The following is a 72,089-nucleotide window of genomic DNA, read 5'->3' on the forward strand; positions in this document are numbered from 1 at the left end:
TCCCCAACCATGCATTCGGATTGGGCTCGGGTCTAGATCCTTGTCCACTAGGGGTGGCAACGGGTTGGGTCCAGCTGGACCTGGTCTCGGACCCAAAAAAAATTATGGGACCCAGACCCAATTGGACCCTACCCAAAAATAATATATATATATATATATATATATATGTTATGTTAAATATATATGTTGTATTATTCAAATAATATAATTAAAAGTATACAACTATATTTATTTATGGGTTTAGTTTATATAGAGCCGAGGCTCTAAACAATCAAATTAGAGCCCACCTACAAATATTATCGAAAAATGTGGATTCAATATTGAAAATCTTTGTAATAGCCTTAAAATATATTTTCATCTTTAGTTATAAAATTTAAAGCTTAAAAAATAGTGTAAATCAAGCAGATCTATCAACTGAAAATCATGAAAATTGAAAATCATGAAAATTGGAAATCATGAAAATTGACGGTCAAAACATGCGTTACAAGATGAAATATTTCAAAAACTTGAAATCCATTTTTTTTAGGGAAAATTACAAAAAAAAAAAAAAAAAAACCTAAAGGATACTTTTTGTGCAATTTACCCCCAATCCAACTTTTCTCTCACTCTTTTATCCAAAATGTGTACTCTATGCAAAAACCCCCAACCAAATAAAAAATAAAAAAATGTCTAAACTACCCTCCCTTACTTTTACCTTACCCATGCCTCTCTCTCCTCTATCCACCAAAATAGGGGCTTTGGCACCGTGCAATTGCGGTTCGGCAGTAGTACTCCAACAGTAGGGCTCCAGCACTATGTAAAGTGCAGTTCGGCCATTAAAAAGGGCGGTCCAACAGTTGCAAAGGGCGGTCCGTCGGCAGTTGCAAATGCGGTCCGACAGTTACAAAGGGCGGTTCAACAACGGTCCCGCAGTTACAAAGGGCGGTCCGACAGTTACAAAGGGCGATCCGACAGTTGCAAAGGACGGTCCGACAGTTGTAAAAGGCGGTCCGACACTTGTACGCTTCAGTAATGTAATCGTGCGCCCCGACAATGTGCTACTGGGTCCAAAAGTCAACATCAAATCCGACCAAAATGATTTTTGTGTACGAGAAGGGCATTTCCATCTAAAAAGATGAACTTATTCCTGGGGGGATTTGCATAGAAAGTTTGTTTTGGGGAAAAAAGTAATAAAGAAAGATTTGTTGGGGGTAAGTTGTGGTCGTCGGGGTTTTTTGTAATTTTTCTTTTTTTCTTTTTTATGTCCATGCATCTTGATATCAAGATAATCAATTTGAGGATATTTGGGCATCAAAACAACCACTTCTAGTAAATTTTTTGAAGTAGGATTTAATTTGCTTGTTTAGAGCCTAGGATCTACATAAACTTTTCCCTTTGTTTATAGGTTATGGTTTGTATAGAGCCTAAGCTCTAAACAAACAAATTAAAGCCTACCTACAAATAGTGTCGAGAAATGTGATTTCAATACTGAAATCTTTTTGATGCCTTAAAATATGTTTTCATCTTTATTTAGAAAGTTTAAAGCATAAAAAATAATGTAGATCCATAGATCTATAAAAACTTGAAAATAGACAGTAAAAAAATGCGTTACAAAATACATTATTTCCAAAACTTGAAATCCATTTATTTCTCATGTCGATGGATCTTGATAGCGAGATTATCAATTTGAGGATATTTTGGCATCAAAACTACTTCTTCTAGTGAAAATTTTGAGTAGGCTCTAATTTGATTGAATAGAGCCTCGACTCTATATAAACTTTTCCTTATTTATATAGCATTAGAATATTATATATTAAATATTATTTATATAATACTATTATTCGGGTTAAGTCTACGTGGACCCGGACCAACACTTGAAGAGTGTTTGGGTCAAATATGCAGACCCGTACCCAACCTGTTTGGTTCAATTCTTGAATCCATACCCAGACTTGGATGTTGGGTCCCACAACAGGGCGGGTTGGGCCCATTTTCTACCCAACGAGCAATCTTAAGTCTGACCTCCACAACGCACGTGCTTTCGTTCAGGGGTGCTGACGACAAAGGTGCAGCTGAATTGTTAATGTAAGAACATTCAAAGCTCACAAAATGGTCGCACCTTGGCCTGTAGGAACCTTCGAAGACGCGGTTGCACCAAAATTTCCAGCTCTGTGGATAAAAAGGCGACTCTACTTCTACCCCTCGTTCATCACAAGACCCCTATTTCCAAAATTTCTCGCTCTAAAAAATCACATCATCTTGCAAAATCTAGAGAGAGAGATTATAGTTTTCCTAATTGGTTTTGTTTGTATGTATGATGCCTTGCTTTATCCCCTTCAGCAACAACAATCTGCAAATCACTTTCTTTGCTTTCAAGCCCCATGGAGGGTGTGGAGCAGAGTTGGTTGACTCACTCAAACGCTTCTCTTTCTGGTCTGAGGCCCTCGGGTGTGCCTATGCAGCTGTTTTCAAGAGCATCCATGGGAACCTGGTGTGGCCTCTCTCTCTCTAACCTTTCTTGATTGAATAACCATCTCTCTCTCTCTCTCTCTCTCTCCCTCTCTCTCTCTCTCTCTCTCTCTAACAAAGGCTTTATATCTCAAACTGTGTTTTATATCATTCAGGTTGTATGGTATGGGGCATGGACAAAAAGGTCTGCAGATCAAGGAGAAATAGCTAATATTCCTCTGGTAAGTTTATTCATTTCTTTCCATTTGTTATATTTAAAGGGCTAAAATGATTTTTGTACAAGCCCTTTTTTTGTACATTGTATGATTACTTTCTTAAAGCTTTTATTGGAAATTAAATGTTTAAAATTTCATGTGTGCTATTCACCCCAAAAAAACAAAAAAAAAACATTTGTGCACTTCATTTAATAGAGATCGTTGATGGGTAGCTGCCCTATATCCCAATGGAGTATTATATAACTTGCTCCAAATGAGATCCACCGTCCATTCCTGTTGATGGATGGTAAAGAGTAGCAGCAGTGGGCCCACGACAAAATTCACCCAAAACTAAATCTTCTGGCTTGGTTGGATGGATAGTGGATTCCCTACCCCAATTCAGCATTCCATAAGAAGGTAAGAATTAGCAGAAGGCAAGCAAAAAGAAAAAGTTTTGAAGAATTTAATATCAAATTTTTTATAATCCTACATTCAAACTAAATTGTTGATACTCTATTTTGAAAAGAAATGAAAGTAGATTAACTTAAAAAAAAAAAAAAAATTGTTGCTAATCTTATTGTTATAGCACAGCTCACAAAATTGTTGACTTTTAAAATTCATATTTAATGTAGGGAATTAGAAAAGGTAAGAACAAACAGAAAATGTTTGAAGAACTCAACTATCAAATTTTTGATAATCATACATTCAAAATAAATTCTTTGGTAATCTATTTTGGAAAGTAATGGAAATACCTGTTAACTTTTATAAATGTTGATAATTTTATTATTATAGCACAACTTATTGAAAAAAAAAAGGGGGAAGCTTAGCTTTCTTAAACGAAGCCAAGTATAACTATTTTTTTTTAATTTTCTATGGAGTTATTCGGAATTATCTACAAAGAGGTCATTCATCTTTTGTACATCGAGGTTAGACTCATTCTTGTTTTTTAGGACTCAATTATTGGGGATATAACCCCCTAAGCGCCCTACCTCAAGTAAGTAAAAATAAATAAATAAATCATATCACATTCTATGTAATTTAAAAGAAGTCCTAGGATTAAACATAGACAATCGAATATATGAACTGTCAAATGTAAGTGTAATTTTTTTTATTTTTTATTTTTAAATAGTCATCGTGATTCTAAAATGGATCCCAAAAATTTAAATAGGAAAAATAATAAAAATAAAAACTCCTTAATCAGCTCTTTCGCCGAGGAAGTTAGTGTATGATGTGCTCCCGTAGGAGCTCTAAGTACGTGCCCTTTCCCCAATATTTCTTTGGGAAATTTATCAAAATGCACCTATGACTAGTTAACATTTTACCCATTTTCAATTGTTCCAACTCATGATCATTGTACATTTTGATTGGCTTTTTGAAATTAAATTAAGAGCTGGTTAATTGTTAAACAGTTCAGGTCTCAGGTGAATTTCAATAAACTTCCCTATTTCATTTATGATCCTTCATGCAGATCATTCCTTTTTCCTTTCTCATTTATTTATCTTTTATAATTTCATCAGGTACAAGCTTTATTACGCAGCGCATCCCATCAAGCCACGATTCTCGACACTGGACTCTTCCAAGTTTGTTTCGGAGAATCCAAAGACGGCATCCCGGCCTCGAAATTCTCATCAGGAGACACAGTAAGTATTCATATGCTGTTCACAGGTTCGGACAACCTTTACAATCTCACCTATGGATGCATGGCCCTGGCCAAGTCTTATTTCTCCAAGGTAGAGGGTGTCTCCTCAGCCTCTTGTTTAAGCTCTTTGGACAATCCCAAGGTCTTGTGCTTGCATGTGTGGAAGTCACTGGACATGTGTTACTCTTGGCTTCTTGGCCTAGATGGAGGGACTACTATGAGACCATTAATCAGTCATCTGGTTAAGGACATCAAATATGATGTATTCAAAGTGGTTTATGTCATGGGGGATGAGATAATGTGTTTAAACTATCCTTCTGGCCCCCTGTTGATTGGTACTGAGAGAGGCAATTAAGAAGGCTTTTTAGGGTTCGGGGTTCATCCAATCTTTGTATATTGTTCATGTGTTGTATTGCAAAAGCATTTCTTATTGAAGTTCAATATCAGGTCACTTTATAGCATAAAGGAATGGGCCAGTGTCTCATTGTTTCGATGAATTAGAGGATTGATACTTGCCCTGAGAAAGGTGCATTTCCTAGCCACAAATACATGTTTTTTGCATGTGTCAACAAACCAATAACATGGCATTTATGCCCTACACTTTCAAAACTTGTACATCTTTTTTAATCTGTCATTAAAATGTCAACATAGAGATAGTCGATGTCATATAAATCCCATCCCCCCCCCCCCCCCCCTTCTCTATATGACGTAAAGATCTATGATGTCTAAAAAGCCAATTTTGAAGTTGGCATTTCTGATGCTCATTTCTGTATCCTATGCTGACATGTGTCTGTCTTTGTAAAATAGCATGCAAAAGATACTCACATATTAGATATATTAAAATCAAAATATTAGTCAAAACAATATTGGAATTAGGTAGTTTAGAGTTTAGAACTTGCCTCATATTAAAGTGTTGTACCTAGATCCTTATATCAAAGGTTAGTCACCCATACCTAAATCCTTATATCAAAGGTTAGTCACCCATAGATATTAGATGTGAAATCGAACTACTAAGGATGTGCCATTGATTGCGCTCACAGTTTGTTCGAACTTTATGCAAAGAAATGACACACCCCCAACTGCCCAATTTCACATATGACGCTTAAGGGTGATTGTGCCCTTTTTGTACCAAAAGTAAATGGAGCTATAATATACAATCCCTTTTAAAAATTATCTCAAGGGAGTTCTACATGTTTCCTCTTCAATTTGGGTGCAAAATTTCAATTCCTTGGCTCCTATCAAAGCATTATTCATCCATTAAGTATACCACCACATGATGGGCAATTCTCAATATGTGTGCATGAATATCGGATTTAATTCATCAGGAAAAAAAAAAGAACATCAGATTTTTCAGAGGTACACGAGCAAACAATAATATGTTCATATACATCTATTGCCATGAATACAGACTGTTATAGAAAGCACTATACACCCTTTAGCTTGTATGGTTAACAAGACCATATGCTGAGATAAAATTCTTATATGATATCTTCACTAAATCTCGAAGTACCAGTCAGCTGAATTCCAGCCTCTCTCTATGATATGCATCACCTGAAGATTCAAGAAATTTCATAAGAAAAAAGGACATTTATCTGTATATTGGGCAAAAATGACCCAATCCCTCAAATATTGCATGGTCCCAACATTTATCGAGTGGGATCATAGCACCATCAAACAGTTACTTCAGATGAAGCCAATTTAGAAAACAAATAATGTTAAAGTATGACCAGATTGAATACTCCAAACAGTAATGGAGCTTATAAAGATTTAGGACACAAATTCAGACAGTTATATACATACTTTTACTAGTTTTTCTACCTAGATTTCTAAACAATTTGAAACAATGTCATCGAAATACAAATGGCAGGCTTGACCAATATGAAAAATGATTTCCAATAAAGACATAAGGAATTTTTAACTCAAATATTCTTGCCAAATATAAATTGTCAAACTCTCTCTCTCTCTGCACACGTGTGCGCACTTGCAATGAAGAAACAGTTGAATAGTTCATCAAGTTTTTTTTTTTTTGGGTAAGTGAGTTCATCAAGTTGATGCTGTCTTGCACCAAAGCAGTTACATCTCGTGATATGCATATTTAGTGAAAGCAATCTCTTTCAAGCCCATATAACATACTACATCAGAGCACGCTATACACTTACTCCCTCAGGCACAAGACCTACTTAGAAGAGTTTTCTTGATCTGCAATTTTGAGATCCACTTTACAATCACGAGATGAGTATTTTTTTCTTTTAAAATAAAAGGATTTTGAGTTTCTAAACACTTAAATCTGAATGTCTAAAAAAAAAACGGTCACTCTTCAATCCTAGTAAATTACTTCTTTTTTTTCGGGTAGATAAAAGAGTGCATATAACTTTTACACATTAATCGCTAGGTTGATGAGGTTAAATCCCCAAGACTTGCAGTCCTAAAAATGCAACTAGCCAGGGTTTTACCAAAGGTAGTAAATGTACATTATGCTCCCGCTGTAGCATTTAATCTATCAGCATAATAGCATGCACATCTCATGAATGAAAATCAGTGGACAACTCATGCTGTGCACGTGATATGAGAACATTTAAATGGTTCATGAAATATCACATCACATCTTGTGCCAAAGCACTTACATTTTGTAATGTGTGCAATTAGTACTAACGTTTAAAGCTTTCCTTCATCAAGAAAGTACAGGTAGAACAACATGCACATATCATGAAAGAAAAGAAGTGAACATAGTCTTGCATACTTCTTTACAGATCTAAGGGTACCCTGAGGCCATCATGAGCAAGCTGAACCCAAATACCCTCTCTGCACATGAGAAAAACATAAAAATTCAACTTCAGCTACCCCGATATGCAATTTCCAATATTTAGAAAGACTGCGATGCTCTAGCAATTAGTTCAAATCTCATTAAAGCTCATCAAATTTGCTTTTACAATTTTATGAACACAAATGGTGTATTCTGTCAACGGAAGCCAAATTTAGTTGAAATCTTGAATCTATCGTTTTTCTATTTTGTTCTAATATAAGAATATCATTTTTTAGTTCATGTGGGAGGCTAAAAAAAAGCAAGGGATAGGCACAAAAAAATATGGTTGGAAGTAATGAGAAACGATATGGGGACTTATGGCCTCGTTGAGGTATGGCCCTTGATAGAGTAGAATGACGGGACTAGGATTCGTGTAGTCAACCTCAAATAGTTGGAAAAATGTTCTAACAATGATGATGATGATAAGAGTATCATTTTTATCAATGATATTGTACCAATTCCCAAAATCCAAAATACCTCTTCTTTTGAGTCATTCCCAACACAAACTTTTAAAAGGCGGAGAGCATACCACACCAATATGGTGTATAGTACTCCAAAGGGGCATCCATCATCCATTCCTGATGGAGATTGGCTGTAGTTGGGTCCATTAGATCATTGACCCAGTCATAGTAAATCTCCACTGAAGACTATTGAGAACTGACAGTAGATGCCCCATTAGAGTACAGAATATCATTACATGATCAGTTAATTGTATATTTTTCCATTGCAGAACTTGCTTTTACCTTTGGGACCACTCTGCAAGATATTTATTGTCCTGCTCGTGATCAAACTCGTGGGTCATCCCAACAAATAAGGCTCGTTTAGGACATATCCTTTTCACTGCATCAAGAGTCTTAAGAAAAGAGAAAGTCATTGACAAAAGTATCTTATCAAATCAAACTCAAACACCCAGGAATATCAGTGGAGTTAATAATCAGATGGACCGCCCCAATTATCGAATACAGAAACAGAAACACTTACCCCAGGCAAGCACAAGTGAGTATTATGTGTTCCTTTCTGCAAATATTTCAAGAAAAGAATAAGAAAGCATATAAGAGTCTCCCCCTCCCTCCCTCCCGCACTCACACAGCCACAAAGCCACGTCAGCATCTATATATATTTTTTAAATTGCAATTAATTTTAAAGAAAAATAAAAGCAACGTCTAGAAAATGGGGAAATAACCAATTATAGCATCGATCGCATACAGTTCACTGTAATATATAAGAAATTTGCCAAAAAACATAATTTTTTGTCCTCTAGCAAAAGAAAGTCTAGGAAACTGGAACATAATTCATAACATACTTGCAAGAATTCTTAATTGTGAAGTTAATGATATACGTTTATCGAAAATGATAGACCTGATTGCATACTATTAGAACAGGCATCTATTAAAAGCAATCTTACACAAGTACATACCAGAGGGCTCCAAACATGTTCAGTTCTCAACTTGGATAGAACAATTTTACAGAATACAAGAGTAGATTCTGGACAAATTACACACTATAACAGTGTGTGTGGACCATCAAAGGGACATCCACTGTGCACTTCCAATGATGAACAGTGCAGAAACAACTGTACTGATCTGCACCTGGTGAATGTCCATTACTGGACAAAGTACTTTAATTTCCATAATTCCTTATCAGGAATGGACAGTGGATGTCTTTCTGGTGTACAATATAAATTAAACCATCACGTATGATATGCTTTCCCAAAAAATATGAAGTAAAATAAATTAGTTACTTGAATAGGGCCAGAACTTATACACTTCCCATTTTTGGTTAGTAGCACAGAGCTATATGCTCCGATAAGAAAAAGACGACTGAAGCAAATAAAGAACCAGGATACAATCAAACTAAGAACATGTGCCCCCAAAATTGAAGCTGACACAAAATATTCCACCCTACCTTTACAATAAAGGAAATTCAGCTTTACTAATTTTAGAATGATGAAACTGTTATTCCACACCATGAGAGTCCACATAAGTACATAACCGAAGCTTGAATATGATGAAAATTACTTATGTAGTTATCTGTAACTAACATTCAGCTTAAGTATCTCGTTCAATATTCTTGTAATAGAAAGTAGTAATGGAGAGTAAAAGCTGAAACCTGACCTGAAAATGCCGTAAAATATTCCACTATGGAAAGTTCAGCAAGTGTTTGATGTGTTATTAAAATACACAGTTCGGACATCCCTTACCCATTCTTATGAAATGACGAGAACAATTCATATGCATGGCCATGGAGATGGTGCACAGAAATTAAAAGGTCAAAGTGAAAATGGTGTAAAACCTAGTGAACAAACCTTGTACAGAGTATCCAGAATAAGAAGATCCACTTGTCGAGCTCCAGCCTTTGAAATAACTGCAAAATAAAATTCTTAAAGACAATTGAAGAACAGGAAGCAGTGGAACAATAACATAAATCTGTGTGCATTTTTTCTAGAATTCCTGTAATGATTAACTACCTAACAACCAACTTATAAAAAGCAGTACATATGTTTAGACCAAAGAAGATCCACTTGTCTCAGGCCTCAGACTCTCTACTCACCCAAGGTGAGGGACTCGCCTGAGTAGTGTGCAGTTAAAAAACAAACGAAAAAAAATTTAAAGAAAAAAAGGAAGAGAGGGCTTTGGCCACATGCCCAAGAGAGAGAGGGTTTTGGGCACCTGGCCAAAGGAAGAGATCTCAGGCCACACATCTCTCTCCGTCTCTCTCCCAGCCGGTGTGCTGTTTTCAGGCGGAGGGACAAAAGAAGTAGCAACAGTTGCAGGAAGTTGGGTTCAATTGTTCTGAGGACTACAGTGAGATAGAGAGAGGGGGGAGGAGAGAGAGTACTGGCTGAGGTAGGGAGAGAGAGTGTATACCTAGCTGCAAGAGAGGGAGTGATGGAAGAAGGATGGTGCCACCCATTTTAGAGGGAGAGAGAGACCAAGGACTGTACACCTCCCATTTTCGAGGGAGGTGAACATGGAACTCAGGTATTATAGCCGAGGCTGAGTCTCAGCCGAGTCCAAGTGAGTCAGCAGAGTCTTAAAACACTAGTTGGACATAATGTGGTTCATATATTCTCATTTTTTAATGCAATTTCTTTAATCCATATCTATTTTGAATTGGAAGGTAACATGTAATGGAGATATACTGTTGATTACTAATCGAAAATATATAATCATCATCCCGGTCTATAGATTAATAAGATCAATAAAAATGACATGTAGTTGCATGATCCAAACTTCCAAATCCATTCATCTATCATGGAGGTGATGTGAAAATTTTGAGTTTCTTCATCAAGGCATTCTGAAAATTTATCAAAGAGAAAAAACAGCAGCTATTGTCCAGTGTTGTAACTTGAAATACAGGTGGGCGAGGGAGTTCAAGGGTTTGAACTTTGATGTTTGTTATAAAGAAAACCAAGCTTATCAATCCGTAAGAAAAATAAAGACAATAACCTTTTCTTGATGACATGTCATATTAATCAAATTTTCTAAATGATGTAGATTATAGGGTAATTATCGCAAATATACCTATATTTTAGCTTAATTGGAAAAAAAACCCTCAACTTTCAAAAACCTCATATACACCATTTTTCTTCATTTTCGGGTTTTTTTGGATAAAAATGACCTTCACGGTAGTCGTATTACCGTAATTCATATTAAGTTTTACAGTAATTAAAATACCGTAATTACTTGAAGTAGTATTGCGGTAATTAAAATACCGTAATAACTTGAAGTAGTATTACGGTATTTTAAGTACCATAATAGATAACATTTTCTTTACGGCATCTTTCCACCGTAATTAGGTATCATGTATGGCTTCCTTCTCGACCAATGAGGGAGAGGAGAGAGAGATAAAACTTGGGAGAGAGAGGGGTTTTACGTGTGAGAGAGAGAGCTTTGAGAGAGAAAGAAGGAGAGAAAAGTGGCGTGGAGAGAAAGAGAGAAATTTTAGGGCAGACGGAGATGAAATAGAGATAAAGACGGGCGAGAGAGTTGAAAGGGATAGAGATGGTTTGTTGGGGGGATTGAGAGAGATAGAGGGGGAAAGTTGAGAGAAAGAGGGGTACTTGGGATTAAAAGTGCCGTATAAAATGAGTTAAACATTACGGTAGTTAAAGTACCGTATAAAATGGAAACATTACGGTAGAAAGAATGCCGTAAAGAAAATATTATCTATTACGGTACTTAAACTACCGTAATACTATTTCAAGTTATTACGGTATTTCAATTACCGTAATACTACTTCAAGTTATTAAGGTATTTTAATTACTGTAAAACTTAATATGAATTACAGTAAAACAACTACCATGAAGGTTATTTTCGTAAAAAAAAAACCCGAAAATGAAGAAAATAGTGTAGACGAGGTTTTTGAAAGTTGGGGTTTTTCTCTAATTAAGCTAAAATATAGGTAAATTTGCAATAATTACCCTAGATTATAATAGCGAATAGTAGAAAATAAGAATTCATGGGAAGAACCATTTCAACAACTACAACACTATGAAAAGCCCATTTATGGAAAATAAGTGTACGTATCAAAACTTGAAACACCTAAACCTAGTTACAATGATTAGAAACCTGAATTAGGAAGTAAGCTAGAAATACCATATTCGGTGCTTTCCGGAAATCGCGAAACATCAGAAATATAAGCAACTTTTGATCTTTTGCCAAAAAGGAAACCTAATGAAACATAATCTTCCCCGTGCATGACCTACATTTGAAACAAGAAATTAGAAACAACCAGTACTCAAGGATTATGCCAAAGAAGAATAAAATTATAAATTCATGATCTTGGAGGAGCGGAGTATTAGTGAAAGTAACTGGCAAAGGAATGAACTCAAGGCCTGATGTCATAAATGGTTTCTCACAGTGGCTCTCAATTATTCTCCAGTCAAGCTGAGCAACACGCCGCACTTCTTGACCCTGTTTCAGTTTTTTCTGAACCAAGTATGGAAATTTCATAGCAATGCTGGTCCAAAAAAAGGAAAACAGAACATTAGCTAAAGATCTTCTAAAAGCTGAGCAACAAAAACACAATATTATGATCGAAATGAAATCAAAACGCATTTCCAGAGAGCATAAAAACACATTCATAATAGTGATGATGATGATGGTAAAACAAAATATCACCTAGTTAAAAGTATTTTTTCCTAACCAATAAGCAGGTTACAAATTATTTATAAAAATGAAAAAAATATAGGTATCTTTTTCTCTGGTAGTAGTGAATATTAGCATGCATTTTTCTGCATGTGGCAAAGCCGCATCACACAGCCCACTTGAAACCACAGGGTGGATATTTGTGTATCATCTCACCTCAACAATGCTTAAAAGATAGAAGTGGTGGTGATTCCCCCCACACAAAAGGCGGCCTGAAGAAGACGGAGACAAGGGTTGTCAACCCCGACAGGAATTCGGTAGTCCTTACACCGGAGAACTGCTGGAATATGGAAATGGTGGAAAGACCCCCCCCCCGTCCGTACTATGGGGCCCAAACTTTTAAGGATCCTCATTTTGGATGGTAGAGGACCTCCTAAATAAAAATCACAGGTTTTGGGGTCCCAAACCTGCTATGGAGTGCATAATAAAGGGCCATGGCAGAAACAGAGAAGTTGGATGTGAATCAGCCCTGAATTAAGCCTCAGAATAGTCCATACCACCCCAAAGATACTCCAGACAGTTTCAGCCCAAAATGACGCCGGATGAAGCAGATATAAAAGAAACAAGCCATGGAGCATGGTACACAAGCTGTGGAGCACTAGAAAAATGGAAAATTTGCAAAGGAGCCACTGGAAATTGGCTTCTGATGGACCCGAGATCCTCACAGATGAATTCGGATGGCTAGAAAACCTTAAAGCCCGAATTTTGCATCATTCCAAGGTTGTTAAGCCACATTTACTAAATGGATGAGGGTGGAGCATAGTATTGAAAACTTGATTTTTGTGCTCCATAGGAAAGAGCAAAAACAGCAGCTTCTTGTGATTTTCAGTGGTCGATTTCTCCTAAACCCTGAGGAGGTTGGACTGGGCTCACGTATGTAATTCTATGCTTTGTGGGCTTTGGACAAGGTGCAAATTGAGGGGTATTGGTCGCGGGAAGGTGATGAAATTCTACGAAAGAAGTTTGGACATTTTTATGTTCATGCAAATTGCAGTCCATATGACCTCCACCCGATTTTTCATCAATTTCTCCTAATCGAGGGGGAGTTTTCCGGTCAAACTTGATGCATTACAATCGTAACTCAATAAGTTTCCAAAGGACTACGGAAAGTCGCGATCATGGCACAAATCAGCAGTCGTTTTGAAGGAGAAATGTAGCCAATTTTTTTATGGTGTTGACTTTTATGGTTTCCATGGCTTCAAAGAGCCAAAACTTGCCTGATTGATGGGTTTATTGGATGTTTCTTCATGCAAAATGACCGCGATGGCAATATTCTATCTCATGACACCAAAATAAAGAAATATGGGGGAATCTGGAGAGGAAAATCAAAAAGCGTGTATAGAAGGAGCATAAAGCTCAAAATTACAAATTTCATTCAAAACTCCACCAAATCTTGAAATGTTTTACCCAAATTTGATGTAAATCGATAGCCTCGCTGAGATCTACAATTTGGTCGTGATGATTTTGCCCGTTTTGGCCCCGGAAGATGAAAGGTGAAGGCCCTATACCATAGGTATGGGTTGAGGGAATCTTTTGAGGACTTGGGATGGAATTTTGTACATTGTGGGCCCAAATTTCGTCATTTTATGTTTGGATGGGACACAAAATTGATTATCCACCCACCTGTTTCCCCAAAAATTAACTGGCCACCCTACTTTGAAACCTTTATAATAAAAGGGTTAAACAGTTCATTTTCAAGGAGGAGAATCATTTATGTTCTCTGCAACCAGTTCTAGAGAGAAACCTAAAGTGAGAAACTCTAACCCTAAGTCTAACCCTTGGTTACTTCTTTACAACCAAACCCTAAGCCTAGTCAAGCAAAATACCTAAACTACCCCTCAACAAGCAAACAAAGTGCAAAACTATCCACTCCTCATCCCTTTAGAGCCAGGGTACCCCTCCCCAATCAAATCTTAAAACCTTGGGGGCTAGTAGGGGTTAGATTGCTCCCCTTTTGGGAGAAATTGTAGGGTATGTTCTGAACTACAAGTCCCATAAGGAGTATAGGTCTCTAGGAGCGTGTGGGTTTCCACAAGTAACCAAAAACCCATGAAGTCTAATAGGATTGGCTAAACCAACCCAGGGCGGCATGAACTCAATTTGTGAGATAATCGTTTTGTACATTGTACTCTTTACATCACATGACAGATTGATATTGCTTGCGTGTGAGAGTGCCAGCTAAATATTTCCTTATCCATTATAAATCTTCAGAGTCACAAAAAATCACAATTTGCACGCACCCCCAGGCACCATCGATGAAATGTTTGTATTGCAAGATTTAAAAACTCCAAAGAAACTCACACAGCCAGGGGGACCTTCCATTAGGAAAAAAGCTTAGAAGAGACTAAGAGGCATGGAAGCGGCGTCAAGGGCATAAAGACAGTTTCTTTCTTCTTTCTTTTTTGAAATATGTTAGCAATCAGCTTCTTTTAAGGTTTACATGCATAAAGAATTTGAAAATGTGATGAAAATGCTTTTGGACTGTCAACTTCAGGTGACTGATGAGCAAACAAGGTTTTAGTGCAAATTAAGGATCCCTGACGAGGGACTCTTGTAGGGTCCTAAGAATATGATCCATCATGTTTTCTTCAACCAGTCTTCTTCAATCCATTATATGGATGCTCCAGCAGCTTTCTGGGGACTAAAGGATAATGTGGGATAACTATACTTTGCAAGATGAAAACAAATTGCACATACTTTGCCAACAAACGCCATTGCAAACATTGTGTTTGAGAACTTCAGGGCAAGGATGCAAGGCGCGAGTATACGAGGAATCTGAATCTTGGAGATGGAAGGGAAAGAGGATGGAGAAGAAGAATAGAGAAAGAAGCAGTCCTGTAGATACAGTCACACTGATGGTGAAGAAAATCAAACTTCCCCTTTCTTGGTAGAATGATCGGGTTATGTTTCAGCCGACCCCAAATATAAATAGTATAAGGCTTGGATGATGATGATGATGAATAGGGTTCTGTTTCAGTGACCGTAAAAAGTTTGCAATTAAGTTGCTAGGGCCTAGGACCTCTATTGACATAATGATCTAGAAGGTAGAGACAAATAAGTCATAAGAGGATAAAGGAAAATAATAGCAAATAAGAAACCAAAAAGTTTGTAGAATAACATTATTTTTATTACATGAAAATCAAAAGAGATAAAAGGTGAACGGATCGTTCCTTGAAAAAAGAAGGCAAAAGTGCCTTTGTGGGCTGCCCCCTTAGATCCTTCAGCCTAAAAAGAAAATTAAGAATTGACAAGGGCTATAACATGCTTGCATCAAACTAGTCAATGCATATAAAAGAAGCAATCTAGTGACGTTTACAACAGTCCATGGTAGTGTTAATTTCAGTTAACATGGATGCTTAGATATTATGTGCTTGACGATAAGCACAAGGACATCTCAAGTTCTCAGCATAGTCATTTTGTTCATAGATGTGCAATTAAATGTTATATACTGTTTATTATTAGGAAAAAGTTTATATAAGGTTGCAACCTTAAACTGTAGAATTAAGGTGCAATTCAAAATCCATCGGAAATGGTTGTTTTGATGTTGGAAAATCCTCTAATTGATCATCTTGATATCGAGATGCATGGATATTGAAAAATTATATATATATTTCAAGTCCTAAAATAGGGCATCTCACAACACAATATCTGGGCCATCCATTTTCCAGATTTTCAAATGTTTATAGATCTACTTGATTTTAACCATTTTTTGAGTTTTTATAATTAGAGATGAAAATAGTTTCTCAGGCCATCCAAAAAAATTTTGCAACAAAATTACATCTTATAATAAAATTTGGAGGTGTGCCTTAATTTGATTGTTTAAGGTTGCAACCTTATGCAAACCACCCCCTTATTATTATTCAGTAGAATTGGTTAATGCATGCAGCTTTCCCAATCAACATTTGATGATACAACAAAGTATAACAAGACAAAACATGTTTAGAAGCCAAACTCATACAATATAATGCAGCTAGAAAGAGCAAGCTTTCAGAAAAGCAAAAGAGGTCTGCATGTCATGCATCAAGACCATCATAACACTAAATAAAGATGAAATAAAGTAATGCTCTTCTGGTTTTAGGCTAATGTACACAAACTAAAATCAGAGGGCAGAAAACAGAAAGAACAGCATACCGCATTGCTGTCAGGATTGTAAAATTACCTATCCATTGCAAACTGAGTGAGGAAAATTGGAGTTGGCTCAATATCATTTGTGGGGCTAAAAGGTTGCACTGCCCGAATATCATCTAAACCAAGTATTGCATCTGCATGTTCATGGGTCAAAATTATCTGCATTTGATACAAAAAGGGTCACTTTGTGGGGTAGAGCAACTTAACATCAACCAGAGCAAATAAGGGTCATTTTGTGGGATAGAGCAACTTAACATCAACCAGGGCAAATTTGATGCTAATTATCACATTGAACAAATCAACTGACTGATGGTATAGTTATACAAAATAAAGACTCCAAAAATAGAGTGTTTGTATAAATACAAAGTTAACCATTTCAAAAAAAAAGAGTCTGTATCGCTCAGAAGCATGTAGTGTATCATCACCAAAGACCCAAACATGTGCACGTAGTGGCAAGATATATTAATGGATCGAGTTCAACATTAAGAAACTACTGCATTGCTTACTATGAAAACACCATGACTGTAGCTTCCAGGCAAGTAGAAGGTTAGATGCCAAACACTTGCATGCTGTGGTCAACCCCCTTAGCACCCACATGAACCTGAAATCCTTTGTCTACCTAACTGTCCTTTCTCCCTCATATTCTACTGGTAAGCATGTGCATGACCCATTTTTGTTAAGGTGCAGCCAAAAAAGTTGGAAACACAATTGACTTTTCTTCTAAAACATAATAAGTATTCAGGCTAAAATAATTAGCACAGCATGGCGAGGAGATCTTATAGTGGAGAGTCAATCTGGTCTGTAGATAAGAAATTTTTAGTAGTCCATCTCAACTCAATAGATAAACCCTTCGATCAAAATTTAGTGGCACGAAAAAAAACCCTGGATCTTAAGCTTTCATGAATATTAATCATCATCATCATCGTCAAATCCTTTTCCCAACTAATTGGTTGGGGTACACGAATCCTGGTCTGTCATTCTGCTCTATTAAGGGTGATACCCTTAGTGAGGCCGGAAGTCCCCATGTATTTTCTCACTACTTCCAACCATGTCCTTTTGGGCCTACCCCTTGTCCTTTTTTAGCCTTCCACTTGAACTAACTCGTATCTCTTAATAGGTGTTGTACTAGGTCTGTGCCACACATGGCCAGCCCACCTAAGTCTACTCTCTCTCATCTTATCGCCTATTGGTGTAACACCTAAATTTTCCCTAATATATTCATTTTGAATTATATCCTTCATTGTCTTGCCTCTCATCCATCTCAACGTCCTCATCTTCGCTACACTCATTCTATGGGTATATTGGCTTTTTACCGCCCAGCATTCCGCCCCATAGAGCAAAGCTGGTGGTCTCACAGTTGTCATATAGAACTTGCCCTTCGGCTTCATTGGTATGCGTGATCACATAAAATTTTGGTTGCACATCTCCACTTCGCCCACCCAATTCTAATTCTATGTGCGACGTCTTCTCCAATTTCTCTATTTTCCTGGATTATCAACCCAAGATATCGAAAATGCACTCTTTTTGATATCTTCTAGCTGTCAATCTTAACTACTTCCTCATATCTACTATTATTATTAAACTTGCATTCCATATATTTTGTCATAGTCCGGCTAATTTTAAAACCTTTAGACTCTAGAGCATTCCTCCAAAGTTCTAACTTCGTGTTGAACGTCGTTTCGGGTCTTATCGATCAACACTATGTCATATGCAAACAACAAGCACCACAGTACCTCATCCTGTAGGTGCTTAGTTAAGTCGTCCATAACTAAGACAAAGAGGTATGGGCTCAATGTTGATCCCTAATATAAACCTATTGTCACTGAAAACTCACTTGTCTCTCCAATAATTGTTCATACACTAGTTAGCACCCCATCGTACATATCTCTCACCAAGTCGATGTAATGTTTGGATTTTGAAAACTCCTTTCTTTTCCAACACCTGCCAAATCAAATCTCAAGGTACTCTATCATAAGTTTTCTCTAGATCAAACAAGACCATATGGAGGTCTTTTCCCTTCGCCCTAAACTTCTCAATCAGTTGCCTAAGTAAGAAAATAGCCTCGGTTGTTGACCTTAGTGGAATAAAACGGAATTGACTTTCTGATGCACTCGTTTCATGCCTTAGTCATTGCTCAATCACTCTCTCCCAAAGCTTCATAGTGTGGCTCTTGTTTTCATGAATATTAATTATTGCATCAAAATTAGCTTTCAATAACTAAGATTTCCTCTTATAATATGCCTTCACAAACAACTAATTATGACCCAAAGAGTCACATTTTTAACATAACATGCATGAACAGACGGACTAGGCTACAACTGTCCAATGCAGACAACAGCAGACATGGCATCTCAAATTGAGATACCTGGGAACACCTCTTAGTAGAAAGGAAAACAAATGGAACAGAGGATCAATCTTAGGCATGACATACCCATATGGGGGGATAAGGCCATAAATTAGTACCATTAAAACCCGAAATTTATATAGGTCGTGTCCATTTTCATGATTTATGGCTCCTATGACGGCATAATGACAAAAGTCCCTAAGCATAGATATCCGGTATTCATGTACCATCTTCTAACTTCAAGAAATACTAACCAATTTCAAACATGAGCAATGATACCCATAATAAACATAAGCTACGAAGTTATCATCTTCTCATTAAAGTTTTCATAATAAAAATCAAATTCTAAAACAATAAGGCACATACTTTATATCAAGAATGTTCCTTTTTGTTTATTAAGTTGAATGTTTCATTTTTAGATAAAGCACTCTGTTTTTTATATATTTTTATTAGGTCTACTTTTTTCAATAGAAAACAACATCTCTCCCATACTTCAAAGTCCACAATGTCAAAGTAATAAAATAAGGCAAGGTAATAAAACCAACAATAGCAACATGTCAACAAATAAGATCATCCAAGGTAAGTTTCTACATTGGCCTGGGGAGCAAAGTATTGTCGTCTCTCCTATTCTTTTATTAGATCCAAGGAGTCAGTCCCTTTCCCCGCAACCCTTTTTTACTTTACGATCTATTCCAGTATTCTTCATCGGCGGTCACCTACCTACCTGGACGTAATGGTAGTGGTGCTACAATGGTGGCCTATTTCACCAAAAGAATTTCCACAAAACAGGGCGGGCAGGAGGGACTGGATGGTGGCATTAGGTGTAACACTGGCTGCATTTTACTTCCTTCAACTACCCTTATCAACCTTCCTTTATTGTTAGGGGTTTTCGAATGGTAAGAAAAAATAAAAAGGGAAGCTTTTCGTCAGCTCGGCTCGCTCTTGACAAATCCAATCGGAATTTAAGAAGTTCAAAATAGCTCATATCTGGAGTCAAAGGATTCGAACCTTTGCATGTCGGTACCATAAACGGATGCCTTACCACTGGGCTAAGCTCCATTTTTTTCAATAGAAAACATGTCAGTCATATTTCAAATTTTCTATGCCCATAATGCATGAAATTTGTCATACTTTATCCATTATTTTCTCTCAGCAGTCCTAGTAAGTGGTGAAATTATAGTAAGTGGTGAAATTATAAGCAGACAAAAAATGGATGCATTTTTTAAATTTAATGTGGTAGATGACAATTCACTTACAGAATCCACCCGAGGGATCTTGAATCGGGTAAACCAGCGTAGAACTTGTTCCCTGAAAGTCTTTCCAACATCAATTAAGATATAGCTGTGTTCTCCACTACCATGAGAATAATCAATAAGCAGAGATGTATTGCACCTGTTATTGCCATTAAAAGGAGAGAAAGTGACATATGAGACTAAAAGTTAATGACTATATGCTAATCAAGCCTGCTACGCACATCCACATAGAAATATCGAAAGAAAAATAGTCGCAAAACAATATCTATAATATAATGGACCCTAAAATTTAATTTTTGGCAAGTAAGAGGTATGTAACTAGAGATCATTGTTAAAAAAGGACACATCACTCTCTAATGAATGTTTTTTTTTTTTTTAATGCTGTTAACTTTTTAATGTGGTGACTAGGTGTGCGGATGCTACCACAACGACCCCAGGCCCTTGAGACTCTCACTCTAATGAATGTTTTCGACCTATATCCCAACTTTCGGAGTCAGCTTGAATTTCTTCAATATTATAACCCCTTGAAAATTCTAGAGCAAATTCCATACCAGAAAATGTCAGACCACAAGAGATGAAAATAACTACTAACACATTCTACTAATGAGAAAAACCAATCACAGCTAAACATAAGCTCTTTTATCAAGTATAATATAAAACGTAAAACATCATAAAACCATCTGGAAAAATAAAAATATATTTTTTCTTGAGGAAGGGAAAACAATAAAATACTATATGTCGAAAGATGTTAGCTTCTTATAAACTTGCAGACCTTGACTACCTAACAAAGTTAAGATAACATGCAGACACAGGGAAAATGTCAATAAAGGAGACAGGAGTCCTCTATGGAATTTGACGCGCCGTAGTGACTAAGAGATGAAAAGTTGCTTATCAACATAATAGAAGGTCAATAAAAAACCGGATAGTAGTATAAATTAAAAAAATAAACAAATAATGATAACTAATTAAAAAAAAGATTGTCTTTTCATAATAATAATGATAACTAATTAAAAAAAAGATTGTCTTTTATACTCCAGAACTGACGTCTACATTCAGGAAAGTATCTCTTTTTTCGACTTACCTCCACTCCTGGAGCTTTATTTTACTCATAGAAACCCTATTTTTGGATTCCGAAAAGTGATAGTATGGGCCTGAGAATTTTCAAAAGCAATAAGGACCACCATGCCTACTGAATATTTGCTGAGAATTTTCATTAATAGCCATAATTTCTTTAAGATGGTCAGTGGAATTCCAAAAGGACCAGAATGGATGTTTGAAATACCATGAATGAAGTGACTGTTAGAAACTTAGATGGTTCACAAGAGATAAATAGAAACGAAAGATGGTTCACATGAGATAGGCACTCAAAAATTGCCCATATATCTCAAGTTATCCTATCATACCATCTTGTGGTAACTAATCTAAAACAATTACAAGGAGTCTCTGAACACTTTCCACTTTCCATTGAAACCACAGAAATTCCAAACCATCTTCATTGCTGATTTCCAAAAAATTTCTTAAAATAATTACTCCGCTTTGAAGTTTCTTGTTTATTTAATTATTCTTGACTAGTAATCATGCTCGTTGCACCACATTAGAAACCAATTTCAAGCCAAGTTAAATGTCCCAATTGTCACAATTTAGAACCCCAAGCCAATTAAAAGATCCAATTGTCACAGTTTGGAACCCCAAACCAAGATCGAGCTCTGATTGTCAAATTTGACAAACCTTTCAAACAGTTGGCTAAAACCAACTCGTTCCTGGACATCATTCACGTGTTGTATAAAAGAAACAAACCCTCAAATACGGCCATACTGATTTTGAGTAGGTTAAAAATCCATAGTTATTTGAGTACAACTGCATCACACCACAGATCTGTAAACCAATTGCATGTTAAGGCCTTGAATACCAATAACCAGGATGCTCTACATTATTTCAGTAACATTTTGCAGCAAATCCACATTTCTTTCATCATGACAAATCTACATAATCTGAGAACAAAGCCAACCTATAATCTGGATTCAGCTCAGGTGGAGTCAAAACTGCTTTGTGGCACAACTCACAAGGGGGATAAGAAGGCTGTAACAAACACCTTGCATTTGGAACCGCGCTTGAACAACCAGTTCCCAAAAACAGCAAAGCAGATTGTGAGTCTTCACAAGAAACATCGCAAAGGCTCCCATTCTGGGTCTCAGAAATGCTTCCATTGTTTGTCGCTAATCCACCTTCCATCTTGTTTCACTATCCAACAAAAAAAATATTTGTAGAGGAGATGAGCAAATGTGCCCTAGAAACCTGTAGACGAGCTTCTTCTTGTTAACTGAACAGGGATTTTAGAAAACGCAAATATTTAAACGCAAAAGAACCACCAATATCTATCAGACAATCAGAGCAAGTGCACCATATAAATCTAGCAGATCATGTGTATCTATAAATTTTACAGAGAAAATGTGCCCTAAAAATCCATCTGAGTAAATCCATATAAATATATAAGAGAAACTGTGCCATGGAAATCAAATAGAGCAAATTATTACCTGTCTATCAGAGAGCAAAATGTGCCCTAGAGAGCTCAAAGAGAACAAAAATGTCCTAAAAAATCATCAGAACAAAATGTGCCCTAAAAAGTTCAAGAGAAAATGCTGCCCTAGACCCGTAAAATTTACAGTGAAAGTCAGCAAACTCAAGGACCAATTTATAGAGTTCGGAAAGAAAGGCGCGGGAGAGCGTGTGACACGTGTCATCATCGGACGCTTTTTGGCTTCACTTTATCTCAGGGCAAGAACGGCACGTGATGAAACATGAAAATAATGTAATTCTATTGCTTATTTTTAAAGTCAAAATATTTGCTGCTCGCGTGCTCCTGTGTGAGCATAATGTTCGTTTGCTCCTTTGATTAAGTTAGAGCTCATAGTATTTATGGACCCCAAATTTTTGGAGAAATAACCTCTAGAACTGAAATAAAAAAATAAAAAATAAAATAAAATATCTATGCAACCAAAATTAAAATAATATATTAAACAATAACCCTTCGATTTTTGGAGGGCAAGATGGAGCTGAACTCAAACTCCCTGGTTTCTTTTTTGAAAATAATCATGTGCTGATATTTAGAGGACTCCAAATATTATGAATCAAATAAATCCTCCCAAATAGCTCTTTTTATAGAGGGAGTTGCCACAACGTGTGCTCTTGAAGGAACATGCTTCATAGACCAACATGGAATGAAATCCAATATTTTAAAATGTTTTTGCTTTATAAAAATCCCAATTTGTGGGAAGTCTCATCAAATTATCCATGAGAAATAACAATTTAACATCTAGCCTGCATTTTTTTTATATTTAATCTCAAAATGCTCTTAAAAAAAATGTGATCTTGAGATGAAAACGTTGCAAATTAATATAATATTAAATATATCATCTATTGTGTATATTTTGATAATAGATTGTCTACAAAAATATCATTTGCCTTTTCTACCAGGAGGTCATAGTTATTTTTGTTTCTTAGATTTCAAAATGAGTAGTGGTAAGAATGTCATTGATTAGACGCAAAGTTCAAAAAATAATAATTATCAAAGACTCATCTCAAGCTATTTAATTTGACATCTAATAAGTACGAATAGTTATAAGCTTCTTGTATAAAAAGTAAATAGTCTCTTTATAGATAATCCCGATAAGAATGAACTTCCCTAATTGCTATGCAATTATTATATTGCTATGCAATTATTATATTGCTAAATAGTGAAAAATAAGTACATAAAATATAATTAATATGGTTATTCCATATTTTAAAATTAAAATAACGAGGGGTTACTTTTTAATGTAATAATAGTTTTTTTTTTTTTAGTGCTTACAAGTATTTAAGTTTTTTAAATGACAGATGGATTTCATGAACATATAAAGAATGAGATTGTATACTATGATACAAAAACATCATTTGGTAGTAGGCATTCGCTATTTGACCGGGATTAAACCTTAAAACACATCGAGTTAATGGACACAAACAATACAATAAATTAGATTATGAAAACCGAGATCTTAAAAATAATTTTGAGAAAAATAACATATATATTCGTTATATGTAACATTATTACATAATTATTGTGAAGTTTATGTTATTACATGTATACCCATAGTTTTAACTTCATATTTTTTTTTAAAAAAGGATATAACTGTCATTTTTGGTATTTGAAAAGCTAAAAAGTAACCCAATCGGTTTTTCAAAAATTGAAAACTATCTTTCATTTTCCAATAACTTACTGAAAAATTCATTGGAAAGAGATAGATTTCCTATTTTGAAATACCGAAATTATTATGTTTTTGATTTTTTAAGAACCAAAAATTGGATATTTTCGATTTTTCAAAAACCGAAATCTATCTTTCATTTTTCCAGTAATTTACTAAAAAAATTATTAGAAATTTCAAAAACAGAAAACTATCTTTCATTTTTTCAGTAAATTACTAAAAAAATTACTAGAAAGAGACAAATTTTTGGTTATTGAAAAACTACATTTTAGTTTTTCAAAACCGAAAAAGCTTATCTTATGGTTTTTGAAAAAACAAACGTTTAAACATTTCGATTTTTCAAAAATTGAAAAGGGCAGCTCAGTTTTTTTTTTTTTTTAATGTTATGGAGTTCAAAAAACGGGTATATATGTAATACAATAAAGTTCATGGTAATTATATATTAACACTAATATGTTGATATCACAAGACAAAATGTTTTTAAGACTTTAAATTTGTTTTTTTCTCCATATCTATTTAACTCGATGTCAAGATGATCAATTAGATTGTTTTTCAACATCAAAACACTATTTTTTGGAAGTTTTTAAAGGTGCACCTTTATTCTACATTTCAATGCAACAACCTCATACAAACTTTTCTTTTTCCTTGGGATTTAGGGGAAAAGATGGTTGCAATTAACTCTATTTATAAATAGACCATTTATCTTTAATACAAGGATGTCACTTATAATATTACTCATTAGATGTCAAATTGGATAGTTTGAGAAAGTTATGAAGATTGAATTTTTTTAAAATTTTTTTTTGTGTCTATTCAATGATATTCTTACATCCAACTATTTCAAAATTGAACAATTGTTTCATGCGGGCTAGACCACATTTCTACAATATGCAGTCCAAACGTATAAAGCACCCATCTTAAAGATGGATACAAATCGGTAGTTAATCTAAAAACAATTGTAACTAACTGTCTAAATGTTTTATTAATATAATTATTATTCATAGTTTTCATTTTTTTTTTTTTCATATTCATGATCTCTAAGTTAAAGATTATATATTCTCTAAAAAAAAGATCAAATTATATTTAAAAAATATATTTATCGCCAAGCCCACATTTCTACAATGTTAAAGATTATATATGTAGAAATGTGGTCCAGCCCGCATGAAACAATTTTTCAAAATATAAAGCATCCATCTTTAAGATGGATGCAAGTAGGTGTTCTGGCAATAAAAACTAACTGTCCAAATATTTTCTTATTAGAATTATTATTTTGAATTTTTAAAATTTATTTAATTTTTCATATTCATAATATATTCTTATTAAAAATATTATTTTCAATTTTTAACATTTATTTGTTTTTTCATATTCATGTTCTCCGTGCGGGTGATTGTGTGTCTTTAGAAATCAAGCCTTAAAATCCATCTCAGAATAGATTTATCAAGTGGCCGTATTTCTACATCTGCGGGCTTGGCCGAATGGAAACCGGGTCCGCATACTTTTACCTCTAATTTTTCTTTAATTGGGATTTTAGGGTTCAAGGCATCACTGATTTAATGCTTTCGTTTTTTCGCGGACACATTTTCTGGTTCTATGCTTTTCAGAGAGAGAGAGGGAGAGAGAGAGAGTCTTAGATTCACCATTGAAGAAGAACACCTATTTGTATTTGTATTTCGACTGAGATGAGAAAAGCCCTAGCAAGAAGTATCTTCCCTGCAAATTCAAAAAGACATGGTTTCTCCGGCTCAAAGCCCTGCATTTGCAGCGAGAAACGCCATGGCGAGAACGTGAAAATTCACAGCTCTGCCCCAAATGGTTACTACCCAAAGCTCACTGGCTCAAACCCTGCAAACCCATTTTTTACATGTACAAGGTTATTCTCATCCCTTGAGAACACCAATTTAGGTGCCCAGCATGAAAACCCAGAGCTTTTCTTTGGTCAAGATTTTTTGCATGAGGGAGAATCAGAAGGGGAGAGCTCAGAAGAAGGAGACGGAGATTTTGGGTTTTTAGACCTGTTTAATCAAAGCAAAGACAATAACCAAGAAAAGATTAATGAGGTTGCTACAGGTAAAGATGAAATCAAGGTTTCTCTTGTTCGACAAACTTGCAGAGTAGTAGATGATTGTAAAATTCAGAACTCCAATATAAAAAATGATGATTATGAAGAAGAATTTAGGAATCCACTAGTGAGAGAAACTTGTAGGCTTCTAGAGAAGAGTAATTTATGGAACCCCAACCTCGAAGGCCAACTGAGAAATCTCGTACGGAGCCTCAAGCCCCATCAAATTTGTGCAGTTCTTCGATCTCAGAGCGATGAGAGGATTTCTCTCAGTTTCTTTTATTGGGCTGACAGGCAATGGCGTTATAGACACGGGATCGAGGTTTACTATACCATGCTTGAAATTTTAAGCAAAACCAAGCTTTGTCAGGGTTCAAGGCGAATACTGAGATTAATGGAGAGAAGGGGAATTCAAAGGAGAACACAGGATTTTGGGAATGTAATGGTTTCATATAGTCGAGCTGGCAAGCTAAGAAGTGCCATGAGAGTTTTGAATTTGTTGCAAAAATCTGGACTTGGGCCTGATATATCAATTTGTAACACTGCTATTCACGTTCTGGTTATGGCTAATAGATTGGAGAAAGCTTTGCTTTTCTTTGAGAAAATGCAAAGGGTCGGGATCTCTCCTGATACAATTACATTTAATGTGTTAATCAAAGGGTGTTGCGAACGTGGGCGAGTAGAAGAGGCCCTGCAACTTTTGGAAGCAATGGTGGCCAAGGGTTGTCCCCCTGATAAGGTTAGCTATTATACCATAATGGGTTTGTTTTGTAAAGAGAGAAGAATGAAAGAGGTCAGAGAATTGTTGGAAAAGATGTTGAATGAGCATGGGTTGATCCCTGATCAGGTGACATACTCCACTTTGATTCATGTTTTGTCAAAGCATGGTCATGGAGAAGAAGCTCTTGAGTTTCTTCGAGAATCACAGGAGAGAGGTTTTTGGGTTGACAAAGTTGGGTACAGTGCAGTAGTGCATGCATTTTGTAGAGAGGGAAAAATGGATGAAGCAAAGGAAATTGTGAATGAGATGTTCTCTAAAGGCTGTATTCCTGATGTTGTAACTTACAGTGCAGTTATTAATGGTTTTTGTCGAATAGGGAAGACTGAACAGGCCCAAGCAATAATTCAGAATATGTATAAAAATGGGTGTAAACCAAACACTGTTTCTCACACTGCATTGTTAAACGGTCTTTGTAAGATAGGAAATTCAATTGAGGCAAGAGAAATGCTTTGGTCCAGTGAGAGAGAGTGGTGGACACCGAATGGCATTACTTACAGTGTTGTCATGCATGGGCTCAGGAGAGAGGGTAAATTGGCAGAGGCCTGTGAATTGGTAATGAATATGCTCCAAAAAGGGTTTTTCCCAACCCCCACAGAAACAAATCTACTAATCCATGCGATTTGTAGAGAGGGAAAGTCGGCTGATGCCAAGAACTTCATGGAGGGATGCTTGAGCAAGGGTTGCACAATAAATGTAGTGAATTTTACTACTCTGATTCATGGGTTTTGTAAAGAAGGTGATATAGAATCTGCACTCTCATTACTGGATGATATGTATCTAAATAACAAGCATCCTGATGTTGTGACCTATACCACTATCATAGATGCATTGGGTAAGAAAGGAAGATTGGAAGAGGCCACTGCGCTTGCTAACAAGATGCTGAAGAGGGGAATCAATCCTACTCCAGTTACATATAGAACAGTGATCCATAGGTACTGTGAGAATGGAGAAGTAAAAGAATTAGTTGGTTTATTAGAAAAGATGATGGCTAGAGAGAGTTTTAAGAATGCTTATAATCTGGTTATTGAGAAGCTCTGTAAGTTTGGTAAGCTCGAGGATGCTCATGCACTCTTGGGTAAGGTGTTAAGAACAGCTTCTAGAGTAGATGCACAGACATGCCATGTTTTAATGGACAGTTTTTTGCGGAAAGGGCTCCCTTTGCAATCATATAAAATAGCTTGTAGAATGTTTAAGAGGAATCTTATCCCTGATATTGAGTTGTGTGAGAAAGTGAAAGAGAAGTTGAGTTTGCAAGGGCATTTGAAGGAGGCAGAGCGGCTTATGATACAATTTGTAGAAAGGGGATGTGTTCGACTAGAATGCCAGTAATATAAACTGTAGTGAAGCATTGGTGAAAACTAGAAATGAAAAGATTCAGTGCAAGGCCTTAGTATGTGGGCTTAAATTTTGTACAATTGGGTTTATCAAAGAGCCTTGTGGCATGGGCATGTTAAAGGTATATTCTCACCTTGGAATAGTGCCCCTGCCTTCATTAGTGGCACTTCATAGACACCTCCTACAAATGCGGCTTTTATGATTCACTTTTTGCTTCCAGATTGTGTACGAGGTAAGTTTCTAGCGGCTTTTATGATTCACTTTTTGCTTCCAGATTGTGTACGAGGTAAGTTTCTAGACATTAACTTCACTAATATCTCCATTGTTGTTTGGGAAAGTTTACCATGGTATATCACCATTTGACAAGTGATGAATGGTAATGGAGACTGGGACCCTCCATTGGGTCAGGCCCTATCCTGGTGGGTCCCACTCTTCTCATCACAGTCTACTGTGCATCAGATGGTGATGACACAATGGACCACGTTTTCCCGTAGTTGATTGAAGTATAATATGCATTCTTTAACTTTCTTGTTCAGGTTGCTTACTTCCTAAGTTTTGATCTTCTTTTCATTGCCATAGGAACCAGAGATTTGGAGAATTCCATCGAAGCTCTTCCATCTATTGCCTGGCTTATTGGGTCCACAAAATTCATACACTAAATTTCTGTGGTAAAGAAGTTTCACTTTTTCGTGAGCATATCTTTTTGTGGTCAGTTTTCTTCTTCTTTAACTAAAACTGCTTTTTAGCTTTCACTGGTTCAATGTAGAATGACTTGACAGGAAGTTACTATACTTTTGCCTACAATGAGACGTTTTTCCGTTTCTCTTTTCTTTCTTTCCTTTTCCTGTTAATGCCTGGAATGATGCTGTCATCGATATACACAAGATGGAATTCGAAGAATTCTTCACTTTCTTTCCAATATAGAAACTTTCAGCTATTTATTTTCTTAAACTGGGTTTGCATATAAGTCCACCTTGTTTTCTGAGATGTGTTTAGGTGCTTGCTTCAACCCATGCACTATCTTCTTTAATTTATATCCTTGGTCAGAGTTACCCTGGACATAAATCCCTTAGGTGGTAGGCATATATGCTTTTTCATGCAGGTCCCCGTGCAACAAAGCATTTTCCCATAGAAGAAAATATACTTTAGTCAAATGGACTGTGGAAAACTGTAATCCATGTAGTGGGCTCATTTTCGTCGAAGGAAACAAAGGATCATGATGGAGATAGTGCGGGAGCAGCAGGACCTACTGTTTGGGCACGTCCTGTTTTGGTTGGTCTCAAATTCCATTTTTCTTTTTGGAGTAAGTGCATTTTCTACATCACCATTCTTGAACGCAGTGGATGGTGATCGCTGTAATGGACTACAGTTTTCCATAGTCCATCAGATTTGTAGCCTATTTTTGCTATGCCATATTTATAATAAAAAAAATTAATTGTTCAGTTATGGTCAAATTACAAATGGTGCAATTGTACTACTGCTGGGATGGATATCTTATGCTTTTAACATCCTGTTCCAATAAGGACATAAGATTACCCTGACATATACAACTGAGATATATGTGTGTCATATCTTAACGAATTAGGTCATTTCACTGAGTTGAAAACACATAAAAAGGATGTATATGGAAAGCAAATTTTTTCCATAAAATTTTTTATATTCCAAACCTACAAGCTTCTCAACTTGACATAAGAAATTTAAGCTTCTAATTATAGCGACCTATGCGGACCTGATGGGTCTTCACCTTTAAAAGTCTCTTAGAGCTTGGGCTTGAAGGTAGATCCTTACATGAAGTTCTCTTTCCAAATAGTTCAACTCTTTTCGGTCTACCCAAGGACGATGGGCTGGTAGGCAATATAAATACTTGGGCTCTTTTAGGATAATAGAAATAAAAGAAAAGACGGCACAGGGTAAATAATGGATGGAAGAGATGAAAGGGGAATGAATGCTTTTTCCTTCTTTTTTTTTTTCCTTTTTTTATCGGTGGCTAAATACAGTACATATGCACAGAATGTGAGGAAAATTTCAGTTATTCGGCTTAACTGCTGGTGCTAGAAAGAGTCGCATTCAGTATTCGGATTATTGACCCTCCAAAAGCTCACACCCGAGTTCTATGGACCTTATTGAGTTGTGCTGAGCACTTTTGGAATTTTTCGATTTGTCTTCACTTGCCCTTCCATAAAAGGTTGGGATTATGATATCGCATGCTGACCCAACTTTAAGCTAGGAAGCTCAGGGCTAGTTGGATTGTAGGGCCTGGCAATATGCCGGGCCACCTTGGGCCAAGCCCGGCCTCGCCCCTATGGGGCTGACCTGAGCCTAGACTGAAAAGGTCTTCCCCCTGGCCTGGCCTGGCCTGGGCCTAGAACACCCAAAGGGAAAATAAGGTTAAAAGGGTTGGGCAGGGGCTTAAGTCCTTGAGCCACATTTGTGGCGTATGTCCTAGATTTTCAAGGCCTGGCAGACCTGGCCGGGTCAGGCTTCCCATCCCATTGTCAGTCTTATTTGGATGCACTGGTTGTCACTTATAATTTACTGTCACAATAACATATTAGCTGTCCTCTATAAGTTTATGTAAGAATGTTCAGCTCTTTTCCATATCTATACAACACCCAGTGTTTATTCTATCATGTATAACTTTGTGCGATTTTATCAAGGCCTTTTGTTTCAAGACCGAATTTCTCAGCTCAGGCTTTCAAATCTCCTTCCTTCCCTGAAAACCTCTCCTTCTCACTCTTTATATCTGTCTCTAAACCCTAGGAAACACTGAAGCCCTAATCTCTCTCCTGAACCCTAAACCCTGTGCCCTATCGTTCTCCAGTAAACTCTTCAGCTTCTCACCATCATCTCACTGGTGATGAAGGCATGGAATTAGGATCCACAAGGAAGCTAGCGCAATTGGTTGCAAGGTGAGAGCAAAAGAGTGTGAAGGTGATGATGTGAAGAGGAGTAAGGGTGATGAGGTTTGCCACAAAAATCTTGCTGAAGTTCTTGAAAATTGGAGCTCTGAGAAACCTGACACTAGTATCGTAGATGATAATTTGGCTGGGATATATGGACTTAGATACGTAATTTCGCATGGACTTAGAACTTTGGGTAAGATTTTACAATTGATAGCCCAAATGATGCATATTAATCGTGGGATTGTATTTTCAGATGCTCAAATTAAAATACTATTCTTATTAATACTATTCTTATTCAGTTGGGTCAATTGATATGTAATCTGTGAATGCTGAAATTTCCAATTGTTGATAACAAGCTTCTGACAATCATTTTATTTTCTCTCGATATCGAGAGAGACAATTGCAGTGTCTCTTTGAAGCTGTAAAAGACAAGTGTGGCACATTTGATTTATGTCGTACGATTGAATGCTGCTAATAGTCAACCTCACCAATCAAATATGGAACCTCACTAATCAATCATCGATCTATGCACTACAATTTTCCTTGCTCATGCTCAATAATGAGCCCTAAACTTGGACTCCTATTCTATAAAAAGTGGTGGTGTTGAATCTGGACCCTAACATATCGGAATGATCCCACAATTCCCTTCAACATTAACATTCAGGGTGCTTGTGGATTTCTTAAAAGTTAGAACTGACAAATCTATTTCCTGATCCAACTATTCACCACAGAAGTAGATTGGTGTTAGCATTTGTGGAATGTGCATGTTTATGTATTTGTGTTTTAACTGTAATTCGGGTTTGTTTTATTGGAAACTATTCCCTAATCCTATTTTTCATTTGTGATAGGTCCTCATGAGGCCATCACCAACATTGATGAAGAGAGTGGGACTCTCTAGATGATCAGATGAAATAGTTGATACTTGATAGTTCCTGCTCTCTTTACATCACCATCCAAACACATTGATTGGATGTGATGACCCTGACCACATATTCAATGCGGTAGTGATGATTGCAATATGTATTTTTTTTTGTGCTCTGTCACAGAATGTGTAATTTTCCGCTGATATTCTAAATAAAAGTGATGATTACAGTGTGTAGACTTCGTCTTGATTGTGAAGTCTCAAATGAATTATTTTCTGTGCTGTCGCTGACTGTGAAATTTTCCACAGATGTTCCCAAAAAAAAAAATGGTGATTGCAGTATATAAACAAGTGCTTCTCAACTCTCGGATGAAAAGAAATATAGCTAGGTTAGGTTTTGAATGACCCAATGGGTTTAGTTTTTTAATACTTATTTTTATTTATGCAGCATTGAGGACCCTTTTTGCTGAGAGGCTCTCAACATGCCAGTTAGAAGTTCTTGGAGGATCTTTTTTTATGAGAACTGATTACTTGCCACTAAAAAGGTTTGGGATCATTCCTTTAAATCCTTTTGCCTTGTGTCTATATAAGATTACATGAGGATCATTCGTAGAAAAGGAAATCACTCTGCAACTGGTTACTATCTCAGCACCAAACATCGAAGTGGTGAGTTCTGACCTGTTTTTCTTACACTAGATTTTGTGGTTTAATTTTGGAAATGACCTCTCTTTATCTCTTATATAATATTACTTAATTTACTCTTCATGTACTTTGCATAGCTTCATGACATCATATACTGCAGTCAAATCATAACGTAGATCTGGATTGGTTTTGAAATTTGAACCCAATTAACCCTTTTCATTGGGATAAATCGCATTGTTTGGAGCCTATTCAGTTCTGAGCATGTCAACTGGTGTTTATGAATAGATCTAATCAGGCACCAATTGTGTAAGCTTCTTGTTACTGTTTTATGGGATACTCTTTCTTAACAGTTAAATTTCCAGTCTACTCGAGCATTTTTTAAGGTTACAGTATTCCAAAATGCATTAAAGCACATAGATGGGTTTAATACCTATCAACTGCTTGACTGGTTTATAGGAAGCCCATGGCTCAAAGCATATGCTGTAGAGGGCTTTGCTAATTGCTTATTTGGTTGCTTTGTCTAGATATTTATTCATTCAATTTTCAACTTTGCTCTTGGCTGCCACTTTACTCTGTCAAATTACTCTGCCAGCAGGTGTAGAATCAATAAAATTGAGTAGTTCATGATATCCCATAAATTATTACTTTGAAATAATGACTTGTATTCAAATTGCAGTAATACAAATGTTTTAATATTAGATCAATGTGCTTTCAAGTGCCTTGGTGAAGAAATAGTTTCTGGGACGGTGCAGAGTTTTGACCTTCCACTGGATTACTACCTATATGGATAACTACTTTGAAAGAATTAAATTTGGTCTTGTTTATTCTAAATGATCCGTGTGTGTGTGTGTGGGGCATGCGTGTGTGTGTGTGTGCATGTGTGGATATGTGTCCGTGTGTGTGGCGCTGAGGCTTTTGAGCCACTAAAAATAAATAAATAAAGAAAAATAGTTGCTGGAATTAATTTTACCATATACATGCTGGGACAAAGGGAACGTGTGCCTACAAAGTTCAAGATTTGGAATGCCTTTCTGTATTTGATAAGTTGTTATCTGAGATTCAAATGGGCCTTGCACATGTATCGCTCTTTAGGCAATGAGGATGTATGTATCTGTATATATATGTATCTATGTATAGACATACATACATGTGTGTATGCATGTATGCGTGCATGTATGTTCCCATCTAATTTCTCTTGCCTAATTGTCACCCTATTGAGTGTTGGGTTCCAATTTTTTCCCCAAGTAATCCTTTTCCCTGATATATAAATATTGGTTGCTTAGTCATGGTAATTTTTACCCTTTTCTCTTTCCTGTTAATTATTTTACTGTTAGGGATTTATTAGTAATGGAAATTGAAGATAACTAATATGCTAATTTGCAGCTCACTCTGTTGTTAGTAGTAATGAGGAACACTAAGGGATGATAATGACATTACAGCTGAACTGAAAGTTTGAAATCCGTGTTACAGGACTTGCCCAAGTCGGCCAGTAAGGCGGCCTTGCCCTATGGGGGAGGCCGAGTTAGACCAAGTTGTGTACAACTTGGGGTACATGAAAAAAATTTAAAAAAGTTCCAAAACTACTGTAAAAAAAAAAGAGAGAGATTGTTTTATAGTTTTTATATTTGCATAATTTGGATGTCTTTGCCAATGATTGGTGGTTTTTATTTTTTGCATAATCTTTTTCTTTTTTTAAGGATTTTTTCTAAAATGTCCCCAACTATAAATAAGTTTAATTTTTAAATCCATTTTTTAAATATTTTTTAAGCTTATTTGGAGTTTTTAAGGTTGTGTTTTGTTTTATTCAACATTTAGTAGCTTCATTTTATTTTTGGGTAAAGTTTATATAAAGTTGCAACCTTAACATGTAGAATTATGGACGCACCTCAAAAATATATCGAAAAGGTTTTAATATTGAAAAATCGTCTAATCGATTATCTCGAGGTCAAGATATATAAGTATGAAAAAAAAAAAAAAAAAGTTTTTGAATCACATAAATAGTGCATCTTTGAAACACATTATCTGGACAGTCCATTGTCAAGATTTTTATATATTTATAGATCTACAAGATTTTAACCATTTTTTAAATTTAAAAAATTTTAATTAGATATGAAAATGGATTGTAAGATAATCCTAAAAAAATTTTACAACAAAAAGATAAAATTTGGAGGTGCGTCTTGATTGGATTGTTTAAGGTTGCAACCTTTATAGAAACCCCACCTTTTATTTTTTCAAAGATTTTCCATTTTTTAAATTTATCCAATGCTTTTGGCCCTGTACTGGACTCATCAAGTAACTCGCCTCGGCCGAGGCAGGTTCCTAATCATTGTTTGTGAATCATATAAAAAACAAATACGAGATTAGGACTCTTTAACAAACAAAATTGGTGTGCAGCTCCTTAACACCACTGCTAGTTGAACTGGCAGGTTGCAAATCGACATGAATGGGTCATTAAGTGCACTAGAGCTCTATTTTCATGTCTAATTAGAAAATTTTAAACTCCAAAAATAGTTAAAATCAAGGAGATCTATTAACATATCAAAATTTTGCAAATGGGCGGCCTAGATAATGTGTTGCAAGATGCACTATTTTTGAGGCTCAAAAACTTTTTTTTTTATATTCATACATCTCGATGTCGAGATAATCAAATAGAGGGTTTTCAACATTAAAATAACCTTTCCGATAGATTTTTGAGGTGCATTTGTAATTCTACACTTTAAGGTTGTAACTTTATATAAACTTTTTCGTGTGTGTATGTGTGTGCGTGTGCATGCGTGTGGGGGTTTGTCTAGAGCATTGTTCGCAAAATCGCCCGAGTGTGTGTGTGTAGAGCACTGTTCGCAAAATCGCTCGATCTAACTTCTAACTGCTCGGTTAGATTGGAACTGGTCGATTTTGGTTTTGGGCGGTTGATCAACCGGTATTTAAAAAAAAAATTTTCAAAAAAATGTATATAAATTCTAAAAAAGAAGTAATTTGATTTGTAATGCATTTTTAAATATTCTTTACATTATGGTAAAGATTAAAAATGGTTTTGGTCATTACTACTCACTTTTATATTTTCCCATCTTTTTTAGAAAAATTTAAAAGGGTGTTGTATGCATACGGATGCATTCGTAGCTGTAGAGGTTAGGTGCACCTTCAAGTTTTATCATGGTATATAATTTTGATGTAAAATGTTCTTAGGATTATCTCAAAATCTATTTTTATATCTAATTGTAAAATTTTAAATTTCAAAAATGGTTAAAATCAAGTAGATCTATAAACATATGAAAATCTTGAAAATGGATGGTGTAGGTAATAAGTTGTAAAATGCATGATTTCTGAGACTTATTATTTTTCATGGTCATACATCTCGATGTCGAGATGATCAATCAAAGGGTTTTTCAACATTAAAACTACTTTTTCTGATGGATTTTTGAGGTTGCATCCGTAGTTCTACAATATAAGGTTGCATCCTTAGATAAACTTGTTCCATTTTAAAAATAGCCATTGGAAAATATAAAATGGGTTAAAATATATTTTTTTCATTAATTTTCAACTTCATTTGAATGTGTTTTGTTTTTATCATTCTTTTTATACTTTTCATATTTTATTAGATTTTTTTTGTATTCTTTTTATTTTTTTTTCAACACTTTGTTTACCACTCTTAGAGCGGTTGAATCAGCCGGTTTACCGGTTAGGCCGATTAAATCGCTTCCAGGCTCATGTCCGATTAACTGTTCCGATTCGATTTTGCAAACACTGGTTTAGAGTTAATAACTCCTAAAAATGCAAAGGTTAACCGCTCTGATTCGATTTTGCGAACGTTGGTCTAGACTTGACAACTCCTAAAAATACAAAGGTTAATGATAGGAGGGGTTCAAAAAGATCATTACTTTTTGTTTAAGAAATTATTTTAATATGTTACTTCACCACAAAGCAAGGGTAAATTTGAAATTATTGTAAAAGTATAATGGTATTTTGAAAGTTAGTGTATTCGAATTTTATTTGTAGAGTGTCATTGTCCTCAAGTAAAAATTTTAATTTTACCCTTTATAGAGATGATAAAAGTACCTATTTCAATTTTACCAAATAGTTTTGGTCATTACTACTCGCTTTTATATTTTCCCATCTTTTTTAGAAAAAATTAAAAGGGTGAGGTAGGCATACGGATGCATCCGTAGCTGTAGAGGTTAGGTACACCTTTAAGTTTTATCATGGTATATAATTTTGATGTAAAATGTTCTTAGGATTATCTCAAAATCTATTTTTATATCTAATTGTAAAATTTTAAATTTCAAAATGGTTAAAATCAAGTAGATTTATAAACATATGAAAATCTTGAAAATGGATGGTGTAGGGAATATGTTGTAAAATGCACTATTTCTGAGACTTAAAATCTTTTTATTTTTCATGGTCATACATCTCGATGTCGAGATGATCAATCAAAGGGTTTTTCAACATTAAAACTACCTTTTCCGATGGATTTTGGAGGTGCATCCGTAGTTCTACAATATAAGGTTGCATCCTTAGATAAACTTGTTCCATTTTAAAAATAGCCATTGGAAAATATAAAATGGGTTAAAATCAATTTTTTTCATTAATTTTCAACTTCATTTGAATGTGTTTTGTTTTAATCATTCTTTTTATGCTTTTCATATTTTATTAGATTTTTTTTGTATTTTTTTTATGTTTTTTCAACACTTTTTTTACCACTCTTAGAGCGGTTGAATCAGCGAGTTTACCGGTTAGGCCGATTAAATCGCTTCCAGGCTCATGTCCGATTAACTGTTTCGGTTCGATTTTGCCAACACTGGCCTAGAGTTAACAACTCCTAAAAATACAAAGGCTAACCGCTTCGGTTCGATTTTGCGAACGCTGGTCTCGACTTGACAACTCCTAAAAATACAAAAGTTAATGATAGGAGGGGTTCAAAAAGATCAGTACTTTTTGTTTAAGAAATTATTTTAATATGTTACTTCACCATAAAGCAAGGGCAAATTTGAAATTATTGTAAAAGTATAATGGTATTTTGAAAGTTAGTGTATTTGAATTTTATTTGTAGAGTGTCATTGTCCTTAAGTAAAAATTTCAATTTTACTTTTTATGGAGATGATAAAAGTACTTATTGTTTTATAGTGATATTTACAAAAATACATTCACTTAATGAGCAAGATATCACAAAAAGTAATTTTTTAAAAACAATAGATCACAAAGTTAATAAATCCACCATTCACAACTCATTCTATCATTATCCTTTGTAATTTGAAGGGTTAGGAACTTTAGATTATCAAGATATCACAAAAAGTGATTTTTTTAAAACAATAGATCGCAAAGTTAATAAATCCACCATTCACAACTCATTCTATCATTATCATTTGTAATTTGAAGGGTTAGGAACTTTAGATTATCAAGATATCACAAAAAGTGATTTTTTTAAAACAATAGATCACAAAGTTAATAAATCTACCATTCACAACTCATTCTATCATTATCTTTTGTAATTTGAAGGGTTGTGAATTTTAGATTATATATATATATATATATATATATATATATATATATATATATAGAGTTTGTTTAGAGTTACCAACCCTTAAAAATACAAAGGTTCAAGTTAGAAAGAGTTGTGATGGGTGTATTTATCAAAACAATCTTTATTTTTTATTAAAAAATTATTTAAATGGGTAATTTTACCATTAAGCAAGGGTAAATTTGAAATGGGTAATTTTACCATTAAGCAAGGGTAAATTTTAGAAGTTAGTGTCCTAAAACTTTAGTTGTAGAGTGCTATCGTTTTTTAGTTAAAATTTCAATTTTACCCCCTATGGAGATGACAAAAATATCTATTGTCTTGTAGTAATATTTACAAAATTACCCCCACAAAAGTAACTTTTTTTAAAAAATAGATTACAAAATTAATAAATCCACCATTCACAACTCTTTGTATCTTGAATCTTTGTAAATTGAAGGGTTGTAAAGTTTAGATTATCCCATATATATATATATATATATAGACTGGATTCAACCATGCCTAGGAGTGAATCCGAAAACTTATTGTGTCTTGTATCTCTTATGCATATAAGCACTGAGGTGTTTAACTTTAGACGGGTTAAAGGTTTAATAACTATTTGTATTAATCAAATGTGCAAATATTTATAATTATTTTCCAAATTTTTTTGTTTCATTAACAGACCCAAATATATTAGATATACTAACTATAAATTTGAAAACTCATGGATTTAATATGACACATGGTTCTCATAATTTAGCAATAGTATACATAATTTATTATAAAGTAATGAATACCCTCTGTCTTAATATTATGCAAGCTGATAAGAACGATCAAACTATATTATTCCAAACTAACATAGAAAAATCAAATACAATTATACCAAAAACTATTATTTGGTCCGATATTATTCGACCGCAATCATGGGCACTGCAAAATGCAAACCAGCCCAGGGAAGTACCTATGTATTCCAAACCAAATAATAGAACATCAAGATGGAAATATTGAAATAAAATTTCAACAATCAGTAGTACAGGATGATATATATGTCAATAGGAAAAGAAATAAAAAACCACTAGTACCTGCTAGAAAATCTTGTCATACCACTCGCGATGTTATAATACTTCTTCATCCATCAATACCTATAACATCTTCAGACTTCCAATTACAAGGAGTCAAACGAACAGCTGATCACGTAGTCATTCCCACATATACATCTGAACTTGACATAGTTGAATTTGAAATATTTACATTACAAATAGAGGATGAAGAAGATCTCAATAATGATGCATATATGAAGGAATATTTTGCTGCTAAAAGAAAAAAGCAAAAAATAGATATTAATTATATAAAACAAGATTATCTTGCTCCAGAAAATCAAGAGATTAGGGAATGGTATCTTAAAACATTCCAACCCAGGTTAATAGAATTATTCCATAAAAAATATAACAAATTTTTGAAAAAGAAAGAGAAACAAAAGGATTTTTTATATGGTTACAAGAAATATGTACTCAATATAAAATAAAAATTCCTCAATTCAATACTATTCAAACAATAGAAGTAAAAACATACATCAGTAAGGATGGTACTACTACTGTTAGTACACACCCTTCTGAAAAAAGTATAATACTAAAAGATGTAATAACCCCTTTAAGCAAAGGAGAACCACCACAATCCCTATATGATATTATTGCAACACCATACAAGGTTCTACCAAAAGAAATAGGTAAAAAACAAGAATTAATACCTCACATACTAGAACAAAACAATTATACAAATTTATATTTACAATCTCTAGGAAAACAAGCAGAACGTATAGAAAGATTAGTCACTCTCCAAACTAAGGAAATAACTCCTTCTATTCGTAAAGCAGTTTTGTTTAAACCTCTTTCAGAACTCAATAAAAATAAATTTCATATAGGAGAAAATAATAAAACATTAATGGACCAGTTAATATCTAAGTTAGCCTAATTAGATATCAAAGGAATACCTTCTCCCAAACTTAGTATTTCTATACCAATACCCAGTATTTCTGAACCCTTACTTACTATCCCAAAATCTTCTGATAGAGGAAAAGCAAAGATTCCAGAACATGAGACTATGGTGCTCCAAGAAGAGGAACCAGTTATAGAAGATACTTTACAAAACCAAGAATCTGCTTTTATGGATACTTCACCCACTGATTTACATAGGATAGCATATGGTAAAACATGGAAACCAATCACAGCTTTACCATACTATAAGAGATCTACACCTGTTGATGTACAACTCGAAGAAGATGCCATACAACAGGCTGTTTCCTATTCAGGAAGATCAATAGTCAACTGGACAATAGATGGTTTATCTGAACTAAAAATATTATATGTCATGAGACATATGACAATGTTTGCTTCAGCAAGTAACATGGCAGGCAATCCAGATCAAGAGGTTGCCAAAGCAATAGTAAATGGATTCACTGGCTGGTTAAGAGGCTGGTGGGATTTCTATGTTGATGATGAAAAATTTATCGCTGGTCTACCATATTTATTTGTAGAAAAAGTCAAAGAGAGACTAAGAAAGAAACATAATGGAGTTATCATATACTCTGCATATACACTTGGAGAATTATCAGCAGAAATATGCGCTGAAGGCTTAGCATTATGTATTGATCTCAAACTCAAAAGACAATTGGATAAACAACAAATTACCAAGCGAAAAGAACTTGGTGATTTTTGTGAACAGTTTGGTTATCATTTAGATAGAAAAAATAATAAACCTGAAAAGTTATATAAGAAAAAGAAAAAATATAAAAAGGAAAAATATAGGTCTGATAAAGTACAGAAAAATATAAGAAGTCCAAAAATAAATTTATAAAAAAGTTTTCTCCAAATACGAAATGTAAAAAGAAACTTCCAGTATGTTATAAATGTGGAAAAGGTGGTCATTACAAACATCAATGCAAACTAAAAAAGAAAATAAAAGCATTACACCTAGATGAATCAATCAAATCAAAATTATATAATATAATCAATTATGACACAACCTCCTTAGATTCTACTGAATCACTTATAGGAAATATTCAAGATGACGACCTAATATGGACAGAATCATCTGATTCTTCAAATTCTGCTACTGATACAGAATTATCTTATCAAATGGAAGAATCCAATTGCACTTGTCCTATACCCACACATAATCTTCATATGCTTACCCAAGAAGATAATTTAATATTAGATCTCATAAAAAAAATTACAGATCCAGAAGAAAAAAGATATATGATTACCAAATTTATTACTTTAGCTAAAACAAAAGCAAAAACACCTTCTATTAGTAAAACACCTGATGAATATAATTTTGCCTCTATTATGAAAAGAGTTAGTGAACAACACCTCACTAAACAAAAAGAACCTTCTATTTCAGACCTTAAACATGAAATCAAAGAAGTTAAAAAAGAGGTTCATCAATTAAAAAATAGAATTAAAATCCTAGAATTACAAAATTTATCCCATCAAAATTTAGATACAGATGAAATTGAATTCAATCATCTTGTCACAACATATAGTCCTGATCCACCGGAAGATACACCAGAAACTTCAGAAGCCAAACCACTTCTGATGACAACTTCTTCTGTAAACTTGATAGATAAAATCATGATTCAAAAATGGTTTGTTCAAGTCACTATTATAGTCGCTAAAGATTATCGCTTTCAAACATCAGCTTTAATAGATTCAGGTGCTGATCTTAATTGCATCAATGAAGAATTAGTACCAACAAAATATTTTAACAAAACAACTCAAATCCTCAATACTGCAGATGGCAGTAGACTCTTTATCAATTATAAATTATCAAATGCCTCTGTTTGTAATAATCAACAATGTATCAACACACCATTTATCATGGTCAAAGGACTCAGTCAAGCTGTAATTTTTAGAGTTCCATTCATTACATTATTATATCCTTTATCAATAGATCAAACAGGAATATCTTCTAATTATCAAAATGTACCAATACATTTTGACTTCATTCATAAACCAAAATTAAAAAAAATTAATAGTGTTAAAAGTCAATTACAAAATAAAGAAAAATTTCTTTGTACATTAAAACAAGAAATTAAATATAAATATATAGAAGAACAAATACATAACCCTTTGATTCAACAAAAAATTTAATCTATTCAACAACAGATAGAAACCTCTATCTGTAGTGAGCATCCCAATGTTTTTTGGGACAGGAAAGAACATAGTATTAGTCTACCATATGAACCTGGATTTGATGAAAAACAAATCCCGACTAAAGCTCGACCAATACAAATGAATACTACTTTATTAGACATGTGTAAAAAAGAAATTGCTGAACTCCAAACAAAAAAGCTAATAAGACCAAGCGCATCACCATGGAGTTGTGCAGCTTTCTATGTCAATAAAAATGCTGAAAAAGAACGAGGAGTTCCAAGATTAGTCATTAACTATAAACCCCTAAATAAAGTTTTACAATGGATAATCTTAATAAAAAAGATTTACTAGATCGTGTAGCCAATGCTTGTATATTTTCCAAATTTGACATGGAGTCAGGATACTGGCAAATACAAATTCAAGAAAAAGATAAATATAAAACAACATTTAATGTACCTTTTGGACAATACGAATGGAATGTAATGCCATTTGGCCTAAAAAATGGTCCATCAGAATTTTAGAAAATAATGAATGATGTATTCAATGCTTATTATCAATTCATGATAGTGTATATTGATGATGTTCTAATTTTTTTCGAATCCATAGATGAACACATTAAACATATTAATACTTTTATTCATGCAGTCCAGAATGCTGGTTTAGTTGTATCTGCAAGAAAGATTACTTTATTCAAAACAACTATTAGATTTCTAGAACATAATATCCACCATGGCACTATTATTCCTATAGATCGATCCATACAATTTGCTGATAAATTTCCTGATCAAATACTAGATAAAAAAGAACTTCAAATGTTCTTAAGATGCTTAAATTATGTTAGTGATTTTTATCATAATCTTGCTCTCGATGTTAAACCTCTGCATGATAGATTAAAAAAGAATCCTCCACCTTGGACGGATCTTCATACCAATGCAGTCAAAATAATCAAACAAAAAGTCAAAACCCTTGTTTGTCTTTCTCTTCCTCATCCTACTGCTTTCAAAATAATTGAATGTGACGCCTCAGAGTTGGGATTAGGAGGCATCCTCAAACAACAAATAGATGGTCATGAACAACTACTCAGGTATACCTCTAAAGCTTGGAATCCAACCCAACGAAACTATTCTATGGTAAAAAAGGAATTACTTGCAATAGTCCATTGCGTTACCAAATTTCAAAGTGATATTCTCAATCAACAGTTTCTTATTCGAACTGATTGCAAAGCCGTCAAAGATATTCTGCAAAAAGATGCTCAAAACCTTGTTGCCAAAGAAATATTTGCTCTCTGACAGGCTATACTTTCTGCCTTTGATTTTACAATTGAACACCTTCCCGGGTCTTCTAATTCCCTTCCCGACTTTTTAACCCGTGAATTTTTGTAGAGGGGCAACACTGACGCTAACGACGACCAAACACCACTTTCACTTGCACTACAGCTCTTTGTAGCTAATAATAAAAATACTCTGTCCAATCCACCTACTCTCATGGGCTCTCGTAGCAATTTCTCACGCAATGAGAAACACCCTTTGACAATAATACCATTTGAAGGTGAGAACCCGTCTTTGGCAACCCTTTCACCTTCTCCTTTTCCTGTTTACCAAATCACTTATCCAGACACGAATACATCTACTCCTGCCTACACTCCAGCTCAATCAAAACCAACCCAAAGACCTAATGTTCCTCGCTCTGCATATACTGAACGAGCATACCTTATGGACATTACAATAGATGACCACCATACTCATATGGACCCTATCAAACTTGCTCCATTATACCTTATCAACCACTTGAATCCAACCAATGGCATAAAATGTTTTATTACCAAAATCCAAACAACACTCATAGTTGGTATATTCAGTTTCATCTACCTATTTTCGAAAGATTCCCCAATTGGTTTAAAAATTGTTTTTTAGTTTGGGGATCAACTACTGCAATTTTACCTCCTGCTTTCCAAAAAGTGCAGGAGCAATTTGTTATATCCAATAATAGTGATGATAATACAGACAATCACCTATACTTTGTTGCACTACACCAACTCCCATGGATTATGAAATGGGAATACTTAATCTCTGTCAATAATATAGCCGACTATACTAATATCCCACGCTTGGGAAAAACATCTCAGTAAAATGGTGGGACATCTTTAATATAGATCCCACAACCATAGTTCCCAAACGCATACCTCTACAAAAACCCATATATAACCCGAATCCAAGTGGACATAATATAGCCAATACTTCCTTTGACTTCCTCACATATTTGAGAAATATGCTACAAACAAACCTGAATGCTTCCAAATAAACCTTGGAACAACAAATGAAGGAAATCTTTGCAGAAGCAGGAAGAAAGCGGGTCTCATCAGATGAGACTGTACAGTCATCACCAGCTCACAACAATAGATACTTTCTTCTGGAAGAAACAGACCCCGAAGAAGAAGATGATCCAGACGAATTCAGTCAACGACCATGACTCATTACTGCCATTCACTCATATTACTGCATCAAGATGCTCTCCGCCGGCATACGACAAACTAAGATTATTCCAAGATGCTCTCCACCGACATACGACAAACTAAGACTATGCCAAGATGCTCTTCACCGACACAAACGACAAACAATTACTATTTCAGGATACCATCACTGTTCATACCGACATAAAAGACCAAGTTGCATACTATTCACTGATGCCTTTTTGTCCACTAGCGCCGACAAAGACAAAGAACTTTTTGCTTTTTCCTTTTCATTTTTGTTTTCTTCTGTAGACAACATCTTCTTTATGTCTTGTCTTCTTTTTACTTTTGACCTTATCTCTTTTTGCTTCCTTCACAATGAAGCAAACTCCTCTCGCCTCGCCTCGCTTATAAAAGGCCTTCCCCTCACTCAGAGCAGGCAAGTCACTCAAGAGCTCCTCCTCAGACGCTCTTTTCTCTCTGCGTTTCTCTCATCTTTTCTCTCTCTCATCTCTGATACTCTTCTGTCTTCCACCTGCTCCATCTCCTGCAACAGCTATTCTGACCTCATAGCTCATGAATATCAGGTCACAAACTTCACCTTAAATTCCAGGTTCTATCTTCTCCTCCTTCTAAATATTTCCAGCATGTGATTGTAATCTTCACTCTCTCCCTTCATATTGCCCTCACCACTGAAAACTCTTTTCTAGTTATTGCATATCTACACAGTAAGTTTGTTTTCATTTACAGTTTGTTACCCTTTGTAAGTTTGTTTTCATTTACAATTTGTTACCCTTTGTAAGTTTGTTTTCATTTACAGTTTGTTACCCTTTGAAAACAAACTTACAAAGATCACTTTATTCAAAACTACTATCAGATTTCTAAGACACAATATCCATCAAGGAACAATCATCCCTATAGACAGATCAATACAATTTGCTGATAAATTTTCAGATCAAATTCTAGACAAAAAAGAACTCCAACGGTTCTTAGGATGTCTTAATTATGTTATGGATTTTTATAAAGATCTTGCTATTGATGTTAAATCACTCCATGATGTATTAAAAAAGAATCCTCCCCCGTGGACAAAGATTCATACCAATGCCGTCCAATTAATTAAACAGAAAGTTAAAACTCTCCTTTGTCTCTCTTCTTAATCCTACTGCTTTTAAAATCATTGAATGTGATGCTTCAGAGTTGGGTTTAGGAAAAATCCTAAAACAACAAGTCGATGGTCATGAGCAACTACTCAGGTATACTTCTAAGGCCTGGAATCCAACCCAACAAAATTACTCTACGGTAAAAAAGGAATTACTTGCTATTGTCCACTCTGTCACTAAATTTCAAAGTGATATTCTCAATCAACATTTTCTTATTCGTACTGATTGTATAGCTGTTAAAGATATTCTGCAAAAAGATGTTCAAAATCTTGTTTCCAAACAAATATTTGCCTGTTGGCAGGCAATTCTTTCTGCTTTTGATTTTACGATTGAACACCTTCACGGTTCTACCAATTCCCTTCCTGATTTTTTGACCCGTGAATTTTTGCAGGGGGGCCACACTGAGGCTAACGACGAAGACACACCACTTTCACTTGCACTACAGCGGTTCGCAGTTAATACTATAATACTTTGTCCGATTTACCTACTATGGGCACTCGGAGCAACTCCTCCCGCAATGAGAAACGCCCACTGGAAATAATACTTGTTTTAATGAAAATCCGCCTTTGGCTACCCTTTCACCTTCAATTTCACCCATTCACCAAATTAGCTACCCAGAGACTACTACATCCACTCCAACTTTCACTCCCGCTCAATCCAGGCCGACCCAAAGGGCGAATATTCCTCACTTTGCATTTATTCAAAGAGCATTTTTCATGGACATTACCATAGAGGATCACCATACCAATATGGATCCAGCTAAACTTGCTCCCTTATATCTCATTAACCATCTGAACTCTACCAATGGAGTCAAAACTCGTGAATATTATGAGACAATTTTAATGGAAACATGGTCTATCTCTGTTGTCCATTATTACCACCAGAATACAAAAGAGGAGTATGCAGATAAAAAGAAAGACATATATATCTATAACAAACCACTGTGCGTGGGTGTGATTGCCAATTTTGATACTAAATACCAATTTGAATTGCATAGTAACAAACCATCAAACTATATTCTACATTAGCAAACCATCATACAAAGCATAATATTGTATGGTACAGACAAAAAGAGAAACTTCAAACACTTACAAAGAGGAGCTTCAAACACTTACAATGTACAAATACAGTAACTGGAAAACAGTTTCCAGTGCTGAGGACAGTATGAAGGGAGTGAATGAAAATTGCAATCGCACATGCTATAAGGGAATTATAAAGAAAAGAGAAGATAGAACCTGATTTGAGTGAAGTGAAAAACTAGAACAAGACCTGGAGAGCATGGAATTGTTTCAGGCTATGAGGTCAAGACAGCGGCTGGAGAGCTATGGAGCAGTGAAGCATAAAAGCTGAGAAGCAGAAGAGAGATAACAATGGAAGAGTGAGAGAGCAAAGCTGTATGCAGGAGAGCGGAGAGAGAGAGCAGAGAAGAAGCTCCGAGTCGACCTGTTTTGGAAGAGGCAAGAGCATGCCTTATATAGCCAAGAAAGGGAGGAGCCTTCGCACCGAAGGCCAAGGACGGAGATGACTTGAGTGGACATAAAGCAAAGGGAAAAGACGTAAAGGGAAAAGACAAAAACAAAAAAGAAAAGCAAATATTCTCTTGGTCGGAAATAAGACAAAACAGCATCCTGGAACAGTGTCTTTTTTGTCGTCATGTGTCGGTAGGTTTTGTCTTCTTCCGTGAGTGGCTACAGTCTTTTTGTCATTTTCTGTGGGTAGCTACAGTCTTCTTTGTCGCATATGTCGGTGAGCAAAGGATCAGGGCCTTTGGCTGCATTTGTCTGGATCATCCTCATCTTCTTCTTCTGGATTGGTTTCTTTGAGTGGAAAGTATTTATTTGCACGGATTGGTGATGATTGTACGGTTTCTTCGGATGAAACTGGTTTGCGTCCAGCTTCTGCAAAGATTTCTTTCATTTGTTGTTCAAGGGTTTCTTTAGTAGCATTGGGATTGGCTTGAAGCATGTTTCGCAAATATGTGGGAAAATCAAATGAAGTATTGGCAGTATTATATCCGGTTGGATTGGGATTGTATATAGGTTTTTGTGGCGGAATTCTTTTTGGGACTATTGTTGTGGGGTTCATATTAAAAATGTCCCACCATTTAATGGAAATGGTTTTGCCAAGTCCGGGAATATAAGTATGGTCGGCTGTATTATTTTCAGAGATAGAATATTCCTATTTCATGATCCATGGGAGTTGGTATAATGAAACAAAGTAAAGGTGATGATTTGTATTGATATCAATATTATTGAAAATAGCAAACTGCTCCTGGGCTTTTTGAAAGCAGGAGGCAAAATGTCAGTGGTTGATCCCCATATTAAAAACCAGTTTTTAAACCAACTTGGGAATCGTTCAAAAATTGGTAACCTAAATTAGATATACCAACTATGAGAATGATTTGGGTTTTGGTAAGAAAATACCTTGTGCCATGCTTCTATATATTCGGTATATTTATAATATTTATAAGAAAAATCAGTATTGTTTAACTTTTTGCCTTAAGTGGGATTGCAACCCCACTCTTCATAAGATAGCAGTTTTTTAATTTGCATTTTTGAGTATGCAATCACTCTTGTATTCTGTTGGTAATAATGGACGACAGAGATAGACCATGTTTCCATTAAGATAGTCTCATAATATTCACGAGTTTTGACTCCATTGGTAGGGTTCAGATGGTTAATGAGATATAAGGGAGCAAGTTTAGCTGGATCCATATTGGTATGGTGATCTTCTATGGTAATGTCCATGAGAAATGCTCTTTCAATAAATGCAGAGCAAGGAATATTAGGCCTTTGGGTCGGCCTTAATTGAGCGGGAGTGAAAGCTGGAGTGGATGTATTAGTCTTTGGGTAGGTAATTTGGTGAATGGGTGAAATTGAAGGTGAAAGGGTGGCCAAAGGCGGATTTTCACCTAAAACAGGTATTATTTCCCGTGGGCGTTTCTCATTGTGGGAGGAGTTGCTCTGAGTGCCCATAGTAGGTAAATCGGACAAAGTATTATGAGTATTAACTGCAAAGAGCTGTAGTGAAAGTGGTGTGTCTTCGTCGTTAGCCTCAATGTGGCCCTCTTGCAAAAATTCACGGGTCAAAAAATCAAGAAGGGAATTGGTAGAACCGTGAAGGTGTTTAATCGTAAAATCAAAGGCAGAAAGAATTGCCTGCCAACGGGCAAATATTTGTTTGAAAACAAGATTTTGAATATCTTTTTGTAAATAACTTTAGCAGCTTTACAATCAGTACGAATAAGAAAATGTTGATTGAGAATATCACTTTGAAATTTAGTGACACAGTGGACAATAGCAAGTAATTCCTTTTTTTATCGTAGAGTAATTTTGTTGGGTTGGATTCCAGGCCTTAGAAGTATACCTGAGTAGTTGTTCATGACCATCCATTTTTTTTTTTTGGATTCCTCCTAAACCCAATTTTGAAGCATCACATTCAATGATTTTAAAAGCAGTAGGATTAGGAAGAGAAAGACAAGGGAGAGTTTTAACTTTCTGTTTAATTAATTGGACGGCATTGGTATGAATCTTTGTCCACGGTGAAGGATTCTTTTTTAATCTATCATGGAGTCGTTTAACATCAATAACAAGATCTTTATAAAAATCAATAACATAATTAAGACATCCTAATAACCGTTGGAGTTCTTTTTTGTCTAGAATTTGATCTGAAAATTTATCAGCAAATTGTATTGATCTGTCTATAGGGGTGATTGTTCCTTGATGGATATTGTCTTAGAAATCTGATAGTAGTTTTGAATAAAGTGATCTTTTTAGCAGATACAACTAATCCAGCATGCTGGACTGCATGAATAAAGGTATTTATATGTTTAATATGTTCGTCTACAGATTCTGAAAAAATAAGAACATCATCAATGTAGACAATCATAAATTGATAGTTGACATTGAAAACTTCAATCATTATTTTCTGGAATTTAGATGAAGCATTTTTTAATTCAAAAGGCATAACATTCCATTCATATTGTCCAAATGGCACATTGAATGCTGTTTTATATTTATCTTCTTATTTATTTTGAATTGACCAGTATCTTGACTTCATATCAAATTTGGAAAATATGCAAGCATTGGCTACTCGGTCTAGTAAATCTTTTTTATTAGGAATTGGATATCTGATCCATTGTAGAACTTTATTTAATGGGTTGTAATTGATAACAAGTCTAGGAACTCCTCGTTCCTTTTCAGCATTTTTATTGACATAGAAAGCTGCACAACTCCATGGTGATAAGCACGGTCTAATGAGTTTTTTAGCTTGGAGTTCAGTAATTTTTTTTCTGCACATTTCAAGTAGTATAGTATTCGTTTGAATTGGCCTTGCTTTAATAGATATTTGTCTTTCATCAAATCCAGGTTTATATGGAAGATTGATACTGTGTTTTTTCCTTTTCCAAAAGGCATTGGGATGTTCACTACAGATAGAAGTTTCTATTTGTTGTTGAAGTTGTTGAATTCTTTGTAGTATCAACGGATTTTGTAATTGTTCTTCTATATGTTTATATTTAATTTCTTGTTTCAAAGTACAGAGAAATTTTTCTTTGTTTTGTAATTGGCTTTTTACACTATTTATTTCTTTGAGTTTTGGTTTATGAATGAATTCAAAGTGTATAGGGACATTCTGGTAAATATATGTTAGTCTTGTATGATCTATGGATAATGGATATAATAATGTAAGGAATGGGACTCCAAGGATGACTGCCTGACTAAGACCTTTTACCATGATAAATGGTGTTTGGATACACTGGTGATTATTACATACAGAAGCCTTTGATAAATTATAATTTATAAAGAGTCTACTACCATCTGCAGTATTTAAGATTTGAGTTGTTTTATCAAAATATTTTGTTGGTACAAGTCCTTCATTGATACAGTTTAAATCAGCTCCTGAATCTATTAAAGTTGATGTTTGAAATCTATAATCTTCTGCTACTATGATAGTTACTTCAATAAGCCATTTTTGGATTATAATTTTGTCCAAAAGGTTAACAGAAGTAGGCTGTTCTGTTATTAGAAGTGGTTTAGTTCCTGAAGTTTTTGGAGTATCTTCTGGAGGATCAGGACTGTATGTTGTGACTAGATGATTGAATTCTACTTCATCTGTATCTGAATTTTGATTGGATAGATTCTGTAATTCTAAGATTTTAATTCTATTTTTCAACTGGTGTTTTACTGAAAGGAGGTGTTTTTGCTTTTGTTTTAGCTAAATTTATAAATTTGATAATAACAGATCTTTTTTCCTCTGGATCTATAATTTTTTCTATGAGATCTAAAATTAGATTATCTTCTTGTGATAAAGTATGAAGATTATGTGAGGGGATAGGACAAGCACAGGTAGATTCTTGCATTGGATGAGATGATTCTGTATTAGTAGAAGATTCTGAAGAATCAGATGACTATGTCCATATAAAATTATCTTCTTGGATATTTCCTATTAAAGATTCATTGGAATCTGTATTTGAAGAGGATGTATCATAATTGATAATATGATATAATTTTGATTTGCCTGACTCATCTAGTTGTAGTGCATCTATTTTCTTTTTTAATTTACATTGGTGCTTATAGTGGCCAAGTTTTTCACATTTATAACATACTGGTATTTTCTTTTTATTTTTAGAGTGGGGAGAAAACTTTTTTATAAATTTCTGTTGTGTAGATTTCTTATATTTTTTATGTACTTTATCCGTTTTATATTTTTCCTTATATTTTTTCTTTTTCTTATATAGTAGTTCAGGTTTATTTTTTCTGTCTATATGGTAACCAAACTGTTCACAAAAATCACCAAGCTCTTTGCGCTTAGTAATTTGTTGTTTATCAAGTTGGCGTTTAAGTTTTAGGTCAGTACATAATGCTAGTCTTTCAGCACATATTTCTGTTGATAATTCTCCTAATGTGTATGCAGAATATATGATAACTCCATTATGTTTCTTTCTAAGTCTTTTTTTGACCTTTTCTGCAAATAAGTAAGGAATGCCAGCTATAAATTTTTCCTTCTAATGGTCTAGTTGACAATCTTCTCTTATCAATAATCTTGAAAAGAATACATCTTTATACCATTTATAATGAGATAAGGTAGGACATCGTAGGTTTGACAGCAAATATTCCGATCTTGCTGCTAATAGAGTTGTACTTCCTACAAAGTGGAGAGTAATAATATATATTAAAGTGTTTACTGCATCACTTTCTGTATATATTATTTCTTGATTTTGTTCATTTCTGGCTGTCCATTCTCTAGTATTGGTAAGGATTCTATTTTTTGTTTCATCATCAACATAGAAATCCCACTAGCCTCTTAACCAGCCAGTAAGTCTATTTACTATTGCTTTGGCAACCTCTTGATCAGGATTGTCAGCCATTTTATTGGCTGAGGCAAACATAGTCATGTGTCTCATTACATCTAATATTTTTAGATCGGATAGACCATCTATTGTCCAATTGACAATTGATCTTCCTGAATAGGAAACAGCCTGTTGTATAGCTTCTTCTTCTAATTGTACATCAACAGGTGTAGGTCTTTTATAATATAGTAAAGCTGTGATGGGTTTCCATGTTTTACCATACGCTATCCTATTTAGATCATTGGTTGAGGTATCCATAAACGCAGTTTCTGTATTGTCTAGAGTATCATCTATAATTGGTTCCTCTTCTTGAAGCATTAAAGTTTCATGCTCAGGAATCTTCAATTTTCCTTTATCGGATGATTCTCGAATATTGGGTAGAGGTACAGTAATACTCAGTATGGGTATAGGAATACTTAATTTTGGAGAAGGGATTCTTTTGATATCTAATTGGGCTAGTTTGGAGATTAATTGATCGATTAGTGTTTTATTATCTTCGCCTATATGGAATTTGGTTTTATTAAGTTCTGGAGGTGGTTTAAATAAAACAGTTTTAAGAATAGGAGGGGTTACTCCCTTAGGTTGAGGAGTGACCAATCTTTTTATTCGTTCGGCTTGTTGTCCTAAAGATTGCATATATAGGTTGGTATAATTGTTTTGTTAGACAATATGTGGTAGTAATTCATGCTTTTTTCCTATATCCTTATATATAACCTTATAAAGTGTTGCAATAATTTTATATAGAGATTGTGGTGGTTCACCTTTAACTGGTGGAGTTTTTGCACATTTTAGTATAATACTTTTCTCAGGAGGATGTGTACTAGAAGTAGTAGTTCCATCTGGACTTATATAGGTCTTTTCCTCTATTGTTTGAATATTAAATTGAGGAATTTGAATGTTATATTGAGCACAAATTTCTTGTTACCAGATAAAGAATCATTTTGTTTCTCTTTCCTCTTGTAAAAATTTATTGTATTTTTTATGGAATAATTCTACTAATCTAGGTTGAAATGATTTCAGATACCATTCTCGAATTCTTTGGTTTTCTTGGGATAAATAATTAGCTTTTATATCTTCAAGATCTATTTTTTTCTTCTTTTTTGTTAACTTATATTCTAAGTATTCTTCTATGTTTATATCTTCTTCAACTTGTAACGTGAGTATTTGAAAATCTGCTATGTCAAGTTCAGATGTATAGGTAGGTATGACTACGTGATCAACTGTTCGTTTTCCTCCTTGTAGTTGTAAGTCTGAAGATGTTGTAGGTATTGATGGAGAATGAAGGATTATAACTTCTAGGGTTGTATGACAATATTTTCTTGCTGGTACTAATGGCTTTTTAATCTTTTTTCTATTGATTTCTATATCATCCTGTATTATGGGTTGTTGAAATTTGATTTCAATATTTCCATCTTAATGTTCTATTATTTGGTTGGGAATATTATTCAATGGTACTTCTTTTGGTTGGTTTGCATTTTGGATTGCCCATGATTGAGGTAGAATAATATCTGACCAAGTAATAGTTTTGGGTATAATAATGTTTGATTTTTCTATATCAGTTTGAAATAATATGGTTTGATCCATCTTATCTGTTTGCATAATATTAGGACAAAGGGTATTCATAACTTTGTAATAGGTATTCATAACTTTGTAATAGATACGATATACGATAGCTAAATTTTGAGAACCATGAGTCATATTGAATCCATGAGTCTTAAGATTTATGGTTAATATGTCTAATATATTAGGGTCGGTTAATGAAACAGAGAAATTTGGAAAACAGTTAAAATAAATGGGTCCACTACGAAAGCTGGATTCAACCATGCCTAGGAGTGAGTCCGAAAACTTATTGTGCCGCGTATCTCTTAGGCATACAAGCACTGAGTTGTTTAATCCTAAACGGGTTAAAGGTTTTATGGCTATTTGTATTAATCCAATATGTAAATACTTATACTTATTCTCTTTATGTTTTTCTATTATCTTTCTGGATAACAGTTGGAAGTCTTCTCGGTTCTGTGTTACTGATAGACTTTCTTCCACTGTTTTAATAGCATATCCAATTTTAAATTTAAATGTTCCTTTGTGATAAATATATTTAATCGGTACTTTGGGAATATTCCAATTTTGTATGACTTTCAACATCATTTATCACTATTTCTTCCTTATTTTTGATTCTTAAGGTTTGAGTTTGAGTTACTGTATTACCTTTAAGATTCCTAATTAAATTTGCTATCTGTAGGTTGTGGATAATGACAATCTGGATTATCAAGGGTCCAGCGTGTTCCCCTAAGCGGCTCTTCCTGGCCTTGGCGGGTACTTTGCCTAGACTTCTTTTGTCTCTTGCCTTAACTCTCGGACCAACTTTCTTAGATTTAAATTTAGTTAGGTTTCTACAGTAATACGGTTAACGTTTTACTGTCTTGGCTCTGATACCAAAACGGACTGGGATCTACAGTGAATGTCTTAGAGTAGGTAGGTGAACAGTAAACTATTATATTTTACTATTACTTATAAAATACGATAGTAATTGAGACAAAATAGGAGTATGCAGATAAAAGGAAAGACATATATATCTATAACAAACCACTGTGTGTCGGTGTGATTGCCAATTTTGATACTAAATACCAATTTGAATTGCATAGTAACAAACCATCAAACTATATTCTACATTAGCAAACCATCATACAAAGCATAATATTGTATGGTACAGACCAAAAGAGAAACTTCAAACACTTACAAAGAGAAGCTTCAAACACTTACAATGTACAAATACAGTAACTGGAAAACAGTTTCCAGTGCTGAGGACAGTATGAAGTGGGCGAAAATGAACAGTTTTTTCGCCCATAGGCTCGGCACCGTCCGATTTTTTTGGACAGCGTGGATTAAAAGATCGCAATGGACATAGCATGTCCATGGTGGTATTTTTTCACGCAAAAAATACTGGAAACTGCCACGACTCCTGTAGATTCGTGGTGGTTTTTAAGGCAAAACTGCAACGGACATAGCATGTCTGTGGCGGGGGAAAACACTTTTTAATTTCGCCTATAGGTGTTTTTAAGAGTTTTCGTGTGTGGGTATATATATATATATATATATATATATATATATATATATATATATATATATATATATATATATATATGTATATATAGGAAAAAGTTGGGATTAGCCCACTTAGCTCATATGAGCCTTGGCCGATTTGACGATTAAGGATGTTCGGTAGTGTTTGAAGTTTATTTATTTATTATAAATTCAAATCACTTGAAATTTTAGGTGTGTGTTTATAAAAAATAGGTGAATCTTCGAAAAATATCAAAAAAATATTTTGTATGAAATAAAGTTATCAAAATACCCTCGAAAATTGTTTGGGGGTATTTTGGTCTTTTTTCATGAATACTTTTTATATATTTTTGTTAGGTGCGCCTTGATGAGAAGATCATACGCCTAAAATTTCAAGTAATTTGGATTTGTATAAAAATAAATAAAATTTAAGTACTGCAGAACATTCGTGATCGTCAGATTGGCCCAGATTCAACCTGGGCCGTTAGGCTCGTTTGTTCATATGAACTAGTGGGTTAATCCCAATTATATATATATATATATATATATGGTGTGGTTTCTATATGGTTGCAACCTTAAACAATCCATTTAAGGCGCACCTTAAAATTTTATCCTAACATGTAATTTTGTTGTAAAAAATTCTTATTATTATCTTAAAATCTCTTTTCATACCTAATTAGAAAATTTAAATTCCAAAAATGGTTAAAATCAAATAGATCTATAATATATGAAAATCTTGAAAATGGACGGTGTAGATAATGTGTTGCAAGATGTACTATTTTCGAGATTTAAAATTTTTTTTTTTTTTTTCATATTTATAGATCTCGATGTCTAGATGATTGATTAGAGGGATTTTTCAACATTAAAACAATATTTTCGATAGATTTTTGAGGTGCATATGTGATTTTACATTTTAAAGTTGCAACCTTATATAAACTTTTCCCCCACACATACACACACACATATATATATATATATATATATATATATATATATATATATATATATATATATATATATATATATATATATATATATATATATATAAGTTTCATATGGTTTTCATTATGCATTTTATGAAATTCTTAATTTTGGGTTTGATAAATGACAATGTAGATCCAGAAAAATAAAAATAATACGAAGTTTATTCTTTTTTTTTTTAAAGGAGAATTAACATATGAATCCCTTTGTCATAAATTATAAAGTATTCCCCATATTTTCATATTTTAAGTTAGATATCCCTTTTTCGTCTTTGTTTTTTTTCAGCTCAAAATAACCTCATTCTTGTACTTCAAGTATTGGACTTCTTGTAAGACATTTTTCTTTCAAAACTCGGTCTGACATTTGAAGTACTAGACAAAATCTAGTGTATTTACTATTGTTCCCAACTATTTCCCCCTCGAAAGCTGATGTGATACTTGACATACTAAGCCGACTTAAATGATGGAAAATATCTGGTTTGGTACTATAAGAACTAGCTCACTTATTTGCTATTTCTATGCCGGAATCAATTTATGTATTTTGAGTACGCTCAAATGATGAAAAAACATAGTCCGATACTTAAAGTATCGGATTGGCGTAGGGCAAAAAGGTTGGCAAGGTTCGGTTGGACCGATAGTAATAAAGAGGCGGTCTGGTACTTCAAGTTCCTCTCCAAATTTTGGAAGAAAAGGTTTTATATGTAATATGGTAATCCAAGTACCAGACTGGGTTATTTTGAAAAAAATAAAAAATTGACAAAAAAGGAACCGGCATAAACCGTGAAAAATGCGTGTTACTTTTTAATTATGAAAAAAGAAGGGATTTATATGTTGATTTCCCTTGTGCTTATTGTAAATTAAGTTCTTGCTCTTCTTATGGTGTGAAAAATGCGTGTTACTTTTTAATTATGAAAAAAGAAGGGATTTATATGTTGATTTCCCTTGTGCTTGTTGTAAATTATGTTCTTGCTCTTCTTATGGTATGCTATGTATTTTTGCTCAGATGTTAATGTGGAGAATGGGCATGACTGTTGTGGGAAGTAGTTACTATGTTCATTTTAGTTGGATGATATATATTTGACACTCTTTTAACAGATATGTTAAATTTTGAGATTCTCAACAAGAGAATACAAATATAAATTGTCAAACTAAAATAATGAATGATGTTAAATACGGCAACCTTATTTATACGAGTAAGTTTTCTAAATTGTCAAACTAAAATGAATGACGTTAAATACGGCAACCTTATTTATACGAGTAAAGTTGCTGCCTTATATTGCCCCTCTAGCTATAGCCTTTAAGGGGCTATGTGAGGAGCATAGGAAGAGCCAATAATCGTTTCGGGTTGAGTGAGACATAGAGAATAAAAATTTACTTCCCAAGAATTGTATTAAGTTACAAGAAAGGTGGTGATTTGAGTACATCCAAAGCGTGTCCAAGTCCTCTTTATATATATATATATATATAAACTATTGATATTAGCCCATTAGTTCATTTGAACATATGTGCTCATATGAGTCTAATGGTCCAAATTGAATCTGAGCCGATTTGACGATCACAATCTCATTTCGGATTTTAATTTTAATATTTTTTTCTACAAATCTAAATAATTTAAAATCTTAGGCGTATATTCTTAAAAAATAAGATTATCTAATAAAAATATCAAAAAAATAGTTTGCAATAAATAAATTGATCAAAATATCCCTGACAAGTTTTGGAGGTATTTTGGTCAATTTATTTTTTACGAATTAATTTTAAAATATTTTTATTAAGTTCGCATTGATGAGAAGAATATACGTTTAAAATTTCAAATTATTTGGATTCATGAAAAAAAAATTAAAATTAAAGTACGAAATGAGGTCGTGACTGTCATATCCGCTCAGATTCAATCTGGGCCGTTGGGCTTATATGTTCATATGCGCTAGTGGGCTAATATATATATATATATATATATATATATATATATATATATATATATATGGAAGATGCTATGGTGAGCCCACTAGCTCACATAATAGTATAAGCTCAATGGTTTCAGATTGAATTTGGGTATATCTGAATGTCGAGAGTGTTTGAATTTTAATTTTCTATCTATAAATCCAAATTACTTGAAATTTTAGATGTATAGTTTTCTCATCAAGCCACACTTAATAAAAATATAAAAAAAATCCAAAAAATTAAAAAAGGCCAAAATACCTCCAAAATTTTATGGGGGTATTTTGGTTATTTTTCTTATGTAAAGTATTTTTTTAATATTTTTCGAATATTCACCTATTTTTTATCAATATACGTCTAAAGTTTCAAGTGATTTGGATTTTGTTTTTAAAAGCATTAAATTTCAAACACTATCGAACATCCATGATCGTTAGATCGACCCATATTCAATCTGAGCCATTGGGTTCATTTTTTCTTGTGAGCCCATTGGCTCACAGAAACATTTTCCTATATATATATATATATATATATATATATATATATATATATATATATATATATATAGTATAAGTCTAATAGTCCAGATTAAATTTGGGTTGTTTTTGAATTTTAATTTTTTTTTTACAAATCCAAATCATTTGAAATTTTAGGTGAATATTTTTTTCATCAAGCTGCACATAATAAAAATATAAAAAAAATAATCCGTAAAATTAAAAATGACCAATATGCCATAAAAATTTATGGGGGTATTTTGGTCAATTTTTTCATCTGAAATATTTTTTTTTAATATTTTTCGAATTTTCACCTATTTTTTATGAACACACGTCTAAAATTTTAAATGATTTGGATTTGTAGAAAAAAATCAAAATTCAAACACTATCGAGCATTCGTGATCGGATCAGCCCAGACTCAATTTGGGCTATTGGGCTCATTTTTTTCTGGTGAGCCCATTGGCTCACAGAAGCTTTTTCCACACACACACATATATATAAAGAGAGAGAGAGAGAGGGAGGCAGAGTAATGATCCTATAAGACCCTCTTACACCCATATGTGTTGGACTCCAAATGATCACTATTAAATATGGTACAAATCTCTAAAAAAGTTATTACATGGATGTGGGATTTGACTTTTCTAGAGATTTGTGCCAAATTTAATGGTGATCCTTTGGGGTCTTACACACATGGGTGTGGGAGGGTCTCATAAGATCATTACTTATATATATATATATATATATATATATATATATATATATATATGAGTGGTTTGTATAGAACCAAGGCTCCAAACAATCAAAGTAAAGCGCACATTCAAAAACTGTCTAGAAATGTGGTTTCAATACTGGAAATCTTTGTGATAGCCTCAAGATATATTTTCATCTTTAATTATAAAATTTAAGGCTTTAAAAATAATGTAGATCGAGTAAATCTTGAAAATTGACGCTCCAAAAATGCATGACAGGATGCACTATTTCTAAAAGTTGAATTCATTTCTTTCTCACGTCCATGCATCTTGATGTTGAGGTGTGATGAATTTGAGGATATTTGGGCATCAAAAAAATTCTTCTAGTGAAATTTATGAGGTAGGCACTAATTTGATTGTTTAAAGCTTGGCGTGCTTTCTATATATATATATATATATATATTGAAATTTTTTATGGATTTCGTTGCTTCTATTAGAATTATTTATCATTGGGCTCGTTGACTCCTAATAGCTCTCATATATCATCTTTAACATAATTAATTATGTGAAAGTTTTCTATATTCCGCTAGGTATGATGAAATTTGTATACGCTACCCGTATCCCAGTCGCTCGATTTGAATGTACTCTTGGGATGACCACAATCACAATATCATGCCTAAACATTATTTTTTATTTATTTATACAAAATATATTGACACCAAATTTGGGGCGACCAATCCTCTCATAGGTTCACCCCCGGAAAAGAGATTAAAAAAATAATTTTGAAAAATATAAATGACCAAAATACTCTTGAAAGTTTCAAGGGCACTTTGGTTATTTTGTTTTCATGAAAGTATATTTTTAAGAAAAGATTAAAAAAATAATTTTAAAAAATATAAATGACCAAAATACTCTTGAAAGTTTTGATTATTTTGTTTTCATGAAAGTATATTTTTAATATTTTTAAGGTGCGTCCCATTGAGATGCATCAAATTTTATGTTCATTTGATTTATAAAAGAAAAGTAAAAAATAAAAAATTTTGAGTCGTTAGATCTAAGATCAAATGGGGAACGCTTACTTCTGACACTATGGTTGAAGGTATTCTTGCTGTTCATTTATATCTGATAGCCGGGTGAGAGTAACATGTATAAATTCCCTAAGTCTATATAAAACGTTCTCATTAATAATAACAAAAAACACAACATTAAGCTTTTGTAAATTTATGAAAGCCTCAGCCAAAAATCATAAGGTTTTTATGCCCCGGCGGGTGTTCTAAAAAATAAATAGAATTAAGCTTTTGTATTTAAATGTGTCATCCAAACAATTAACAAAAATGTATATTTAACCATGATTATACACATGGGATAGATTTATTTTCATCCTTAGGTTATTTAAGTATGAGAAAGTATATTAGGACATGTGTAAATGGTCATGATTCATCATTGACCAATCGATAGATCGACAGTCATGGAGAGTGAGTGGGACCCGCCAAAACATGACATGACCCATAAATCCATGGTCATGGAGAGTGAGTGGGACCCACCAAAAAGTAACATGACCCAAGCACCAAGTCCCACCCTTCATCACCATCCATCCATTGATAGACATTGATAGACAGTTATAACCATAGTGATAAGACTCATATAACCGCGTATTTGATATGGTCCTATGCGTCATGGTAGTAGTTCCTTAAGGATAAAGAGGTTAGTGGGGGTAGATGAAAATATATTTTTTTTATATTTATTTTGATAAAGTACTGAAATCGCATTCTAAAATTGATCAAGTTCTTAGAACAAGTTTCCTATATGGGAGAATGGGGCATTTAGAGGAAGAAAATAAGATACAACTATGTATGATTTTTTTTTTTTGATAAATGGGCCCATGGGCGGTTATGGTAGACCTGACACAATGTGATGTCTAAAGTTCCATTGTTACTATTAACAAATCGAAAAAGAGAGTACATATAGACTATTTTTGGGTTTGCGGAGTGGTTAGAATTTTAATTGCTGCTAGAATTTCTTTAGTCAGTGCTAAACCAAAAGGATGATCTTAGAATTAAATTTTTTTCTTGGCATTGTTATGAAGTTTTCCTTTTGCTTGTCCACTTGACAGCTATCTTCCTTCGATGAAAAGACACAGTGCAGCCAAGTAATGGTCTCCATCATGTTGATAATAGGCGTTGGGACTTTGGCCCCATTGCTCGCCAGGGTCTATCTCTATATCTATTTATCTATCTATTTATTTATACGTTGAAAATAATATCACCAACCAACCAAAAGTGAAGGAAATTGGGCTTGGTCTGAATCTATATCTATCTATCAATCTATATCTATTTATCTATTTATCTATTTATACGATGAAAATAATATCACCAACCAAAGGTGAAGGAAATTGGGCTTGGGCTGAAAGTGTATGGGCGAGCCTGTAGCGAGCTTTTGTAGCTGTTGGGACCTTTTATGTCATGTGATACTGGAGTGTGTTTAGGGCTGGGAATCTGTTAGGTCGGGTCCAAGTCGACCTTGATTTGGACCCTACTTGACTAGTTATAAGTTGGACCTAGAGCCGACCCAAGTTCTTGTCAGGTCCAAGTCAATTGGAACGGACCCAACCCTTTCGGTTGGGTTAGGTCAGATCTGTCTATAAATAAAAATTATGAAACATATAGCATACATGTTATATTACATAATTAATATTATTAATATGTATTGATACTAATATATATCAATCGGGTTGACCCCGACCCCACTTGACCTGACAAGATCTAACCTGACCTGGACCTGGCCGGGGTTAGATCAAGGTCAAATGGACCTAGGACCAACATATTGGGTCCAAAATCTAGGTCCAGAACCAGAGCCGTTCAGGTCGACTTGTCGAGTCCATGGGTCAAACCGACCTAATTCCCGCCCTTACATGCTAGCCTAACAGGTTTGCCTAGTCTGGCCTGAAAAAGGGATCCTCTATGAAGCCCAAGGTACAGCCCAGCCCAGCCCAATTGGAAGACCTAACACGTGGGTACAGGAATGTCGGTCTCTCTCACGTGCATGCGTGCACACACACTCTCTCTCTCTCAATGGTCCAAAAGGATGCCACCAATGAAGACTTGTCCAAAAGAGTCAAGTCAATAGCTAAGGGTTAAGGCCCCACGATACCCAATACCTCTTTCTAATGGATTAGAGGGAATTTTTTAGGATGATAAATGGTGTAGATTACATGATTCAGGATGATAAAGGGCAAGTTACATGATTGGATTGCTTGATGACTGATACCAACTTTGATGTGTCCAAATTTAGCCTGCCTAAGCAAATAAGTTAGGGCTTCAACAGCAAGGAAACAAGAAGAATATTGTTTTGCCTACTCTCTTTCAAACAAGATTAACAATGTTTTGCCTGCATCTCTCTCTCTATGCCATGTCCATGGCCTAAGTTTTAGGATAACATGTCTCCCAGTACCGATATTTAAGGAAGAGCAAAAACAACAAGTGTTGTCCTCCTTGTCCAGCAAAAAACAGAACAAGTGTTGTCTTCTATCCAAATTCCTTTAACTTTTAGCATGCCATCCAGCTCTTTCATGTTCCAAAGTGGTTTGCCTTCAACATGAGGACTCTATTATCAATCTAAGAATAAAGCTGGACTGAATACATTGTATTCTGCACTATTTTACTTCCCTTTTAAACATATCATATGTCCTGCTCAATTGAAATAAGTGCATATTACATACTTCACAAATTACCTTATATGCTTGCTCCTTTGGGCAAATAAGTGGGAAAATCTTTCTGATACGAGATTATTTTTTATAGCTTCTGTAGAATCAATGGATGAGAATTTTCTACAAGATACAAAAACACCAAAAAAAAAGAAAGAATTTTGAGTTGCTAAATGCTTAGGTCCCTCTGTTCGGAAATTGGACAATCTTTGTTCAATAATATAAATTCATCGTTTCATGGATATATAGACAACATAGGATTATTATCATTAGTATTATTATTGTTATTATAGGCTGTTATTGGGTTGGGTAGATTACATCTCCAAAATGTGGGATCATAATAGGAAAAGAGCCGGGGTTTAATTGGTTAGCGCTTGACGATTTGCAACGCTACGTCCTGGGCTCGATTCCTACAAAGGGTAAGGGCCCTTTCCCTACCGACTCACCCCAAAAACAAAAAAAAGAAAAAGAAGAAGAAGTAAGTGGGATCCTAAAAGAATTAGGATTTACCCGGGGCATTGATTGTTTCATATACTCCTGCAAGAGCATATAATCTTTTAGAGAAAAAAAATAAAAAATAAAAAAATTGGACACTCACATAAACACACACATATCTAAGGAAAAAAGATAAAAGGTCCTAGACAGTATCCTAAGAACTCAAGGATTTTGCAAACTCCAAAGCATCATTGTCAAATAAATCTTAAGTAACTTTGGGAGTGAAAATTAAAAGGAATCATTAGTTGGGGACAAAGGTAATTATGTAGATTAAAGGCCCCACTTGGGCTTTTATGTGAGGTAATTATGTACATTAAAGGCACCACCTTTGATCTCCCAACATTATATTGTATTTTACAATTGTAATACAAAAGCCATAATGAAGCAGTTTGCTTGGTTAGCATAAGGCCTAGGCTTCACTATAATAAATAAAGCTGCATCTCAAAATCTAGCTAAAAATTGTAGTTTCAATGCTAGAAATTCTTGTCATGGCCCGAATATCCATTGTAAGTTATACTTTAATTTTTTTGCTCTAACCGAAGGGTGAAAATATTAATTCTTTTTGAAACTTCTCACAAATTTTCACTGTGTCAAGAAAAAAAAAAAAACCCATAGAAAAAAAGAAAAAAAAGACTTGGGGAACGAGGTCGGTGCATCGGTGGTTAAGGGGCCAGTGTTCCAACATAACGTCTTAGGATCCATTCTCGTACTTATGCTTTAAAAAAAATAAAGATAAAAAATAAATAAATAAAGGCTAAACTAAACTAAACTGACTTGTAATAGCAATTCCCTTTTGAAAATGGCAAAAGTCCACACACACTGATGATTACCAAAGCTTTGGCCTTCATGGTTTTGGTCTTTTCTAATGATGGGTCAAAGATTCTTAAGCATGCTAGGCCCAATATGTGCAAAGGTAGAAAGAAAGGCCGATTTCCTCAGTGAAAAAAAGAGAGTGAGAGAAAGTAAAGGGAGATTTGCTTGCTTGAGAAAAACAAAAGTTATATGTACCACATTCACCAAATAAGGAACCTCTATATAATACCTCCACAACAAGTGAGAAACAAATACCTTAAATTTACTTCTTCAAAAGTGCATGTATTAAAAGAACCAAACCCTGAAAAAGTAGGAAATATGGAAAACAACCTCTTGTTTTCCCCTCCCCTCTCTCTCTCTCCCCTACTCTATTTTCTACTTCCTTTTATTGGAAGGCAATTTGGGGGAGTCTATCTCTCTCTCTCTTGTTGGAATGCAAAAAGGGTGAATGAACTGAAATTGGAAGCTTCTTTCCTGCTTGTTCATGGCCGGCCATCTATGCAAAGCTTGAAAATTATCATTGATGAAAAGTCTTAGAAAAAATGTAAAACTCTGCTTTTTTTTTTGTTTTTTTTGTCACGTGAGCATAGATTCGAACACTCAGCAATATTTCTAGAATCTTTTTTTTTTTTTTTAATACGTTTGAAAATCTAAGCGTGAAAGAGTGAAAAAAACATGAAAAAGATAAAGAAAACATGAATTAAATGGGAATACATTCATACAAAACAGGGGCATTGGAGTTCTTTGACATCATTTTTTTTCCTCTTGCAAATGTAGATTTTGATCTATATGAAAGTAAAACATTGTTAAAATAGTTAAACAACTTCAGAAAATGAGTGAAGTGGTGAAAAAAACTAATTTATTTACAAAGAGGTTGTTTTAATAAGATCATTTCACTCGATACAGTTGAAAAATATGTTAAAAGGTGCGGTTACAACTTGTAGAAATAAAATTGCAGTGTTGTGCATAAGCTATTTTAATTAGGCAGTGTAGATTTGATACGTCTATTAAAATATTGTCAAAAGTTATTACATATTTAATCTAACCCTCTAAAAAATTGAATGGTCTCCATCTATTCTTAAAGATTTTTTTTTTTAAAGCACTTACATTGTCAAATTTGAATTTTTCTTGTTTTTCTTTCTTGAGATAAGTCGCCGATGTCACATCTTCAAATGTTGGAGCCCTGTGAGTACTCCAAGAATGGGTTTTCACCCGATGGAGTGAAAATCTTTTTGCTTATCTAGATTTTTCGGGTTTCGGATTTTTGGGCTTGGCTTGGAGTTTGGAGTTTAGGGAGGTCCCCGAATATATTCTTGCACAAGGACGCTTAACAAATGAAAGTGGGAATGGGTCCCATTAATACATGCTAGCTCCAAAATGTACCAGATATTTTACAAAAAAAAAGGATTCATGATTTAATAAAATGCCTATTTATTCTTAAAATATTTTTATTACCTTATTGAAATCTCTTTTTTCACCAGCTAGGGATTGTTTAACAAATTAATTTTCTTAATATCAAGAGATTTCATCTTTAGTATCTTTTTTTTACTGCAATCTTTTTGAGATATAAGGTTGTGCTTATATTGCGATGAGTAATGATTTCGAAAGATCACTATTAAATTGAGCACAGATCTCTAAAAAAGTCAAGTCTCACACCCATGTGATAAATTTTCTAAAGATCTATGTCAAATTTAATGTTGATCATTTGGGGTCCTATACATATGGGTGTGGGAGGGCCTGACGCAAATTGAGAAAATAAAACCAAAATAAAAATAAAAATAAAAGGTTGAGAAAATATACTATCTCTCAAGGTCTACAAGAGAATCCACCCAAAAAATAGATCAAATTTTATTAACTCATCCACATTTTCTTACAATGAAGGGAAATCTCTAAGCTAAAAAATAAGATAAACATTAACAAAAAACCTCTCTCTACACTTTTCCTATTTTATCGCTTCTTCCCTATTTTCTCTATCTTAAAATTACGTGTTAAATATTTGTTTATATCCCACGTTTTAGCCACTTGTTGTTGAGAAGATAAACCCCCTTTAGATCCAACCTTATTCTATTTATACTCTTAAACTACCTCATTTAATTTAACCTTATCTATTTATATTCCAAACTAACTAACCCAAATCAATCAATAACTAATTAACCCAAATCAATCAATAACTAATTAACCCAAATCAATCAATATTAGCTCACATAGAAAATCTTGTGCACCTCTTAAAGTTAAAAGATAAACTAAAAATAATAATAATAAATTTTTTTTTTTCTTCTTCTTTCTACATCATTCTCTCAAGGTTGGCAGCAGCTCGACTTCGAGCTTGATTCAAAGCGGATCTCCTTCTTCATCACCATAGAGGTCGATTTGTTGAATTTCATCTTTGGAAACGTCTTCCTCTTCCTTAGTCAAGTGTACCTCCATCTTTTTTTTCGACCATTGAAATGAACGATGTCCTGGTTCGTTGCATCGATAACACATAAACTTTACATTATCTTTTTTTTCTTCATTAAATTTCGGTTGACATAAAACTTCTTTTTGGGGGTAAAAGCGTTTATCAGTGCTCTCTTGGTATTTCGTTTCTACTTGTAAAGCAAGTTGAAAAGTTTCACTTAAAGTTCATGGACGATGTAGAAAAACCTCATCCCTAATAGTAGGTTGAAAGCCATTTATATATCGAGCAATCTTTTGTCCTTCTGTCTCTTGGAGGTTATCTCGAGCAACTAATCGATAAAACTCCCCCGTATAATCCTCTACTTTTTCTTCATTCTGTCGAAGATTTTGAAGTTCTTAAAAGAAAATTTGTTCATGATTTGCAGGAAGAAAATTTTCTTTCAATTTCTTTTTCATCTTTTGCCAGTAAGTAATTTTTCTTTTCCCACTACGAAATCGGGATTGTTGAACTTGCTCCCATCAGGCCGCAGTATACCCACGGAGTTTGGTAGCAACAAATTTAACCTTACGTTCCTCTCGCAATTCACTCCATTCAAAATAATTTTCAATTGCATTTAACCAATCATTAAAGCCTTCGATGTGGAGCTTATCATGAAATTCTCGGAGGTCAACTTTAATACCAAAATCTCGTAGTCGTTCTATAGGATGCGGATTTGGCCTATACTCTTCTCGTGGTCGTTTTATAAGACGCGGATCTGGCCTATAATCTTCTTATGGTCGCTGTATAGGATGCAGATTTGGAATGTAATCTTCGTTACGCTCGAAATCAACACCTTGGATTTGTCGTGGAATTTCTGATACAAGATTAATGTGGTTGTTAGTACCTTCTTCACGATGAAGGTTATTTTCTAACCTCTGATTCATCTCTTAATGCATCTCACGTACTTCAGTGAGAAAATCCTCTAAGGCTTTAGTCAAATTTTTTATAGCTTGCCCCCAACAATCATCCATAAGAGCAGGATTAGCTTGATTGGCTTTTGGTGGCATTATAAACTCTGGACCTAACTTGCTCTGAATTGAAAAAATAAAACCAGAAAAAAAATAAAATAAAAGGTTGAGAGAATATACCTTCTTTCAAGGTCTGCAAGGTTTTATTAACTCATCCGCATTTTCTTACAATAAAGGGAAACCTCTTTTTAAATAGACTAAACTCATCCACAGTTTCTTACAATAAAGGGAAACCTCTTTTTAAATAGACTAAAAAATAAGATAAACATTAACAAAAAGACTCTTTCTACACTTTTCATATTTTATCTCTTCTTAGGCACAAAATCTTGCGTACCTCTTAAAGTTAAAAGATAAACTCAAAAAAATAATAATTATAATTTTTTTTTTTTCTTTCTGCATCGAGGTCTCATAGGATCATTACTCTATATTATGCAAAATATAATTCTATATAGATATATGTAGTTAACTATAATGTTATGTAAGATTTAGGCCTAGCATAGGGCTGAGGGTTGCTAAGCCGGAGCCCTAGAGTTGTATTCTCGACACAAGGGCCCTTGTCCAGTCCAGCCCAACCCAGCCCATATGGTAGCTAGTTGGGCTAGGCTAGTCCTACTCTGAACTTGTCAGTGGTTCATGCCGGGCGTAGTGACATAATATTAAATGTAGAACATCATCTTATAGCCTTTATCCAACTATTTGGGATCGGCTCGACGAATATTAATATACCATTCTGCTCTATCAATGGTTATACTCTCAATGAGGAATATATCTTTTTGGGTCTACTCCTTATCCCTTTTGAGCCTTTCACCTGAACTAACTCGCACATCCTAACATGTGTTGTACTGGGTCTGGCTATATATTACCAGCTCACCTAAGTTTACCTTCTCACATCTTATCACCTATTGGCGCAACCCTTAGTTCTCTTGAATGTATCTATTTTGGATTCTATCCATTTTTGTCTTGACACTCATCCATCTCAACATCTTTGGTATGTTGTTTCTTAATCTCCCAACATTCCACCCCATAAAGCACAATTGATCTCACAACCATCCTATAGAACTTGTCATTCAGCTTTGTTGGTGTGCATCGATCACATAAAACTCCAATTGCACATCTCCACATTTGCCTACCCAGCTCTAATTCAATGTGCGATGTGTTCCTCAGTCTCTCCATTTTTTTAGAATATCGATCTAAGATATCAAAAGTGCGATCTTTTTGATATATCTTAGCCGTTAATCTTAACTATTTATCCCTACTCCTATTATTGCTAAACTTGCATTTCATATAGTCTAAAAAAATAATTTCATTATTTATTTCTACTTTCAAATTTTTTCTTGCTTAAATTCCTAACCATATTAAAAAAAATTTAGAAGTTCCCAAGACTTTTTTCAAAAGTTATTAGAAGCAAACTAAAAATTTTCTAATACGCGGTGGTTTCCAATCCTGCCGACACTACCCATTGACACCTTTAAAAGAGAAAGAAAAGAAAAAAAAAAAAAAAGCTAACCCCCTTATCTATATAAAAAAATGGGTAGGGGATGTCTTCAAATCACGAGGACAAAAAAAAAACCTTTAGTCAGACATTTTTTAGGGCGATTTATGACGGTACTAGTATCCAAATGTGATTTGAGAGGCAATGAAATTTGGAATTTAGGGGGTGATTTAGTCGATTATCAAAGTGGAAGCATAATTTCAATCAAATTATATTCACTCATATCCATGATGTCTTTTCATGAGAAAATTTAGTGCTCTCTATTATTGTTAAAGTTCAATTGAACTTCATGTGCAATGATAACACGTTTAAGGTTTTGATTTGTTCCTTTCAACTGAATTGTAGGTACTTTTATTATAGAACCAAAAGAAATATTGAAAAATTAAACACAGAGAGAAATATAAGGAGAGAGAAGAGAGAGAAAAAGATAAGTAAGAGAGAGAAATAAAAGTGGGGAGAGAGAAAGAGAGAGAAACAAAAGGAGAGAGTGTGTGTGTGTGGTGGGGGCAGAAAGCTGTATGCAATCCACAACTAAGCATGCAATGTCGGCTTTTTTAAAGACATCCATCCTCTCTCTCACCTGCCTTCTACAAAGCCTTTTCCTTTAAAGTTCCCTACCATCATTCATGGAAATTATTATTTGCTTAATTTATTTCCAACTTTTTATTTCTTTAAAAAAAAAAATTCCCACCATGATCCATGGAAATCATTAGTTTTTTAAATTGTTTCCAACTTTCTCCTTCTTCATGATCCATGGAAATTACTATTTTCTTAAATTGTTTCCAAACTTTCCTTCTTCTCTTCTATCCTTTTTCTTCTAAACCAACGAAAAGTTTTAAAAATGGAAGCAAATTTCTTAAATTATTTTCAATAAGGAAAAAACTTATATAAAGTTGCAACCTTAAAATTTAGAATCAAAGTGCGCTTCAAAAATCCATCATAAATAGTTGTTTTGATGTTGGAAAAATCTCTAATTGATCATCTCAACATTTGAGATGTCTGAATATGAAAATAAAAAAAGATTTTGAGTCCTAAAAATTATGTAATGCAACACATTATCTAGACTGTCAATTTTCAAGATTTTCAAATGTTTATAAATCTACTTGATTTGAACCTTTTATGGAGTTTAAGATTTTATAAATCGAGATGAAAATAGATACTCAAGCCATCCTAAGAATTTTTACATCAAAAGTATATTTATGACAAAATTTGAATGCGCGTCTTAATTGGAATGTTTAAGGCCGCACAAACCACACCCTTTCAAGAAAATCCTCTCCTGTTTACTATTGCTTAAAAAAGCCTACTGGCCAAAGTTCATGAAAATTCTTCATGAAAATTCTTATTTTTTAAAAAATCACTTACAAAAATAATTACATTTTATCTATTTCTTAATTTTTTAATTTATTTTATATTTAAATTTAAGGATTCTTTAACAAGCTTAATAATTTCATTCAGCTTTACTTGGATGCATTGGTTAATATCAACCCATTTATTGGTTTAGGGAGCAATCTGAGCCGTCCATGGAATTTTGATCTAATTTATTCCTAAAAAAGCTGAGAAGATCCTCTATCTGCTTTCACTTCCAAATTAATATCATTGATCTTGGCATATTTGTTATTTGCCAAGGTCAATGACAAAATGATAGGGCCACGGCTTTACAAAGTGGCACAATGTAGTTTTGAACTATACAACAAGGATCTCGAACAGTATCAAAAATGGTCTACCTTGCAACATATTTTTGTGGACTGTCCATTTCAGGTCTTCTGCACTATTTTTGGCATTTCAAATTCTATAATCAGGAATGGAAATAGAGTTGTAAGCCTACAAGAGTTTTAGAGCACCCAAATTTCATTTTCTATTTGTATTATGAGGTGTGGCTATACCAAAATGCACAAAACCGAGGCCGCAACTTTTGTCTTTATTTTTTTTAATACAAGTATATTTATGAGAAATGATGATTTTATTTTCGTGAAGAAAGATCGGCATAAAATTCTTATTTACGAAAACTCTTACGAAAATAATTTTCATAAAGAATTTTATTATTATAAATCTCTAACATTAGATCTCCAAAATAGTGATAGGTAACGGCTCTTATATGGACGGTCTAGACTGAATCATTTATATATTAGGAAAATTTAGACCGTCCATTCATCCAACTTGGCACCCCAAGTCACTCGTGCCACAATACAAGTGCTTGGAGTGCCGCTCTTGCTAGCCTCAACCAAATTAAGAATGGGTGAGCTTGAACATTGATTGTCTTGACATCGAGATGCATAAATATGAAAAATAAAATAAAATTTGAATTTCATAAATAATGCATCTTGCAACACATTATCTAGACCATCCATTTTCAAGATTTTCATATGTTTATAGATTTTATTGATTTTAATCATTTTTAAAGTTTAAAATTTTATAATTAAAGATGAAACTAGATTTTCAAATAATTCTAAATTTTTTTTATAAAATTTGGAGGTGCCATTGTTTAAGATTGCAACGTTAAACAAACCACACCCTATTGTATACAATAAAAAATTTGTTATTTTATTTTATAAGCATATTGCACACCGTATGGTCATATATGTTTCGAATCAAAGCTCCCTCATGCACTGCTCACTCCTTTCATTTTCCCGGCGATTCTTCTAGTTTTCCG

General features: G+C 34.2%; 4 protein-coding genes across 26 annotated transcripts in view; 3 read left to right on the forward strand and 1 right to left on the reverse strand.

Annotated features, from left to right (window-relative positions):
- The first annotated feature begins 1,854 nt into the window (after positions 1 to 1,854).
- LOC18427237 (uncharacterized) lies at positions 1,855 to 4,743 on the forward strand. Its single transcript, XM_006836290.4, has 3 exons — positions 1,855 to 2,467; positions 2,601 to 2,666; positions 4,157 to 4,743. The coding sequence occupies exons 1-3, from the start codon at positions 2,291 to 2,293 to the stop codon at positions 4,631 to 4,633; spliced, it is 720 nt and encodes a 239-aa protein (XP_006836353.3). The 5' UTR covers positions 1,855 to 2,290; the 3' UTR covers positions 4,634 to 4,743.
- A 768-nt stretch (positions 4,744 to 5,511) lies between these two features.
- Positions 5,512 to 22,734, reverse strand: LOC18427235 (Metallo-hydrolase/oxidoreductase superfamily protein). Of its 11 annotated transcripts, none has more exons than XR_016048822.1 (11): positions 22,491 to 22,734; positions 21,965 to 22,197; positions 19,960 to 20,095; positions 16,391 to 16,518; positions 11,943 to 12,043; positions 11,680 to 11,785; positions 9,387 to 9,445; positions 8,063 to 8,098; positions 7,825 to 7,934; positions 7,019 to 7,080; positions 5,512 to 5,829 (listed from the first exon to the last, which is right to left on the reverse strand). XR_016048822.1 is itself a non-coding variant. In XM_011622473.3 (11 exons), the coding sequence occupies exons 2-10, from the start codon at positions 22,186 to 22,188 to the stop codon at positions 7,023 to 7,025; spliced, it is 1,005 nt and encodes a 334-aa protein (XP_011620775.1). In that variant the 5' UTR covers positions 22,189 to 22,197; positions 22,491 to 22,734; the 3' UTR covers positions 5,512 to 5,829; positions 7,019 to 7,022. The 11 variants fall into 11 exon arrangements, 9 of the variants coding, with proteins under 9 accessions (XP_011620775.1, XP_088713416.1, XP_020518649.1 ...); XR_016048821.1 differs by having other exon boundaries at positions 21,965 to 22,251; positions 22,491 to 22,636; XM_011622473.3 differs by having other exon boundaries at positions 11,896 to 12,043.
- Positions 22,735 to 25,720: 2,986 nt separating this feature from the next.
- On the forward strand, positions 25,721 to 54,914 carry LOC18427234 (Tetratricopeptide repeat (TPR)-like superfamily protein). 12 transcript variants are annotated; one of them, XM_088857295.1, is made up of 4 exons: positions 25,721 to 28,598; positions 28,946 to 29,074; positions 32,580 to 32,797; positions 54,616 to 54,914. In XM_088857295.1, the coding sequence occupies exon 1, from the start codon at positions 25,871 to 25,873 to the stop codon at positions 28,358 to 28,360; it is 2,490 nt and encodes an 829-aa protein (XP_088713421.1). In that variant the 5' UTR covers positions 25,721 to 25,870; the 3' UTR covers positions 28,361 to 28,598; positions 28,946 to 29,074; positions 32,580 to 32,797; positions 54,616 to 54,914. The 12 variants fall into 12 exon arrangements, with proteins under 12 accessions (XP_088713421.1, XP_020518618.1, XP_088713420.1 ...); XM_088857297.1 differs by having other exon boundaries at positions 25,727 to 28,652; XM_088857298.1 differs by lacking the exon at positions 54,616 to 54,914 and having other exon boundaries at positions 25,727 to 28,487; positions 28,587 to 28,652; positions 32,580 to 34,053.
- A 16,744-nt stretch (positions 54,915 to 71,658) lies between these two features.
- The window catches only part of LOC18427233 (Chaperone DnaJ-domain superfamily protein), an 8,612-nt gene continuing 8,181 nt past the window's right edge, over positions 71,659 to 72,089 (forward strand). For both annotated transcript variants that reach the window (XM_006836287.4, XM_020663055.2), the window contains exon 1: positions 71,659 to 72,089. This exon is cut by the window's right edge and continues 1,233 nt beyond it. The gene's annotated coding sequence lies outside the window, so the exon portion shown is untranslated.

The sequence above is a fragment of the Amborella trichopoda genome, chromosome 2, assembly GCF_054954075.1.
Source record: "Amborella trichopoda isolate Santa Cruz 75 chromosome 2, AtrichopodaSantaCruz75HAP2 v2.0, whole genome shotgun sequence".
Classification (NCBI taxonomy): domain Eukaryota; kingdom Viridiplantae; phylum Streptophyta; class Magnoliopsida; order Amborellales; family Amborellaceae; genus Amborella; species Amborella trichopoda.

Coding starts and splice junctions, on each gene's coding strand:
- LOC18427237 (XM_006836290.4), top strand. CDS start 2,291: ATGATGCCTTGCTTTATCCCCTTCAGCAACAACAATCTGCAAATCACT. Junction 2,468..2,600: donor AGAGCATCCATGGGAACCTG/GTGTGGCCTCTC, acceptor TATATCATTCAG/GTTGTATGGTATGGGGCATG. Junction 2,667..4,156: donor AAATAGCTAATATTCCTCTG/GTAAGTTTATTC, acceptor TAATTTCATCAG/GTACAAGCTTTATTACGCAG.
- LOC18427234 (XM_088857295.1), top strand. CDS start 25,871: ATGAGAAAAGCCCTAGCAAGAAGTATCTTCCCTGCAAATTCAAAAAGA.
- LOC18427235 (XM_011622473.3), bottom strand. CDS start 22,188: ATGGAAGGTGGATTAGCGACAAACAATGGAAGCATTTCTGAGACCCAG. Junction 11,786..11,895: donor TTGAGTTCATTCCTTTGCCA/GTTACTTTCACT, acceptor TTTCAAATGTAG/GTCATGCACGGGGAAGATTA. Junction 8,099..9,386: donor TTCTGGATACTCTGTACAAG/GTTTGTTCACTA, acceptor AAATATTTGCAG/AAAGGAACACATAATACTCA.